Source organism: Somniosus microcephalus, chromosome 26 (genome assembly GCF_052327205.1).
Source record: "Somniosus microcephalus isolate GS21.2 chromosome 26, FLI_Smic_1.0, whole genome shotgun sequence".
Classification (NCBI taxonomy): Eukaryota; Metazoa; Chordata; class Chondrichthyes; order Squaliformes; family Somniosidae; genus Somniosus; species Somniosus microcephalus.
Genome location: NC_141012.1, coordinates 15,717,400 through 15,782,907, shown reverse-complemented (window position 1 = coordinate 15,782,907; position 65,508 = coordinate 15,717,400). Strand labels below are relative to the sequence as shown.

At 43.9% G+C, this 65,508-nt stretch overlaps 2 protein-coding genes across 2 annotated transcripts in view; both read right to left on the bottom strand.

Annotated features, from left to right (window-relative positions):
• Nucleotides 1-4,856: 4,856 nt before the first annotated feature.
• On the bottom strand, nucleotides 4,857-28,554 carry LOC147100323 (uncharacterized). Its single transcript, XM_085967895.1, has 4 exons — nucleotides 28,151-28,554; nucleotides 11,921-11,958; nucleotides 9,748-9,785; nucleotides 4,857-7,821 (listed from the first exon to the last, which is right to left on the bottom strand). Exons 1-4 carry the CDS (start codon nucleotides 28,180-28,182, stop codon nucleotides 7,585-7,587), a joined length of 345 nt encoding a protein of 114 aa, XP_085824021.1. The 5' UTR covers nucleotides 28,183-28,554; the 3' UTR covers nucleotides 4,857-7,584.
• A 35,997-nt stretch (nucleotides 28,555-64,551) lies between these two features.
• Nucleotides 64,552-65,508, bottom strand: part of hspb2 (heat shock protein family B (small) member 2) — a 5,809-nt gene continuing 4,852 nt past the window's right edge. Inside the window, exon 2 of the mRNA XM_085967893.1 lies at nucleotides 64,552-65,508. This exon is cut by the window's right edge and continues 2,908 nt beyond it. The gene's annotated coding sequence lies outside the window, so the exon portion shown is untranslated.

The window sequence follows — 65,508 nt, the reverse complement described above, 5'->3', positions numbered from 1 at the left end:
GGTGGCCAGGAATCGATAAACAAATCGAGGACCTGACCAAGAGCTGCTCAGGATGCCAGAAAGTCCAAAATGCACCACCACAGGCCCCTCTACACCCATGGGAGTGGCCCTCATCTCCATGGCAACGGGTGCATATTGATTTTGCTGGTCCATTCATGGACTCAATGTTTTTAATAGCCGTGGATGCGCACTCGAAATGGCCTGAGGTCATCAAAATGTCCTCCACCACCACGGAGAAAACTATTGCAGTCCTACGGACCATTTTTGCCAGGAATGGCTTGCCAGAACAGATTTGCTCCGACAACGGACCACAGTTTGTGTCCGAAGATTTCCAGAGGTTTTTGAAAAAGAATGGGGTAAGGCATTACACATCCGCCCCGTATCATCCAGCCACAAATGGATTGGCTGAGAGGTTCGTACAAACCTTTAAGAAGGCAATAAAGGCTATGTACAATGACAACATTCCACTGCAGCACAAGGTGGACAATTTCCTGTTCGCCTACCGGAATGCGACACATGCAGTCACCAACCAGGTCCCAGCCATGATGTTCTTTAACCAAAGGTTAAGATCTCGCCTGGATTTGCTCAGACCAAACGTACGAAGAGATGTTGAGAGTAAGCAATTCCAGCACATCCATGAGAAGCCAACAAGGAGCTTCAATGTAGGGCAACCAGTCTTGGCCCGCGACTACTGAACAGAAAAATGGCAGCCAGGAACGATATGCACACGGCAGGGCCCACTAATGTACACAGTGGACGTTGGGGAGAGCATCGTGAGACGCCATGCTGACCAGATCCTAGAGTCACAGGAACAAGTCAACCCCATGCCTCGCCCATACGTACCTGGTGATGAACCCGACGTACAGGTCGCATCTACCCCAGAAACAGTAGCATCGGAAGCTGATGAACCAACCGATGACAGGAGGCCAGAATCGCCTCCGCACCAAGAGCAAGACACTCGGGAAAGGCGCTATCCAGAAAGGATCAGGAAGCCTCCCCAAAGACTGAATATATAAATAGACTATTTTCAGCTAATGTTGCATGTTAAAAGTGTTAATTGTAATTAGTTTGATATTTAATTGTTAAATGAGTGTTATGGTACTGTTAATCTAAAAGGGGAGGAATTGTAATGTATATACCTTTAAGGAGGGAACTATTTTTTACAGCTCATGTATACTGCAGTACCGGCAGTGACCACACCTGTATATAACACTGAGTAGTAACCTGTACAGATCAGTTGCAGTGTGAGCCACGTTGAGTAAACACCTGTTGTACCGTTCTCCGCAGTCTGTGTCTTATTATACACGGACGTAACAGGAGGGATGGAGCATCGGATCACGGCAGCACTGCACGGGACTTTGTGCAGCACTACACCACGCCTCTGCTTGATTTAGCGCTCCACTTCCTTCCTGGAGCGCAAACACCGAATTTAGAAAAAGCTGGGAATCATTAGTGCCTGGCACTAAGTTTCCCAGCTTTCAAAAGTTACCGCCCTCGAACAGGGTGATACCAAATTTCTCACCCATAGTTACCCAGATAGGCTCAAAGAGCTGGTCTGTATACTTTAGGAAAGCTTAGACTTGGGTGATTTGATTGACGTTTATAAAATAATGAAGGGACTAGATTGTGATTAAGTGGTCCAATTATTTCAACTGAATAGGTTAGGGAGGACATGGGGACACACATAAGGGCAGAACTAGGTTGGATGTTAGACGGTTCTTCGAATAATGGACCCGTGGAACAGGTTTCTGGCTCATGCGGGAAATGCTGATTTGCTGTATTCCTTCAAGAGGGAACTAGACAAGTTTCTGGCTGCGGCAGAGATTATCTCATCCAAGAGGTAGATATCCTATATAAATTAGGGTCTATGCGATCTCATGGACTAGTTTCAATTGCCTAAAGAGCTTGGAGGAATTTTCCAGACTTTTCCTAATTGGCCTGGGTTTTTTCACCTCTCCCAAGAGATTGCGTGGCTCTGGATGGGTGATTAATGTTTGTATTTTGATGCACTCGGCATCAGAATGGTATGGGACAGGCTGGATGGACCAGTGTGTATTTTCCTGTCTGTCATTTTCAAAAGTTCAGTGGAAGACACATCTATAGGTATATGTGATACATATGAGATACCAATCGTTACAGAAATGCATAAGTAGTCAGAGATAAACCCATTTTCTGCATATATAGTATGCTCAGCCAAGACTATGCATTGCATTGGTAAAAGGTTGGTGAATTGGTTATCTAGGAGTGGAGTTAGGAATATTTCTAAATCCAGGCAGATCGTCAATTCCTTGAAGCTACTGTTGCATTTTTGGGGTCTCCCTTACCTTTTTTTAAAATCTAGATATTTTGACCTCTATGATTCAGACTGCTCTCATAGGTGAGCCCGAGCTTCCTACATCCTTCATTTACCCTTGATTTCTGGATAAAATTTGTAGCATGCCCAAGATAACGAACAGGGAAGCCTTTCTCAGATTATCTCAGCTACTGGGTCTATCCTGTGACTTCATGGGGTCATTCTTCTCTTCCGAAGACAGCAAATAGAAATACACTCCACCTATTTTTAGGCTTTAATTGCCAAACAAATTTAACAACAGTAATAGAACATGCAAATAGCGGCAGTTGCACATCATTTTATAGTAGTTGAGCTTAAATAAATCCTCATAATAGAAAATACTAGTTTGCAGGTTATAAGTTAAACTATATTGTAATTAATTTTCCTATGTAGCAGTTCTTTTTCCCCTTTTTTATTAATTATATGGCTTAACAAACTCTCACTTTGGAAGTTCCAGACAGACTCCTTGATTTGAAAAAGACACCTTTCAAATGATAAGCAGGACCTCACAAATTTAAATAAATGACTGTTTAATTCAAAAATAGCTGACACACAGAATGTTTGTATTTAAACTGAGTAGCTTGACCACTCCCCTGAATACTTGTATTTCTGACAAACCAACTAATTACGGCAACAAAATGAGATGCAACATTCTTTTGTGAGTGAAGTAGTAACATTCAAAAGAAAATTGGATAAATACTTGAAGGGAACATTTTTTACAGGGCTATGGGGGAAGAGCAGGGGAGTGGGATTAATTGGCTAGCTCTACCAAAGAGCCGGCACCGGCATGATGGGCCGAATGGCCTCCTTCTGTGCTGTATCATTCTATGATTCTAAGCTAGTTTGTAACTCCTTATGTACTGTGACAAAATCAAAGAAGATCATACCAAGCTAATTCTTGGACAAAAATGCTTCATTTTTGTCACCGCCAAGTTCCTTCATTTGAAGCATTAAGACAGACACTCAAATATGGCATTTTTTAGTAATGCTCCCACCAGCACTGCCCACATTCATCTAACCCTTTCCATGATATAATTGAAATGGATATGTCAATGAAGAGATTCTAAACAAAATATATTGGTTGTAAAGCGCTCTGGCACATCCTGAGGATTTAAAAGGTGTTATATAAGTGCAAGTTCTTTCTTTAACTTTTATTAAAATTATGATTTATTTATATTACTTTCTGCGATTTAAGATTATGTGCAATTCTGATGAATATACTTCCCAAGACCAGTGTAATTTGTGCATATAACTGATTAATATTGATGGCCCATTACTGAGGGATACATTACCAGTTAAAGATTTTAAAGGCTATTTCCTAACCCAGATCACAACAACGTGTATTTATATAGCACCTTTAACATAGTAAAACGTCCCAAGGCGCTGCACAGGAGTATTTTAAGACAAAAAATGACACCGAGCCACATAAGGATAAATTAGGGCAGGTGACCAAAAGCTTGGTCAAAGAGGTAGGTTTTAAAGAGCGTCTTAAAGGAGGAAAGAGAGGTAGCGAGCTGGAGAGGTTTAGGCAGAGAATTCCAGAGTTTAGGGCCTAGGCAACAGAAGGCACGGCCACAGGTATGACTACAGGTATGCTGATTAAGACAATTCCCAGAACAGATTTTCCTGACACTGACCACAGTGTTTTTTCCCCCCATTTTTTTGGCACAAAGATCTAGGCTGACACTCCAGTGCAGTACTGAGGGAGTGCTGCACTGTCGGAGGTGGCGTCTTTCAGATGAGACATTAAACCGAGACCCCGTCTGCTCTCTCAGGTGGACATAAAAGATCCCACGGCACTGTTTCATAGAAGAGTAGGGGAGTTATCCCTGGTGTCCTAGCCAATATTTATGCCTCAATCAACATCTTAAAAAAACAGTTTTGGTCATTATCACATTGCTGTTTGTGGGAGCTTGCTGTCCGTAAATTGGCTGCCGCCTTTCCAACATTACAACATGACAACACTTCAAAAAGTATTTCATTGGCTGTAAAGCACTTTGGGATGTCCGATGGTCATGAAAGGTGCTATATAAATGCAAGTCTTGCTTTCTTTGCCTCCTTCAGGAATTAGCATTACCAGCAACTGGGGAGGGTGGATTAGGTTATACTGTCCAAGGAAGAGAGTGGGCACTAATGAGCCTCACGGTCTTTCCTCACCCTTCTGAGAGAATGCTGCATTGTTGGCAGTTGCTGTCTTTCAGATGAGACAATAAAGCATAGATATCGAAGATCCCAGGGCACTCCTCAAAGAAAAGTACAGTAACAAGGTGGCCAATGTTCATCCCTCAACCAAGCTGATTAATTAGTCATTTATCTCATCTGCTGTTTGTAGGGTCTTGCTGTGTGCAATTCAGTTGCTGCAGTGGCTACACTTCAAATGGATTTTGATTGGCTGTGAAGCACTTTGGGATGTCCTGAGGTGATATGTAAATTATTTAATTCTTCAGTAATAAGGACCAGTTTACAACAGGAGGTTTGTATGAAGTGTGGTTGCTCACAAACAGTTTGTAAAAAGTAAAATGCATTGTCCTTCAAATATTTTTATTTTTATTGAGCTCACAGTAAGATTCTTGCAGAACATTTACAATGGTGCACTAGCGAATCGTATGATCTATGACCATTTATGTCAATGTTTCTGGGCAAAATTTACATTGATACAGTTTGAAAATAATTTATATATCAGAACAGCTGGAGTTACAACTTATAGCAATAACTGAAGTAATTCAGACTTTTGACAATCTTCTTTCATTGTATAAAATAAATCAAGAAAACATGTAATATATATGTAACCCAATCTGAAGACCTCAAAACTGACTTCGCCCTTTTCAGAGAAAATAATACAATACTGATATTTTTAAATCGATATATTTACAATCTCTGTACATGCAATCATTGAAATATTTCTAGCATACAGATCATTGTACAAATATTCAGGTAATTCATCGTCAAATAAGGATTAATCAAGTGCAAATTCATCCCAGTGCACACCACAGCCGGCCCACACATGGCTTAATAAGGTAAGATAGATTTTCCTTCAGGATTCAATCCCTTATAACCAAGGACAGGGGCAACAAGAAAGTTGTACTGTATTAAAATACTGCTTTACCAAAAATTTCGGCAAGGTTTTTAGTCCAAAATATGTTTTTGTTCATTTTATCAGAACTTGCCCTTTCTTATGCAGCAGATGTTATATATCCACATTATGCTAATATAACACTTTACAGTGATAGATACTGTGCAACTTAAAAGAAGTGTAATACCTTCTGTTAATGCCATTTGGCATTGCACTGAACATGCTGAAAACAGTAGGAAATCTTCAATTTTAACAGAATGGAGCCATCTGTTGAATGTTGACTCAGGCCAATGAGAAACTTAGGCTGCGATTTTGTGATCGGTGTCGGGATGGGTGCGGGTCAGCTGGTTTCCGGGTTCCAGTCCCACCCCCAGCTGCCTCCACTCCACAGACGTGATTTTTCCTTGATTGACCTTGCTAATCCCGCCCTGCGGGCTTACCAACCAATTAACAGGAAGCGGGTCTGATGACGTCATTTGATGATGCGTCATCTGCCGGTTTCCTTAAAGGGACCACGCACAATTTTATTTTGACAGTTGATTTCTCAGTGTTTGACAGCATTGAGGTGCTGAAAACACCAACCATCACTGCACAAAGGTGAACTCTTGCACCCAGGCTCTCCAATGACTCCCTCCATATGCTGGAATAGATGGCAGCTGCAGGTGAGATGACAGAAGCGATCTGTCACTGGTGAGAGAGGTTCTCCCAATGAGGTGGCACTGGACATATAGTTGGATTTCAAAACTTGTAAGCTAAAGAAATCTGTATACGTTTTAAAAATGCAGTAACCAACATTTTCTTTGCTTTGAAACTCACCATGTGCAATATTGCATCCTTCACACAACTTCTGCAGCTGTCATCTTTTCACAAACATTACACCAGACTCACAACAAGCCACACTTACCTGGCGTGGTGTCCGGACGTCGGGAAACCCGGCCCAGAAGCGGGAAAATCGAAAAACAGGCTGAAAACTGCTGACAAGTACCTGTTAATAGGCAGGTAATTGCCTTTAATTCATTTCCCCCCACTACGTGTTGGGTCCATTCGTAAATTGGGGACCCGACACCTGGAAAAGCTGTTTGGAGGTGGGTTGACGGCGGGTTCGGGACAAAAATGAAGCACTTTAACTTCTGACCCGCCTCTCTGAGCGCTGGCAAAATCATGGCCTTAGAGATTGTTATGCAATGTAGGTGAGTTTTGTGCTCAAGTTGAAAGATGTGATGAAAAATGGAAATTTTTCCTCAGTTTTTGTACCCTAGTGTCAGCATTGAGCACTTCATGCTCGCGTATATTATGGGTCAGGTACAGTGTAAATCTGCTGTTATATTGCCCCAACAAAGTGACTTAAACCCAACATCAGAGGAAATTGCCCTATTGCACTGGTATGATTTTACCCAGTTCCTATATCAGCCATCATTTCACTCAGAGTGATAACGAAGTGCTAAATTATGGACAGTTGCGTGTATCGGACATGGGCCCAATTGCAAGTGACTTAAGGCTGCCCAAAATCATTTAAATAGGACCCTTATGTTGGCAGAAAGAGGAACATTTTGCAATACAAGTCTGATATGGATTAGAACAAGGCCAAATCTGTAACGCCTTTCCTTAAGACTGTAGTCTAACCTTAAGGTTCATATATATAATCCACAAAATCTTCACTCACAGTTTACGATGATATTGGAACCTCTCAATTAGATTACTGCCTTGAAACACACCCAAGAGTGCTAAATTATTCCATTAAATACAGACTGTGTTGTTCAATAGGGGAAAATGGTTTAAAGAGAAATCTTTAAAATAATGTCATACTGTAGTTTATCAAATGTAAAAATTTCAAAAGATAGACTTTTTCTATAACTGTTATACGTCATGTAAAAGGCACATTATTAAAAGAGGCATTTTTTCTTAGAATTTCTTTTTTTTTTCTAATGACTGATCAGTAAGAAGCCTTGCTATGAGAAGCGCAGTAATGTAGGTACCATTATAACAAGGGTGCAGTTTTTTTTTGCTTATTTGTATGGTTAAACTAAGCAGCAACAAAGTGTTGCATTATTTCAGATTATCAGCAAATAATATTTTAACACGGTCACAACCAGTTTTGTATATTTCAACTGCTAGATGAATGTCCTTTTTAAAAAAAGACAGAAGAGCCATTTTCTTCCTATACGACATTTGACTGGACTTAGACTAGAGTCCCATTTTTTCTGTCATATTTTACCGCAGGAGTGAAGCTTATCGTTGCATACTCTGTCGCATTTTCTTTTTGTCTTGCCTTGATTTGCTTGACTGATCTCTGAGCTCCCTTTTGTATCACCTGAACTTCAGCATAGTGTATATCTTCCGGCTTCTTTTTATTCACTACAGCGTATACTGGTATGTCAGGGGCTACTTCATCATAGGCATGAGAGTCCTCCTGTACCTTTAAGTGTAGAAATAAGAAAGAAAATGTGATTTTGAATGTGAAAGCCGTCATCCTGTGGTATGAAAAGCATTTTGTTTTTTATATGTTTTTACCACATTTGCCATAACGGATGGAAAATCAGGAAAAAGAAAGATTTGCATTTAAATAGCGCCTTTCACGACCACCGGACATCCCAAAGCGCTTTATAGCCAATGAAATACTTTTTGCAGTGTAGTCACTGTTGTAATGTAGGAAATGCGGCAGCCAATTTGCGCACAGCAAGCTCCCACAAACAGCAATGTGATAATGACCAGATAATCTGTTTTTGTTATGTTGATTGAGGGATAAATATTGGCCAGGACACCGGGGAGAACTCCCCTGCTCTTCTTCGAAATAGTGCCATGAGATCTTTTATGTCCACCTGAGAGGGCAGAGGGGGCCTCGGTCTCATCCAAAAGATGAAAAGGAGCACGCAATTTCCTGATAAAGAGCTCCTGGGGGGCAAGGCTTCGCCACAGAGAAGCAAAAGTGGAGAATTAATCCTTTAATTCCTTTCATAACATTACCTAGAATTTGAAAACATAATCTAGCCTGACACTTCAGTATGTTACTGAGTCAGTGACATTTTTGGAAGTGCCATTCTTTGGATGAGACATCAAAATAAGGTGGATATAACAGATCTGGTCTAAAGAAGAGCACAAAGCTGTCTCGGTGCCCTAGCCAAGAATCTTCCCTTAACCAACACCAGCAAAACCACATTAACTAGTCATTCATCTGATCTGTTTGTGGAACCTTGATGGACAAATTAACTGCTGTGTTCGTCCAAACAACCGTCACCACATTCCAAAAAGTAATCTATTGGATGTGAAGTGCTATAGGACACCATGAAGATGTGATAAGACACTATATAGATGCAATTTCTTCCATATTTTCTTTTCTTTTCTCTCTGTTTAATTCCTATGAACATTACTTAGTTGTTCCTATTGTGGTCAGAGCACCGTGTCTTCAGTTATTTTGTTACTATGTAACGTTTTCTATGAGAATTGTAACTTTATGAGCTTTATAACAGTAAGTTACCTTAAATTCATTAGTAGAAATGGAGCTGCCAATGTTGCCCAAGTAGCCTTATATTATTATATATTATTCTGATTAGAGTAAGATAAAACTAAAACATTCCTCTTAATGTGCTTTGCACCATTGTTTTTTTTCTCTGACTCTTAGCTTTGTTTAGCTCGTCTGTCTGTATCCAACACACAATAAAAATTAACCAAACAATCCTTTAAATGTGTAGCGTTTGACTTGCATATGCAATCTATAATCAGTTGTTTTTGTTTTAGTTTCCTACACAATATTTGTTACTTAAAGAAGCCCGAGTCCTGAAACCTTAAAATGTTTATGTAAAACAAAATGAATGCCAACTAGACTTAAGTATCTCTAGCAACAAGACATTTTGGAGTTACTTTCAGGGTTTGCAGTAGCATTATTATAAGATGCACTGCAACAACTCGCCAAGGCTTCTTCGACAGCACCTCCCAAAGCTGCAACCTCTATTACCTAGAAGAACAAGGGCAGCAAGTACATGGGAACACCACCACCTCCAAGTTCTCCTCCAAGTCACACACCATCCTGACTTGGAAATATATCGCCGTTCCTTCATCGTCGCTGGGTCAAAATCCTGGAACTCCCTCTCAGAAGACAGCTCACCAACACCTTCTCAAGGGCAATTAGGAATGGGCAATAAATGTTGGCCTTACCAGCGATGCCCACATCCCAGGAACTAATAAAAACAAAATTATTAGCATGCAGAAGTCTTTGGGAGATTTCACCAATAGTGAAGTGCAAGATCTGCCTCCAGCAACTTTTAATGATTGCACAATTTCTATCTGTCCAAATGATAAACCGTAGGGGTATTATTATACGTTTCCATCTTTAATCTACTATTACCTGTACACGTTTAGCAACTCCTGCCCTGGTCTCAGAGCCTGTAAAGAAAAATTTTAAAAAAAATTAGTGTCATACTTGAAGAAAACTGGAGAAACTTTGATAAAGTTTCTGATTCCGCTATTCTACTCGATTGAGGCTGAGGACAGGCCTTTCCCCGATTGAGAGGAAGTTCAAGCTTTATCTGTTTTAAGTTTGTCGCCTTGTAGTGGATGAAATCACAGATTGATTTGCCGATCGATTTTTCCCTCTCTCCTAGTGGGGGAGTGCCTAGCTTTTGCTCCTTGTCTCTAACAGCAGTGGCAATATCAGGGGCTCACAACATAAGGAAAAATGGGCATGAGCTCTTATCCGATGGCTGAGAGGTACAGTACTTTCAAGCACCAATGTGCGATGCCACAACTCATTCATAATGCAAACTTTAAGACACTTAAAAAAAATTATAAAATCGTTTCACCAACTTTGGCTAAGAAACTGCTTCAGGTCTGACAAATATATGATCATACCAAATGTGTTTCACGTGAGGGTGTGCTTTAATGTGCCCAGAGATACTGCTGCAACACTGGTGCAGGATCATCGTAGGCCTTCTAACCTCACATGAGGGGGGCACTCAAAGAAGACATTCAACAGCCAAATATTGTTGTGAATGATTGGTTCAGCACCAGTGTGCACTACTGTAAAAGCTACTGTCACTGGTGGTTTCTTAGCTTACCAACATCAACCTTTTTCTTTTCAAGGCTTTCAATTTTTTCCCCCTTATTTCATTTTAGCACACTCTACACATTTTTGTTCTCTCTGTTTAAAAATGTCCCCTTTCATAAAGCAGCTCAGACTATACTTGGAGTACTGTGAACAGTTCAGGTCTCCATATTATAAAAAGGATATAGAGGCACTGGAGAAGGTGCAAAAAAAGATTTACAAGGATGATACCAGACTGGGGCTCTTTTCTCTAGAAAATAAAAGACTGTTAGAAGTCTTTAAGCTTATGAAAGGGTTTGATACGGTAGACATGGAGCAGATGTTTCCTCTTGTGGGGGAGTCCAGAACTAGGGGCCAGATTGTCATGAATAAATCCAACAGGGAATTCAGGAGAAACTTCCTTTACCCAGAGAGTGGCTAGAATGTGGAACTTGCTACCACATGGAGTAGTTGAGGCAAATAGCATAGGTTCATTTAAGGGGAACCACATGAGAGAGAATGGAATAGAAGGGCAGGTTGATGGGGTTAAATGACGAAGGGTGGGAGAAGGCTCGTGTGGAGCATAAACACCGGCATGGACCTTTTGGGCCGAATGGCCTGTTTCTGTGCTGTACATTATGTAATTCCGTCATTTTGATTTGAAGCTAGAATAGTTCTCGTACCCAATTCCAGCCGCCTGGTGGCACTATCAAGAAAGTAAATTGTTAACTTTCCTAATTTGTGCACAGTGACACCTAGTGGTCTAGCCTTTTCACCATCTACAAGGCACAAGTCAGGAGTGTGATGGAATACTCTCCACTTGCCTGGATGAGTGCAGCTGCAACAACACTCAAGAAGCTCGACACCATCCAGGACAAAGCAGCCCACTTGATTGGCACCCCATCCACCACCTTAAACATTCACTCCCTGCATCACGGGCGTACCGTGTCTGCAGTGTGTACCATCTACAAGATGCACTGCAGCAACTCGCCAAGGCTTCTTCGGCAGATCCTCCCAGACCCATGACTTCTACCGCCCAGAAGGGCAAGGGCAGTAGGCGCATGGGAACACCACCACCTCCAAGTTACACATCATCCTGACTTGGAAATATATTGTCGTTCTTTCATCGTCGCTGGGTCAAAATCCTGGAACTCCCTCCCTAACAGCACTGTGGGAGTACCTCACCACACAGACTGCAGTGGTTCAAGAAGGTGGCTCACCACCACCTTCTCAAGGGCAATTAGGGATGGGCAATAAATGCCAACCCTGCCAGCAACGCCCACATCCCGTGAATAAAAATAAATAAATAATACAGTAAAGAAACCCCCCCAAAAAAGATAGAATCAATAATAGATGACGAAAGGTCATCGACCTAAAACGTTAACTCGGTTTCTCTCTCCACAACTACTGCCTGGCTTGCTGAGTATTTCCAGCATTTTCTGTTCTTATTTCTGTAATAGAATCAACTGCCGAGTTACCAGTTCCCCCAATCACTCACCTGGACTGTTTTTTGATTTACTTTTTTTGGATTTGTTCCTGTTGGAGAAAAAATGTTCTTAAGTCAGCTGAATTTTGTAATTAAAGTTCTTTGTTTTTTTTTAAACATTACATACACATTTGCAGAGAATATAGTCGGAGCAATTTTACTAGGAGGTCCTATCAGTGCATGTGATGGAGGAGGGGCAGGGCGGTGGCGCGGCGAGCGGTAAGCTTACATGTTGGCATGCCTGAGGCCTGGAAAGATTTTAGCTCCCGGACCTCATTTCTGTACCAGACTTGGGGGGGGGGGGGGGTGGGTGGGGATCATGTAGTGTTCGTGTTTGGAGGAGGGGGAAGCCCTTGGCAGGGGAGGCGCAAAGCTTCCTTGTGGGGCCCAGAGGAACACTCCTACTTCTCTTGGCCCACAATGAAACCTTAAAAAATGAATCTTCTGTGGGCCACCTTGATCCACCTCCTGGCAGGTTTGACCTGGTGGAGAAGCCACTACTGCTTCCCTGCTCAAGCCTCGGGTTAATATTAGAGTCTGGCCCAATTATGTAATCGGAACCTGATCTGCATATTTAAAGAAGGACCCCGCCGGCTTCAGGTAGGTGCCCTTGCCAGCTGCAATTTAAAATTAGTCAGTCAGTCAAGTCGGGGCGGGTAGGCAGTGTAACAAGTCCCTTGCTCTGGTTTGACTGCTGCCGCATTTTCCCAACATTACAACAGTGTCTACACTTCAAAAGGCACTTCATGGCTACGAAGCGTTTTAGGATGTCCTGAGAATGTGAAGAACGCTATATAAATTCAAGTTGTTTCTTTAAAACATCAGGTAGCTTTAGGCTGCTATTACATCAGCTGTATTTATACTGCAGCTAATGTGCAGCAATTGCCATATTGCTGGCATAAATTTTAAGGTTACTGCACATTCATCATATTTATACCACAATTTGCAGCCCATTTTGACACAGCAGTAATGCCAAAGCTGTAGTCTAAATGCTGCATGGCAGCTTCGGTTAATACTTTTGGGAGTTGCTGAAATACAGAAGCTGCATCTGACGACTGGTGAATATTTAAAAAGGAGTGCGATCTATCAGGGAAAAATCACTCAGCTGGTTTAACATTGGTGGTGGGGAAAACATTTCGAATGCACCCTATAAGACAATGGTTATCTAAAGAGCACAAAAGTCATTAAAGGAAAACAGAAAAGTTTTAGATTCAATAAATAATGCCTCGCTAATCTACTGGAATTCCATAGGGTATTTCCTAAAAGTTTTACGCTGAGGCTTAATAGCCCAAAACATTATTGGCAAGTTCGTTAGCTGGATTAACGATTAGCAAAAGTGGCAAGTGGTGTCTGACAACCTTGATTTGAGCCCTTCAATGAAATAACGGAGAGGGTTGATGAAGGTAGTGCAGTTGATGTTGTGCTTATGGGCTTTCAAAGGGCATTTGCTAAAGTGCCACATAATAGACGTTAGCACAATTAAAGGCCATGGGATTTAAAGGGCAGTGGTAGCATGGATACAAAATTGGCTAAGAGACAGAAAGCAGAGAGCACTGGTGAAGGGTTGTTTTTTCAGGCTGGAGGTAAGTATACAGTGGTGTTCCCTGGGGGTCGGTATTAGGACCACTGCTCTTTTTGATATATATTCATGACCTGGACTTTGGTGCTGTGAGATTCTATGGGGGAAAAATTCAGTATCGCCCCGTTTGGGGCGCCATTATCGGCCGTGCGCAAAGTTTAGCGCCTGGCGCTAATTATCACCTCCGACGGCAAACTTGGCTTTTATCGCCCCTGGAGGTGATTGGAGCACTAAATCAGGCGCTTCACACCTGTCTTAAGGCACAAAGGCCGAGGAGCGAGGTGCTACCTCAGAGCGCTGGCGAAGCAAGGAAGGGCAAATCAAAATGAACCTGCAAAGTGCTGCTCAGTACTCAAAACTCCTTCACACAGCGTTGAATCTCTCCAGAAGTCTCTCTCTCTCTCTCTGAATGCGTGGTGCAAAAATGTCACCGACAAAAAAAGGCAGGAAACGGTCGCCTTTAAATAGCGCTTCCTAGTCCCTTTCTGACAGCAGAATGCTCCCCTCAACCTGTCGTTGCTAGCGGCAGGCGGTAAGGCAGGGGGCGCCACTCAATATCCGGTCCGGGGCGCTAACGGGGCGTTGCGCACGCGACTGACTTGCAATAAGGTGGATGAATTGGCTGCGCAAATAGAGGTAAACGAATATGATTTGGTTGGGATTACGGAAACATGGCTCAAGGATGGCCAAGACTGGGAACTCAACATCCAGGGGTATTCGATATTCAGGAAAGATAGGCAAAAAGGAAAGGGAGGTGGGGTAGCATTACTGGTTAAAGAAGGGATTAATACAATTGTAATGAAGGATATTAGCTCTGATGAGGTGGAATCTGTATGGGTAAAATTGAGAAATACTAAGGCGAAAAAAACATTAGTGGGAGTGGTATATAGACCTCCAAACAGTAAGGCGGAGGTTGGGGATGGCATTAAAAGGGAAATTAAAGAAGCGTGCAATAAGGGCACAGCAGTCATCATGGGTGACTTTAATCTACATATAGATTGGGCCAACCAAATGAGTAACAATACTGTGGAGGACGAATTCCTGGAGTGTTTACGGGATGGTTTCCTGGACCAATATGTCGAGGAACCAACCAGAGATCAGGCCATCATAGACTGGGTATTATGTAACGAGAAAGGATTAATTAGCAATCTTGTTGTACGAGGCCCCTTGGGTCGGAGCGATCATAATATGATCGAATTCTTCATTAAGATGGAGAATGAAGTAGTTGACTCAGAGACAAGGGTCCTCAATTTAAATAAAGGAAACTACGATGGTCTGAGGAGCGAGTTGGGTAGGATTGATTGGGGAATGGCACTCAAGGGTTGACGGTGGATAGCCAATGGCAAACATTCAAAGACCGAATGGATGAGCTACAGAATTTGTTCATCCCAGTTTGGCATAAAAATAAAACAAAAAAGGTGACTCAACCATGGCTAACAAGGGAAATTAGGGATAGCATAAGATCCAAGGAGAGGACATATAAATTGGCTAGAAAAAGCAATAATCCTGAGGATTGGGAACAGTTTAGGAGTCAACAAAGGAGGACAAAGGGATTCATTAAGAAAGGGAAAATAGAATGAGAGTAAGCTAGCAGGGAACATAAAAACTGACTGTAAAAGCTTTTATAGATATGTGAAGAGAAAAAGATTGGTGAAGTCAAGCATAGGTCCCTTACAGTCAGAATCAGGGGAATTTATAATGGGAAACAAGGAAATAGCAGACCAACTAAATACATACTTTGGTTCTGTCTTCACAAAGGAGGACACAAATAACCTCCCAGGGATGCCGGGGAACATAGGGTCTAATGAGAGGGAGGAACTGAAAGAAATCAGTATTTGTAGGGAAATGGTGTTAGGAAAATTGATGGGACTGAAGGCCGATAAATCCCCAGGGCCTGATGGTCTACATCCCAGGGTACTTAAGGAAGTGGCCCTAGAAATAGTAGATGCATTGCTGGTCATCTTCCAGAACTCGATAGACTCTGGAACAGTACCCATGGATTGGAGGGTAGCTAATGTTACCCCACTATTCAAAAGAGGTGGTAGAGAAAAAGCGGGGAATTATAGACCGGTAAGCCTGACATCGGTAGTGGGGAAAATGCTAGAGTCTATTATAAAAGATGTAATAGCAGAGCACTTGGAAAGCAGTGACAGGATCGGACAAAGTCAACATGGATTTACAAAAGGTAAATCATGCTTGACTAATCTACTGGAATTTTTTGAGGATGTAACTGGTAAAATAGATAAGGGAGAACCAGTGGATGTAGTGTATTTGGACTTTCAGAAGGCTTTCGATAAGGTCCCACATAAGAGATTAGCGTGCAAAATTAAGGCACGTGGGATTGGGGGCAAGGTATTGACTTGGATCGAGAACTGGTTGGCGGACAGAAAGCAAAGAGTTGGAATAAACGGGTCGTTTTCCGAGTGGCAGGCAGTGACTAGTGGGGTACCGCAAGGATCGGTCCTAGGACCCCAGCTGTTCACAATATATATTAATGATCTGGACAAGGGAATTGGATGTAATATCTCCAAATTTGCAGACGACACAAAGCTGGGTGGGAGGGTAAGCTGTGAGGAGGATGTCGTGAAACTCCAGTACGATTTGGACAGGTTGGGTGATTGGGCAGAAACATGGCAAATGCACTATAATATGGATAAATGTGAGGTTATCCACTTTGGTGGCAAAAACAGGAAGGCAGATTATTATTTGAATGGCAATAGATTGGGAGAATGGGAAGTGCTAAGAGACGTGGGTGTTCTTGTGCACCAGTCGCTGAAGGTAAGCATGCAGGTGCAGCAGACGGTTAAGAAGGCAAATGGTATGTTGGCCTTCGTAGCAAGAGGGTTCGAGTACAAGAACAAGGATGTCTTGCTGCAGTTGTACAGGGCCTTGGTGAGACCGCACCTTGAGTATTGTGTGTAGTTTTGGTCACCTTACCTGAGGAAGGACGTTCTTGCCATGGAGGGAATGCAGCGAAGATTCACCAGGCTGATACCTGGGATGGCAGGAATGACGTACGAGGAGAGATTGTCTCGATTGGGCTTATACTCACTCGAGTTTAGAAGATTGAGAGGGGATCTCATCGAAACCTATAAAATTCTGTCAGGTCTGGACAGACTAGATGCAGAAAGGATGTTTCTGATGGCCGGGGAGTCCAGAACCAGGGGTCATAGTCTAAGGATAAGGGGTAAGCCATTTAGGACTGAAATGAGGAGGAATTTCTTCACCCAGAGAGTGGTGAACCTGTGGAATTCTCTGCCACAGAGGACGGTGGAGGCCAGTTCATTAAATATATTCAAGAAAGAGTTGGATATATTTCTTGAGGCTAAAGGGATCAAGGGATATGGGGAGAAGGCGGGGACAGGGTACTGAATTTGGATGATCAGCCATGATCTCGTTGAATGGCGGAGCAGGCTCGAAGGGCCGAATGGCCTACTCCTGCTCCTATCTTCTATGTTTCTATCTGCCGGCGCAGGAGATCGTGGCAGTAGTGTTTAGCGCCGCCGCAAAATGTCTAGTTAATTTCGCGAGCGGTGCAAACATCGCCGGGCCCGGGCGCTAGTTGCTTTGCACCCCATTAGCGCCCTCTTAAGGCGCTAACGGGAGGCGCAAACAACTGAATTTTTCCCCCTATGTTTCTAAGTGATGAGAAATAGACAAGGGTCTGTCGGGAACACAGTGACAAGTAGAGTCCTGCTAGGATCTGTACCGAGTCTCCTGCTGTTTACAAAAATATGAAGGAGGGTGCTTCTAGTAATATCAGATTTGTTGGCAACATCAAATTATATGGCCAGGTGACATAGTATTGAAAAGATTGGTAGCATTTAAAAAAACCTGGACAAATTTAAGTGGATGAGGTGAGGGTTGTCAGCTGGATAATGTAGATAAATATCGTGAACACTGGCAGAGAAAACAAGAAACTTGTAAACAGATATTGGCTATCCATTGGCAGAGGTGAAACAGATCAAAAATGATTTGGCATTTGATCACCGACCATTCATTGAAAGTAGCCAGGACATTTAATTATGAATTGAAACAGGTTATTTTAACCATGTATAACTTATTGGTACGGTCATATTTTGAATATACCGTGAATTTTTGGCACAGTGCTTTCAAAATAACAACGATTCAGTGGTTCAACAAAGAGATGCAAAGATGAGGCACAGGGGTTCTATACAAGGTTATCTTCAGGATCCATCTTATACACGGCATAAAATAAGAATGATGACCTTACGCTGTCAAAAACCTGTTCTACATCCTGGTAGGTGACAGGAGGCAGCAAAGTGTGCTTTTTTGGAATTGTGTATTATGTCAGGCACTTTAAGTTTGTATGACCATTTTTCAAAAACCTTTACTAATTATTTTCAGTAATACAATTCTAAAATTGTAGTTAATATTTTATAATCGATAGAGAAACATGGACCTTTCCCAACTTCACCAGAATAGGGATTGCTGCTCTGCGCTTTCACTTTAGCTTCTTTACAAATGGACAGGTGGCATTTTCATCGTTAGTTATCTCTATAGTTCCGCCGATTCAAATCAAACTTTATCTGCTGTATGGATCTCTTCCCTCCTAGAGAAGCTTAATGCTACAGCTTTCATTTCCTGTTCCAATTGTTCTCATTTTGAATGCTTTATCAGTGGAAATAAAATTGATCCAATTTCCCCTTTAAGATAGAACTAACAGCTTCAAACATAATAACAGAAACTGATCAGAAGGGGCTTGACCTATTCTCTTTGAATAAACGCTGGAGACTTGTGTTTTTGTAATGTTTTCAACTTTTCAATGCCAATTACAGACCAACTAACCAGCTCAACTCTCGGCCAGGTGACCATCTAGTCCGATATGCAGATAATGCCTTTATTAGCAGCACATCATTATTAAATATCTCAAGGTTAGCAGATAGAGAGTGCATATAGTGAACTTGCGAATGAAATGTAGGGTGGTAGGGCTCAGTGGGTACAGTAGCATAGTGGTTATGTTACTGGACTAGTAATCCAGAGGCCTGGACTAATAATCTGTTTCTCATGAGTTCAAAATCCCACCACAGCAGCTGTGGAACTTAAAATTCAGTGAATTAAATAAATCTGGAATAAAAAGCTAGTATCAGTAATGGTGACCATTATCATAAAACCCCATCTTGTTCACTAATGTCCTTCAGGGAAGGAAATCTACTGCCCTTACCCGGTCTGGCCGATACGTGACTCCAGCCCCACAGCAATGTGGTTGACTCTTAATTGCCACTCAGTTGTCAGGAAGGCAACTCACCACCACCACTCAAGAGCAATTAGGGATGGGCAGTATATGCTACCCTTGCCGGTGATGCCCACATCCCGTGAATGAAATAAAATGTACCACAAATCAGCGAGTCTCCTGTTTTTCACAATTTCATTACAGCTAGTTGTTTTCTGAACAGCCTTATTTATCAAATGAGTGCCACATTTCATTCTCCCTCCTTCCCATGCCCATGCTCATACACGTCCTCTCCTCCAACTGTTGGAGTCTAGCAGCTTACTTCACTGCAAAAAAAAGGTCATATTTGTTAAGATTGTAGATCAAGGATATTATTACTTAACAGCTTCAAAAGGCCTTTGATAAGGTTACACATGGTTGGCTCATGACAAAGGTTAGGCAGGTGGAGTCAGGGTACAAGAGCTGAATGGATAGCAAATGAGCTAAAAATAGAAAGCAGAGAGTCGGTGTAATAGGTAGTTATTCAGATTGGAGGAAGGTAGAAAGTCGTGTTCCACAATGATCAGTGCTGGGACCACTGTTATTCATAAGTTCTGACGAAGGGTCATCGACCTGAAAAGTTAACTCTGTTTCTCTCTCCACAGATGCTGCCTGACCTGCTACACACTTCCAGCATTTTCTGTTTTTATTTCTGTTTTTAGGTGTTGGTTGAGGGATAAATATTGGCCAGGACACCGAGGGGATAACTCCCCTGTTCTTCTTCGAATAGTGCCGTGGGATCTTTTACATCCACCCGAGAGAGCAGACGGGGGCCTCGGATTAACGTCTCTTCCGAAAGACGGCACCTCTGACAGCGCAGCACTCCCACAGTACTGCACCGGGAGTGCCTGCCTCGATTGTGTGCTCAAGTCTCTGGAAGTGGGACTTTGAACCCACAACTCCCTGACGCAGAATCGTGCGAGCATGCTACCAACCGAGCCACGGCTGACACCAATTCCCTGGAATGTGTACGGGAATAACTTGGAATGGCGTAATGTTCCTTAAAACACCGTTTCTGCTCATTTTTTTGGGGGGGGGGGATTTCTTTCACGAGGTCAGAAAGTTTAATGATTGAAGATTTTACTTCAACCTGAAAAATAAGGGAAAATAAATTGTGAAAAAAGCAATGGTGTGTGTTAGTATAACGTGTTGTAGCTCCAGCAAAAGTCTGTACACGGAATTGTACAGTGTTGGTGATGTAAGAAAACTACTAGGCACTTGGTCTGAGTATTAAACAAAGCTTTAATCAACTGTTTTTCAACATGGAGATCTAGTTGTGTCCTTCACTAGTTCCTGTTAAAGAATGTCCTGAGCAAGCTGGGCCCATGCCCAAGTATTTATACTCTCCCTGGACAGCGCCACCAGCAGGCTGCCCAGTATCATTTCATAAGTAATTTCCACATGAATGACAAGATTCATGTCAGTTGGTCTCCTTATTTAAGGAAGGATGTAAGTGCATTGGAAGCAGTTCAGAGAAGGTTTACTAGACTAATACCTGGAATGGACGGGTTGTCTTATGAGGAAAGGTTGGACAGGCTAGGCTTGTATCTGTTGGAGTTTAGAAGAGTAAGAGGTGACTTGATTGAAACACATAAGATCCTGAGGGGTCTGGACAGGGTGGATGTGGAGAGGATCGTTCCTCTTGTGGGAGAATCACTGGTTAAAAATAAGGGGTCGCCCATTTAAGACAGAGATGAGGAGAAATTTTTTCTCACAGAGGGTCGTGAGTCTTTGGAACTCTTCCTCAGAGGGCGGTGGAAGCAGAGTCTTTGAATATTTTTAAGGCAGAGGTAGGTAGATTCTTGGTAAGCAAGGGGGTGAAAAGTTATGGGGGGTAGGCGGGAATGTGGAGTAATCGGATCAGCCTTGATCTGATTGAATGGCGGAGCAGGCTCGAAGGGCCGAGCAGCCTACTCCTGCTCCTAATTTGTATGTTCGTATGAATTGGAGCCGCAGAACAGGTTCCTGAGTTCAGCTGTGCCAGCGAGAGCAAGCACAGAGTGAAGGCCAGTCACTCGAGGCCATTCTCACGAGCCTTCAAGTGGTCAGTTACAGAACAGTGTTTGCTAGCACCTGCCAGCAGGACATCTCAGCCAAGGTAGAGTGCATGGCAAAGGAAGTCCCAAAAGATGTGGAAGGGTAAAATACACATCATCTCTGCCCAAAAATCATTTTTTTTTAATTAATAATTTTTGTTTGATGAGAGAAATAGAATACAATAAAACATCAGGAATATCCCTATATCACATTTTATATTTCATGGTGTTGGCATCACATCCTAATTACCGGAACTAATTTTTCCTTTGGAAAAAATATCAATATTCTGAACCCATGCCACAGTAACCTAATTAGCAATTGCATTGCCTCCAGCTCCATTGGATCAAATCACAAAGGAATATGCCGCACAATTAAACCCATATTTTGTACTTCTTTGCCTAATTAACTTTAACCAATTAATTTTAACATATGGTACAATCAGGATGCATTATGAAGACCCGTGGGATATGACTTGTATCCCATTTCTGGAGGGAACCATTACTTAGAACTTGCAAGGTATCAGGTTAGCCCACTTGCGGGTTGCAAATCATAACCATGGGACTTTACAATGTAACCTCTACACTACTATTTAAGAGGAAATTTATGAGGATGTTGCCAGGACTGGAGAATTTTAGCGATGAGGAAAGATTAGATAGGCTGGGTCTTTTTTCTTTGGAACCTACGAGGCTGAGCGGAGGTTTGATTGAGGTGTATAAAATTATGAGGGGCCAAGATAGAGGGGATAGGAAGGACCTATTTCCCTCGGCAGAGAGGTCAATAACCAGGGGGCATTGATTTAAAGTCATTGGTAGAGGGATTAGAGGGGAGTTGAGGAGAACATTTTTCACCCAGAGGGTGGTGGGGGTCTGGAACTCACTGCCTGAAAGGGTGGTAGAGGCAGAAACCCTCATCACATTTAAAAAGTACTTGGATGTGCACCTGAAGTGCCGTAACCTACAGGGCTACGGACCGAGAGCTGGAAAGTGGGATTAGGCTGGATAGCTTTGTTTCGGCCAGCACAGACACGATGGGCCGAACGGCCTGCGTCTGTGCCGTAACTTTCTATGATTCCATTCTATGATTTTATATACTAAGAAACAAGCACGAAAAACTGAAGCATTGCTTTTCCAGTGCAATTTTTCTAGAGGAAAATAAATGAAAATGGCCACCACCATCATAGGCTAAGTTTTCAGCTGATGTGCCCCTGCCTAAAACGCTCTTTCAAAATGCCTTGCTACCTTTCTCCCTGCCTTCAGGACCCTTCTAAATACCTCTCTTTGGCCATGCCTTTGATTTCCGTCCCCCACCCGGACCTACCACCCACCGCACCCCCACCCCCGCTCCCCCCCCCATGAAATTCTTTTTACTTCCTTCTTTGCCCATCTCAACCCGTCTCAGCTCATCCACTGCTGAAACCCTCATCCATGCCTTTGTTACCTCTAGACTTGACTATTCCAACGCACTCCTGGCCGGCCTCCCACGTTCCACCCTACGTAAACCTTGAGGTCGTCCAAAACTCGGCTGCCCCGTGTCCTAAATCGCACCTAGTCCCATTAGCCCATCACCCCCTGTGCTCGCTGACCTACATTGGCTCCCGGTTAAGCATCGCCTTGATTTCAAAATCCTCATCCTTGCTTTTAAATCCCTCCATGATCTCGCCCCCTCCCTATCTCTGTAATCTCCTCCAGCCCCACAACCCCCCTGAGATATCTGCGCTCCTCTAATTCTGCTCTCTTGAGCATCCCTGATTATAATCGATCCACCATTGGTGGCCGTGCCTTGTGTTGCCTGGGCCCTAAGCTCTGGAATTCCCTGCCTAAACCTCTCCGCCTCGCTACCTCTCTTTCCTCCTTTAAGATGCTCCTTAAAACCTACCGCTTTGACCAAGCTTTTGGTAACCTGCCCTAATTTCTCCTTATGTGGCTCGGTGTCAAATTTTTTGTCTTATAATACTCCTGTGAAGCGCCTTGGGACGTTTTACTACGTTAAAGGCGCAATATAAATACAAGTTGTTGTTGTTGTTGGTATCCAGCTTTCCCTGTGTCGTGAGATGTTCTTGTATGTGTGGAATGCTATATCAATGCAAGTTGCTATTGTGTAACAATGTGGTGCATTTAGAGTGGTAACGCACAGATTTTTTGCAGTTGATTTGCCCAAAGAGAATTCCTAATCCCAGCTGTGCTGCCAGAGGAGGAATGGGCATCTCCTGCTGATGGTAGTTGAGACATTATCGAGTGAGGAAGCAGCAGTTGAAACCTGTATTCTAGCAGTTTGTGATACAACAATAACAACTTGTATTTATATAGCGCCTTTAATGTAGTAAAACGTCTCAAGGCGCTTCACAGGAGCATTATAGAAACATAGAAGATAGGAGCAGGAGTAGGCCATTCGGCCCCTCGAGCCTGCTCCACCATTCAATGAGATCATGGCTGATCATCCAAATTTAGTACCCTGTCCCTGCTTTCTCCCCATATCCCTTGATCCCTTTAGCCTTAAGAAATATATCCAACCCCTTGAATATATTTAATGAATTGGCCTCCACCGCCCTCTGTGGCAGAGAATTCCACAGGTTCACCACTCTCTGGGTGAAGAAATTCCTCCTCATTTCAGTCCTAAATGGCTTACCCCTTATCCTTAGACTATGACCCCTGGTTCTGGACTCCCCGGCCATCAGAAACATCCTTCCTGCATCTAGTCTGTCCAGGCCTGACAGAATTTTATAGGTTTCGATGAGATCCCCTCTCAATCTTCTAAACTCCAGCGAGTACAAGCCCAATCAACACAATCTCTCCTCATACGTCATTCCTGCCATCCCAGGTATCAGCCTGGTGAATCTTCGCTGCACTCTCCATGGCAAGAACATCCTTCCTCAGATAAGGTGACCAAAACTGCACACAGTACTCAAGATGTGATCTCACCAAGGCCCTGTACAACTGCAGCAAGACATCTTTGTTCCTGTACTCAAATCCTCTTGCTACGAAGGCCAACAAAACAAAATTTGACACCGAGCCACATAAGGATAAATTAGGGCAGGTGACCAAAAGCTTGGTCAAAGAGGTAGGTTTTAAGGAGCATCTTAAAGGAGGAGAGAGAGGTAGCAAGGCGGAGAGGTTTAGGCAGGGAATTCCAGAGCTTAGGGCCCAGGCAACAGAAGGCACGGCCACCAATGGTTGAGCGATTATAATCAGGGATGCTCAAGAGGGCAGAATTAGAGGAGCGCAGATATCTCAGGGGGGCCATGGGGCTGCAGGTGATTACAGAGATAGGGAGGGGCGAGGCCATGGAGAGATTTGAAAACAAGGATGAGAATTTTGAAATTGAGGCGTTGCTTAACCGGGAGTCAATGTAGGTCAGCGAGCACAGGGGTGATGGGTGAACGGGACTTGGTGCGAGTTAGGACACGGGCAGCTGAGTTTCGATGAACTCAAGTTTACGAAGGGTGGAACATGGGATGCCAGCCAGGAGCGCGTTGGAATAGTCAAATCTAGAGGTAACAAAGGCATGGATGAAGGTTTCAGCAGCGGATGAACTGAGATGGGGGCGGAGACGGGCGTTGTTACAGAGGTGGAAATAGACACCATGAACCTTGGATTTAATAGATCCTGTCATACAAGTCAGTGCAGTTGCCACAGTATGTCGGAAGTAGATTAATTATTTTCAGCATTTTTGGCGAGGTTGTATAATTACTTGGCACAACTGGAGACAGTAGACTTACAAATGTGACCCTGGTGATTGCTGACAGTGCAGAAAGACAGGGAGAATTGTACCAATTCATATTTAGTAGGTGAAATGTCATACCATTACTTTAATAAAAGCTTTCCTGCATTGGCAGTTGATGTCACCGCATGGCCACACCTCCCTCTGGATGGGGCACCAACGGCGAGGTGCTAAAAATATCTCAAAGCAGATCTTTTCTGTGTGCGCTTGTAAAATTCACCAAATGTATTTTAGTGGTGCTGGAAGTGTCTTTGTGAATTGCAGGGGAACATTTTCTTTTCCTGGTTTCACGTTATGGTTCTTTCTCTAATGCCGACAGTAGGGAGCTGATATGTTCGGAGGCAGGTCAGTTTTCTGCTGAGCAAGAGTCTAACCTCCCTGTTCTAAATCTCATCATCGTAAAGAACTACTCATGAAATAACACTGGACGGCCAGCTGGTGGCGCCGTCCAAGGAGTATAAATACTCGGGCATGGGCCCAGCTTGCCAGGGACATTTTGTAAGACAGGAACTAGTGAAGTACAACTAGACCTCCATGTTCTGAAACAAGTTGATTAAAGCCTTGCTTTATACTCGAACCAAGTGCATAGTGAGTTTTATTACATCACTCCCCATTTACTGCCTTCCCCTAGCCAAGATCTCACATTTTGGGGAATTATGAGAGTGAATCTCTATTTTTACCACTTTGCAACACCTAGTCAGTGAGTTGTTAAAAGGAGCTGTGCCATTGTTAAATGTATTACCAGCCAGAAACAGACAGCTGTAAATATGGGAAATATGCAACATTATCCATTGTTGCAGTCTTACTAGTACTGTCGCTCTCACTGTCACTCATTTGCATATCTCCGCACTTCAGTGACAGCTGTTCTGTGAGTGCACAAGTTGCATTATGCAGATCACTCCATTTCAGAGATATTATTAAAATCATGATCTGGTAGGGTTCAACTTACAAATATTCAGAGGAGTTAGAGTCATAGATCAAAGCCTAAATTAACTCCATCAATTTAGCTGCTAGCATGTAATAACAGAAAGAAAGAAAGGCTTGCTGACATAAATCATGCCATTCATGTAGAAATGACTTATGAAATATACTGGGCGGCCTGCTGGTGGCGCTGTCCAGGGAGAGTATAAATACTCGGGCACAGGCCCAGCTTGCTCAGGGACATTTTGTAAACAGGAACTAGTGAAGGATAACTCAACTTCCATGTTGTGAAACAGTCGATTAAAGCCTTGTTTAATACTCTGACCAAGTGCCTAGTAGTTTTCTTACGTCACTTGCCTTTTACGACCTCCCAAAGTGCTTTACAGCCAATGAAGTTAAAGTGCAGTCACTGTTGTAATGTAGGAAACACAGCAGACAATTTGTACACAGCAAGCTCCCACAAACAGCAATGTGATAATGACCAGATAATCTGTTTTAGTGATGTAAATTGAGGGATAAATATTGGCCAAGACACCGGGAATAACTCGCCTGCTCTTCTTCGATATAGTGCCATGGGATCTTTTACGTTCACCTGAGAGAGCAGACGGGGCCTCGGTTTAACATCTCATCTGAAAGACGACTCCTCCGACAGTGCGGCACTCCCTCAGTACTGCCCTGCAGTGTCAGCCTAGATGTTTGTGCTCAAGTCTCTGGAGTGGGACTGTGAACCCACAACCTTCTGACTGAGATGAGAGTGCTACCCACTGAGCCATGACTGACACTGTGTAAGTTATGGAGAAATTTAAACTAGCACAGTGACAAACTGATAGATGCAATATTATGGGGGAAATGAGGGGTAGTTTTTAATACTGAGTGACCAAGTTAGTTCTAGCCTTGTAGTGTATAAGGACATTATTTTTATGAGATATTTCACACATTGTTATATACACAAACATACATGTGTGTGTTTCCGTATTTCAAATGTACATTTGCATGTATATGCTTTAAAGGGAAATTATATAATGAATCATCCATCGCATTGCCAACAGAATCTAGTGTTACACAATGTATTAGCTTTATCTTTGTTTTGATAATATAAGAAACACATTCAAGGACTGTATCTGCTGGAACATAATTTTTCCACTGAAGATCAGAATTTTTAGAACAGTATGTTCCAGGTTATTCCAAGAACTGAGCCTGCCCTGGGAATTACCCATTGCGAATTCTTTATTAAAGATGCAGTCTCCTAATGAAGAAAGATGTTTTGTAAGCACACCATGATGGCTTAAATTACATCAAAATACATAATTGCATCACTTTTTTTAAAAATTCGTTCACAGGATGTGGGCATCACTGGCAGGTTGCTGTGGGTCTGGAGTCACATATAGGCCAGACCGAGTAAAAGCAGCAGATTTCCTTCCCTAAAGGACATTAGTGAACCAGATGGGTTTTTACAACAACCCAGTCGTTTCATGGTCACCGTTACTGATACTCGCTTTAATCCCAGATTTATTTAATTCACTGAATTTAAGTTTCCCAGCTGCCGTGGTGGGATTTGAACTCATGTCTCAGTGATTATCAGTCCATGGCCTCTGGATTACTAGTCCGGTAACGTTACCACCGTGCTACCGTGTGCAATGTCGCCCCGATAAAGTAACACACAGCTCTGCTTCCTTCCCAAATGGGAAAAAAACCAAGAGGACACAGATTTAAGGTGATTGCCAAAGAACCGGAGGCGACATGAGAAAAAACTTTTTTACGCAACGAGTGGTTAGGATTTGGACTGCGCTGCCTGATAGGGCGGTGGATACAGATTCAATAATAGCTTTCAAAAGGGAATTGGATAAATACTTGAAGGAGAAAAAAATTGCAGGGATATGGGGAAAGAGCGGGGGAGTGGGACTAACTGGATTGGTCTTCGAAAGAGCCGGCGCAGACTCGATGGGCCGAATGGCCTCCTTCTATGAGTCTGTGAAAAAGTTTGCCCAGCACTTCTAAAAAAAGACATGAAGATTGTGCCTCTTTACAGTCTAAATAAATCCAATGCCCGTTTTTTTTATTTGTTGGAGCACCTCTTCCTCACAGAATCAACACGTCCTTGTCACACCCATGGCAATCCCAGATTCTTCACATTGTTCACGAGCTGATAAACCCAACTCAAGAAGGGTGGCATTTAGAATCATTAGTAAACGTTTTACCCCTCCCAAAAACTGCTCCGTGTTAAAAATCAGCTTTTGACAACGCCAGTTTTAAACGCATACAGACAGATCTTCCTTTACAAACTTTTCACATTATCTAAAATTGCTGAGGTCAAATTTTCAGTCCACTGTTACTTCAGATAGGCTAATAAAATATCCCGATTTAAGCGTCCCTGAATTTGCAACTTACTGACGCTTTTAAAATAAATAATGCTTCAAATCCTCTCTCTGGCCAGAACAACAAGCAACAAGAGCTAAATATTTAAAAGATGAGTCAGGCCCGGATCACCAAATCGAGCTCATATTTCACTTTCCAAAAAGGCTTTTAAAAAAACACACAACGAGTCTGGGCAACCTTAACAGAAGCAGACAGATTTTTTTTTTAAATGTCTTGCTCTTTCTTGTAACTGATCGATCAGGAAATTGACAATGGAACCGAAATAAACACGCATTTAACTTTGTCAGGACTTCGAGCACTGGGTGTAGCTCAACTGTAGACACGACTTCGAAAACTTTCAACGCGTAAATAACCACATATAAAAAAGAATGAATCTTACTTGGTTGTGCAGAGCCGGAGGACGTTTCCCATTGCCTCCTCGGCGCTGTGCCATCAACGCTCTCCCCCTCCGCCAGCGCAGCCCCGCGTCAGTTGCCGGGACTAAACTTTGTGCGACTTTTTATTTCCTTATTTACTCCCGATTTCGTTCTGGCACAGCGAGCAGGTGACTGGGAAAAGACTGATCGCGATTTCACATCTACTAAATGTAGGACTAGCAAGGGCAGAGTAAAGGTAGCCAACAAGTCTGGGGCAGGGGCGTTTATATATTCATCCACCAACAAGTGTATCATCTATTTCCATCCAGCATTTTTCTGATCATTATTTCATTCCTTTCGATGTATTCTTTTTCCTTTCCCGTCACTGTGTGTGTTTGTTTTACGTGTTAGAGGCGGGGTTGTATTTTTAACCAGTGCTATTTTCACAATATTTCAGGTTAATGTAAAATAAACTGACAGCAGAACGAGCTGTACAAAGAAAAATATTTGGGTCATGTGAACTTTATTTAACCTCAGCTTTCTTTCCCTTTACTCGTTGCTTCTTTTCTTTAGCCTCACTAGAGGGCGTCCTTTCCTCTCCAAACTGGACAGATGATGGAAGAAAAGACTTAGCGATGTTTGAAATGTAATGCTTTTTTCCTTCCCTAGGTCCTAATGCTCGCCAGAGTATCGCTCAGGTGTCTAGGCCCATTGAATGACACCTGAGGGATATGTGACTATTGTTTACACTCCTGGCTGGCCTCCCACGTTCTACCCTCCGTAAACTCGAGCTCGTCCAATACTCTGCTGCCCGTGTCCTAACTCTCCCCGAGTCCCGTTCACCCATCACCCCTCTGCTCGCTGACCTACATTGGCTCCCGGTTCAGCAACGCCTCGATTTTAAAATTCTCATCCTTGTTTTCAAATCCTTCCATGGCCTTGCCCCCTCCCTATCTCTGTAATCTCCTCCAGCCCCACAACCCCCCGAGATATCTGTGCTCCTCTAATTCTGCCCCCTTGAGCATCCCTGATTTTAATCACTCCACCATTGGTGGCCGTGCCTTCAGCTATCAAGGCCCTAAGCTCTGGAATTCCCTCCCTAAACCTCTCCGGTTCTCCGCCTCTCTTTCCTCCTTTAAGATGCTGCTTAAAACCTACCTCTTTGGCCAAGCTTTTGGTCATCTGCCCTAATATCTCCTTATGTGGCTCGGTGTCAAATTTTGTTTTAGAACATTTCTGTGAAGCGCCTTGGGACATTTTACTATATTAAAGGCGCTATATAAATACAGATGTTGTGGTTGTTGTCCTTGCTGACCTACATTGGCTCCTGGTACTCCTCCAACTCTTGCCATTTAAAATTCTCATCCTCATATTTAAATCACATCATGGCCTAATCCCTCCCAATATCGAACTTTCCCCAGCCCTACAAACCCCCTCCCTCAGAACTCTGAGTTCCTCTGATGCTGGCCTCTTTTGCATCTCCTCTCTCTTCGCCCCACCTTTGGCGACCATGCCTTCAGCTGTCTCCACCCTATGCTCTGGAATTCCTTCCCTAAACTTCTCTGCATCCCTCTCCTCCTTTAAGATCTTCCTTAAAACTCACCTCATTGACCAAGCTTGGTCACCCATCCCAATATCTGTTTCTTTGGCTCCATGCCCATTTCTGGCTGATTATTTTGGATGTTTTCCTACATTAAAGGCACTATACAAATGCAAATATGGTAGCAGCCATGGCTTAGTTTGTAACACTCTCGCCTCTGAATCAGAAGGTTGTGGGTTCATAGTCCCACCCTAGAGACTTGAGCACAAAAATCTAGGCTGACACTCCAGTGCAGTATTGAGGGAGTGCTGCACTGTTGGAGGTGCCGTCTTTCGGATGAGATGTTAAGCTGCTCTCTCAGTTGGATATAAAAGATCCCATGGCACTATATGAAGAAGAGCTGGGGAGTTATCCCCGGTGTCCTGGCCAATATTTATCCCTCAATCAACATCATTAAAACAGATGATCTGGTCATTATCACATTGCTGTTTGTGGGAGCTTGCTGTGCGCAAACTGGCTGCCGTATTTCCTACATTACAACAGTGACTACACTTCAATAAACACTTCATTGGCCGTAAAGCGCTTTTGGATGTCCAGTGGTCCTGAAAGGCGCTATATAAATGCAAATTTTTCTGTTTTATTTAATTGTTGTTGTAAATAGCCTGGAAGATGCCTTAATGGACCTTATGATTCATACAGATAACATCCTCCCTTCTTGCGCGACTATGATAGTGCAGCTCTTACATTGTTGAGCAATTGGTATTGATGGGTAATAATTACCAAAACATTTGTGAAATTATTCCACCTTTGGCCACAAGTAATCCCAGCAATTCAAATATAACCCCATTTGGAAATTTCCCTTCAAAACCAGTGAATCATGGTATCTATAGCCTTATCTTGAGAAGATATTAAAAGGCTTGCGTCAATTGTGCATGTCTGCTTGTCAAGTTTGCTTCTTGTGTCACGAATATCTCACGCCTGGGCAACACCTAGAAACTCTTTTGAAACTGAGAGCAGGCACGTCTAGAAGTGCTGTTAAAATTGAGATACTTACCTTGCAGGCCTCCCAACACTAGGTGATGCTGTTTTGCCTCTAAACTCCATCCACCAGTTCCATGCACAACCAGTCCCAAAGCATCATTGCCAAGAAGAATACACAGAAACAAAAAGACATGAAAATATGAAAATACTAAAAGTACAATATTTATTTGAGACAACTTGAATTAGTAGGCAAGGGGAGGAGAGGAGGGGGATCGAAGGAGAAAGAAAAGAAAGACTTGCATTTCTATAGCGCCTTTCATAGCCACCGGACGTCTCAAAGTGCTTTACAGCCAATAAAGTACTTTTGAAGTGAAGTCACTGTAGTAATGTGGGAAATGTGGCAGCCAATTTGCACACAGCAAGCTCCCACAATCAGCAATGTGATAATGACCGGATAATCTGTTTTTGTTATGAGGATTGAGTGATAAATATTGGCCCAGGACACCGGGGATAACTCCCCTGCTCTTCTTCGAAACAGTGCCGCGGGATCTTTTACGTCCACCTGAGAGAGCAGACAGGGCCTCGGTTTAACATCTCATCCGAAAGACGGCACCTCTGACAGTGCAGCACCCCCTCAGTACTGCACTGGGAGTGTCAGCCTAGCTTTATGTGCTCAAGTCCCTGGAGTGGGACTTGAACCCACTTTTAAGCTAGGTGTTAATCCAATATTGCTGTACCAATGATTCGCAAGGCATGATGGACTACTTGACATGCAGTGAATAGTTTAAATGTAAAAACTGATGCAGGACTGTGGGAATGCAGTACAAATAGATAAGAAAGAACAGAAACAGAATGTTTATAGAACAGAGTAGAGACAGTCTCAGGGCTGAATTTTGTTGAAAGCTAAAGTGAATTTTAAACAGAACTCTGTAAAAAGAAACAAATGACTTGTGTAGCGTGTGATCGCCTAGTTTTCTGTATTCTCATGATAACTTGCAATTTATGAAAATGTATAAATATTGTAGCCCCGTGAGTCTAGGGGTGCACTCTTTGGGAGGCATACTTGTGTGCAAACACAATTGGGTTTCTCAGAGTGAAGTCCAGGTACCTTAATAAAACTTTACTTATTTTACAGTTTCTGACTTTGTGTAATACTGAGAAAGTGACAATAGACTGACCGTGTTGAGTCTCCTAAAGCAGCGAACCCTGATTCCCCAAGTTAGGGGTAGATCCTCCTCACAGAAGCGAGGGGTTAACACCACAACCTTCTGACTCAGAGGTGAGGGTGCTACCCACTGAGCCACAGCTGACAGTTTGAAGGGAGGTCTCCCCCCTTCGATCCTTTCTCCTCTCTCACCTCTTCGATCCCCTCACCTCTCTCCCGCCCTTCGATCCCTTCTCTCTCTCCGCCCTTCGATCCCTTCTCTCTCTCCCCTCTTCGATCCCCTCTCCTCTCTCCGCCCTTCGATCCCCACACCTCTCTCCCCCCTTCAATACCTTTTCCTCTCTCACCCCCTTCGATCCCTTCTCTCTCTCCCCTCTTCGATCCCCTCTCCTCTCTCCCACCCTTCGATCCCTTCTCTCTCTCCCCTCTTCGATCCCCTCTCCTCTCCCCCCCTTCAATCCCCTCTCCTCTCCCCCCCTTCGATCCCCTCTCCTCTCTCCCGCCCTTCGATCCCTTCTCTCTCTCCCCCCTTCGACCCCCCTCTCCTCTCCCCCCCTTTGATCCCCTCTCCTCTCTCCCCCCTTCAATCCCCTCTCCTCTCCCCCTCTTCGATCCCCTCTCCTCTCCCCCCCTTCGATCCCCCTCTCCTCTCTCACCCCTTCGATCCCCTCTCTCTCCCCCCTTAATCCCACTCTCCTCTCTCCCCCCTTCGATCCCTTATCTCTCTCCCCCCTTCAATCCCCCTCTCCTCTCTCCCCCCTTCGATCCCTTCTCCTCTCTCCCCTCTTCGATCCCCTCTCCTCTCTCCCCCCTTCGATCACTTCTCCTCTCTCCCCCCTTCGATCCCCTCTCCTCTCCCCCCCTTCGACCCCCCTCTCCTCTCCCCCCTTTGATCCCCTCTCCTCTCTCCCCCCTTCGATCCCCTCTCCTCTCCCCCCCTTCGACCCCCCTCTCCTCTCCCCCCTTTGATCCCCTCTCCTCTCTCCCCCCTTCAATCCCCTCTCCTCTCCCCCCCTTCGATCCCCCTCTCCTCTCTTCCCCCTTCGATCCCCCTCTCTCTCCCCCCTTCGATCCCTTCTCTCTCTCCCCTTTTCGATCCCCTCTCCTGTCCCCCCTTCGATCCCCTCTCCTATCCCCCCTTCGATCCCCCTCTCCTCTCTCCCCCCTTCAATCCCCCTCTCCTCTCTCCCCCCTTCGATCCCCATTTCAGAAAGCTGCCTTTTAATAATTTATTGAAATGTAACATCTTTTCGGATGAATCAGCTGAGCTTGTTCTTTCTGTCGTCTCAAAATATACCTTTTGAGTTAAGCTATTACACGTACCATAGAGGAGCCTCAAAGCACCCATGAAGACTGGCATGTCCTCATTAGAACCAAAGACTAGCAGACAGAACTGGAATATGTAACCCATGGAACCTCTTTGTTGGAAACCCATTTCTTTTCAAGCAGTCAGACAGACAGAATGTTAACAGCCCTCACACCTTGGTAGATGGTGGGATAACAGGCTGAAATAGTTAAAGTTTTCTTTTCAGCATTATCTTTTCATGCTAAAGCTACAACTAGAAATTACACAGCCTCATTTTGAACCCCTAGCTGCTTGAAACTGTAAAACCTAAAGTAGAAATTCTTATTTTAGTCACAGCTTAGTAGAAAAATGCTTCTTCTTCTTCTTAGGCAGTCCCTCGGAACCGAGGATGACTTGCTTCCACACTAAAAATGAGTTCTCAGGTGACTGATGAGTCCAATGCGGGACCTACAGTCTCTGTCACAGGTGGGGCAGACGGTGGTTGAAGGGGTGGGTGTGAGGGGTGCTTGGGTTGACGTGCGCTCCTTGCACTGCCTGCGCTTGGCTTCCGCTTGCTCCCGGCGAAGAGACTCGAGGTGTTCGGCGCCTTCCCGGATGCTTCTCCTCCACTTTGTGCGGTCTTGGGCCAGGGGTTCCCAGGTGTCGGTGGGGATGTTGCACTTTTTCAAGGAGGCTTTGAGGGTGTCCTTGAAGCGTTTCCTCTGCCCACCTGGGGCTCTCTTGCCGTGTCGGAGCTGAGTAGAGCACTTGTTTTGGGAAAAATGCTTCACATAAGCAGTGACACTCAGGAAGCCCCCAAACGTTTAACCGAAATAAGAGCTCAAATTTGCCCATTTATAGTATCAGATACACCGAAGGACTTGACCAATGGTCCAAAGCAATACTTTGGGTTTTAAAAGATGTGAATTGTCCTGATGTGAAGAAATAGCTCTCTAAGGAGGGAGCTCATACGCTGCGACCACCCAGATAAGAAAATGCACTGCAACATACGAACATACAAAAAAGACGAACAGGAAAAAAAAACGAGCTGGTCCATCAAACCTCTCTCATAGCATAACGCAATCTCCTAGGAGAGGAAAATAACAGGGGGAAAAAACCCTAGACACAGCAGTGACTCCAGAGCATGTTACCTATCTGTCCTGTTAGTCAAGAAATAGTGTGCTGGGTGGGAGTAGCATCAAAAAACAATGGGAGACAACAAAATAAAAGTGATAGAAAGGAAGAATGTTTGAACTATAGTAAAAAAAAGAATGAAATAAGAGCAACTCCCATTACTTTGGCAAGATAAGAGTAACTTGGATAGAGAATGGTGAATTCCCCTGCAATTTTTAAAATTCATTTTATGGGATGTGGCCGTCGCCAATAAGGTCGGCATTTATTGCCCATCCCTAATTGCCCTCGAGAAGGTGGTGGTGAGCCGCCTTCTTTGAATACAACTGAGTGGCTTGCTAGGCCATTTCAGAGGGCAGTTAAAAGTCAACCACAGTCACATATAGATAGGCCAGGCTTGGTAAGGGCAGCAGATTTCCTTCCCTGAAGGATATTAGTGAACCAGATGGGTTCTTACGACCATCCGGTAGTTTCATGGTCACCATCACTGATACTAGCTTTTTATTCCAGATTTATCTTAATTGAATTTAAATTCCCCAGTTACCGTGGTGGGATTTGAACTCACGTCTCTCGGATCATTAGCCCCGGCCTCTGGATTACTAGTCCCGTAACATAACGACAGTGATGCCATACCCATATCATCATCTGAATAATTTGATGTTCTGTGACTTTCCTGCATTATTTTGCAACATGATGGCAAAGAAGTTAAAATATCCTTGTAATATAAAAAGTGTATAGGTGCAGAGGATTGCAGGTGGGAATTCAGCCTCCCATCCACAAAATGACAGTACTTCTTTTTAAAATCTGTATATTCTGCAGCTTTCCCTCACAGTTGCTTCCAAGTTGTCCCGAGGGCAGCATGGCCAGGACTATAGACTTCTCGCAGTTTCTTTCAGTTCCACTCCAACAGGAGCTTCACTCCAGACAGTGGGACTTGTTAATGGCCAAATGTTGCCCCCTGCAACTCGACTCCCAGTGGTATAGTGGGCAAATACACCATGTGGAACGATCACTGGTTTGAGCCTATTCAACCAATCTTAGCTGGAATGGCAGCGAAGGTGTTAGCGTTGGTATTGGTGTCCCTAGGTTCTGGAAGAGTTCCACAATATCAGCTGCAGCTAAGCACTAGAACCAGACTGCTGCCTGTTCTTGAAATTACCATTCCTTTTTACTCTGGAGTTGAGTTTAATTCCGTTCATACCGTGTTCACAGAGATGCCACCATTAAAAACATTACAATACTGAGAATATCTCTTTAACACTGGGAGTTCGGCACAATGGCTCATTGGGGCGAGGTACCTTTTCTCATACATCGTTTCTTTCCTGAAAATTTTTATACTTGTATGTAATTGTTCCAGGTATTCTAAATAAAATTCAATTTCACTAGGCGGTGCAACAAAGATTCACTAGATTGATTCCTGTGATGAGAGGGCTGTCCTATGATGAGAGATTGTGTAGAATGGGCCGATACTCTCTGGAGTTTAGAAGAATGAGAGGTGATCTCATTGAAACATATAAGATTCTGAAGGGGATTGAAAGGGTAGATACTGAGAGGTTGTTTCCCCTGGCTGGGGAGTCTAGAACTAGGGGCATAGTCTCAGGATAAGGGGTCAGCCATTTAAGACTGAGATGAGGAGGAATTTCTTCACTCAGAAAGTTGTGAATCTTTAGAATTCTCAACCCCGAGGGCTGTGAATGCTGAGTCTTTGAGTATATTCAAGGCTGAGATAGATAGATTTTTGGACTCTAGGGGAATCAAGGGATATGGAGATCAGGTGGGAAAGTGGAGTTGAGTTTGATGATCAGCCATGATCTTATTGGATGGCGGAGCAGGCTCGAGGGGCCGTATGGCCTATTCTTATGTTCTTATGTTCTTATTTACACCAAAACAAATTGTCTACTTGTTCCTCCCTCTCAGTATAGACCCTGTGTCTCCTTCTTCCTTAAGGAGCCACATTCCCTTTTTCTCTCGCGTCATGCAAAACTCCCCCAGTGGAGGGGACAAGCAGGTGACCTACACAGCAGTTTATGCCCGTGCTGCTCTATATTTGGCAACTAAGAGGCACCTGAGTGCACAACTATGTTACCTCTTTAGGAAAATATGCAGCCTCCGCTGTGCACTTCCCCTGTAGGCAGGAAATCTTCTTCTTCTTAGGCAGTCCCTCGGCACCGAGGATGACTTGCTTCCACATTAAAAATGAGTTCGCAGGTGACTGATGAGTCCAATGCGGGACCTACAGTCTCTGTCACAGGTGGGGCAGACGGTGGTTGAAGGGGCGGGTGGATGGGGTGCTTGGGTTGACGTGCGCTCCTTCTGCTGTTTGCGCTTGGCTTCCACTTGCTCCCGGCGAAGAGACTCGAGGTGTTTGGCGCCTTCCCGGATGCTTCTCATCCACTGTGTGCGGTCTTGGGCCAGAGATTCCCAGGTGTCGGTGAGGATGTTGCACTTTTTCAAGGAGGCTTTGAGGGTGTCCTTGAAGCATTTCCTCTGCCCACCTGGGGCTCTCTTGCCGTGTCGGAGCTCCGAGTAGAGCGCTTGTTTTGGGAGTCTCGTATCAGGCATGCGGGTGGCCCGTCCATTGGAGCTGATTGAGCGTGGTCAAAGCTTCAATGCTGGGGATGTTGGCCTGAGCAAGAACACTGACATTGGTGCGCCTATCCTGCCAATGGATTTGCAGGATCTTGCGGAGACAGCATTGGTGGTACCTCTCCAAATACAAAATGAATCGCCATGCACAGAACTGCAGACATACTCCATCATCACATCACTTCATTCAATGCTTGTGCTGCAAACCCCTGACCCCAACATATTATTGTAATAAAAAGCCTGAATACGGGATTGGCACGACATGTGAGAATGAGCTAGAATTTGCAGCACCATTGATTTGGAGTTTTAATTCTGCTATTTGCTTCTTTTTAATAATTAATCCAGTTTGCATTCCTTCGCAGTCAGTTTCAGGCTTTCAAAGGTCAATCCGCCTGAGAGCATTCAGTGAAACTGACAGAGCTGGCAGAGCAGTACTCATTACACATTTAAAAACCGTTTTAAAACGTAGAGTACAAAATGAATAGCCTGGATATGCTTATTTGATACAATAAATGTAGACCTGAGAAAAATTTACATACAGCTTAACTCTTTACAGTTGCATTCACACACTATAACCCTAGCATTGTTGCAAAGCAGCTTTGCTTTGTACCGGTGCTACAGTTTTGGTGTGAATGCAGCTTGAATCTGGAGACTGACGCCAGAGAGATTCACGTGTCACAAGTGGTTCAGTGGGTAGCTCCCTCGCCTCTTAATCAGAAGGTTGTGGGTTCAAGTCCCACTCCAAGAGACCCGAGTACAAAAATCCAGGCTGACACTCCAGTGCAGTGCTGAGGGAGTGCTGCACTGTCGGAGGTGCCGTTTTTCACATGAGATGTTAAACCGAGGTCCTGTCTGCTCTCTCAGGTGGATGTAAAAGATCCCACGGCGCTATTTCGAAGAAGAGCAGCGGAGCTCTCCCCGGTGTCCTGGCCAATATTTATCCCTCAGTCGACATCACTAAAGCAGATTATCTGGTCCTTATCACATTGCTGTTTGTGGGAGCTTGCTGTGTGCACATTGGCTGCCATGTTTCCTATATTACAACAGTGACTACACTTCAAAATTCCAAATTGGCAGTGGAATTCAATGCACTGTGCAGTACAGACCTGTTTTCACACTTGTGATTTCCATACAATAGACTGCATGATTTTATGAGATTGGTAGTTATCCCTTTAAGAAAACATTGGCTTCCCCGGCTGGAGAGTCTAGAACTGGGGGCATCATCTCGTGATAAGGAATTGGCCATTTAAGATTGAGATGAGGAGGAATTTCTTCACTCAGAGGGTTGTGAACCTTTGGAATTCTCTACCCCAGAGGGCTGTGGATGCTCAGTCGTTGAGTATATTCAAGGCTGAGATCGATAGATTTTTGGACTCTAGGGGAATCAAGGGATATGGGAATCGGGCGGGAAAGTGGAGTTGAGGTTGAAGATCAGCCATGATCTTATTGACTGACGGAGCAGGCTCGAGGGCCCGTATGGCCTAAACCTGCTCCTAATTCTTAGGTCCTTATTTGGGGAAATTTACTCTTGTAACTACAATTTTAAAACTGTTTCTGTAAACATGAAAACTCACAGAGACGTCAGTGTTGAATATGTCATAAACAATGGTTGATCTAGTTGTTCGTAAAGATCAAAAAATGGAAATGAGGCATTTTTAAAAAAGAAATTCAAGCAACATTTTCAGCGTGGTCCATGCATCAACTACAACCAAAATGGCAGGAAACTAACCTATCATAGGTCTCCACCTGTGCCACTTGATCTAGCAGGTAGAAGATACATAAGAGAAGCCACCCTCCAGTTTTCGCCTCCACTGTGGAGAAGTGCCCTGGTCTTTGCTCAGCATGTAACGTAGCAGCATAATTGAGATCACAGCTCAGTGTCATGACAGAGAGTGAGCATGAACCCATGTCCTATCACTCTGTGGTACCATCCATTGGAGCTCCAACATGCTGCACCCTGTTTCATTGCTTGGATCTTTCCTGATAACTACCACATTTGCCTTCTTTGTATCTTGTATGTAGGAGTTAAACTTAGTTCTTTGGGCGAACATATAAAGGCCCATATGGTGTCCATATTGAAGACAATTCATAATTATTTTTAATTTTGCCTTACTGCAGATGATCACACTTTACCTTATAGGAATCTAAACATTCATTTTCTAATGGTTTTATAAAATGCTTCATGAAGGAATTTCCTTAATTTAGTTCAGCCTACATGCATTTGTCTACCCTGTTCTGAACCAGTCCAGTGAAGTCCCTTCCAGTCCAGACTTTTTGTGTATCTCAAATATTGGCAGATTACAAAAAAGCGTGTTGTAAAAAGAGTTTCATTTCACACAACAGTCATTTTGGAATAGCTGACAAATGGCTGGTGTTGGAATGCTGATATTCAGCATTTATGCCAGGGGAAGATTAAATGAAGAAGCCTATGTCAGTAGAAAACATCATCAGTACATTCAGATAAATCTGTTTTCTGTGAGAACTGAGTCTATAAACAACAGACTGACATTTTGCATTAGTACCAAACCACTGATAATCACAACAGCCTATTTTTTCAGGGTGAATGGTGAGGTTTAGGTCTATACACACATCTAAGGCCAGGAAACGTCAAGCATGCTAATAGAATATGTTATTATTTCCATTTTTTGTCTTGTTTCTCCTCCCATTCCATTGCATTCCAGCCAAAAGAAATGAGCAAGTGTGTCATGAAATTCATATTTGAAATTTTTAGAAATATAAAATGTGATACGCAATAGAGCACAACACGAAATGCCTTGACGTATAAGGCAAAATTCCTCAAGGTACATCAGTACAGAATTTAAATATGTTTTTGCAAAAATAATGGGGAGGGTAGCACAGTGGTTATGTCACTGGGCTAGTAATCCAGAGGCCTGGCCTAATGATCCTGGAGACGTGAGTTTAAATCCCACTACAGGGAATTTAAATTCAAATAAATCTGGAATAAAAAGTTAGTATCAGTAATGGTGACCATGAAACTACCGGATTGTCGCAAAAACCCACCTGGTTCACTAATGTCCTTTAGGGAAGGAAATCTGCCGTCCCTACCCGGTCTGGCCTATATGTGACTCCAGATCCACAGCAATGTGGTTGACTCTTAACTGCCCTCTGAAGTGACCTAACAAGCCACTCTGTTGTACCAAACCGCTACAAAGAAGTATACTAAGAATGGAACTCCCACCCTAACAGCACTGTGGGAGTACCTTCACCACACGGACTGCAGCGCTTCAAGAAGATGGCAATTAGGGATGGGCAATAAATGCTGGCCTTGCCAGCGACACTTACACCCCATGAACGAATAAAAAAAATAATGTCACGTCAAAGTCCCTACATTGATTTGAAGGAAATTACATTTAGAACAAAGTTTCTTTCATGACTATGGCCATTGGGCGGTGTCCCAAGTGTTTGCCGACACTGTCTTGTTAAAATATGTATTTGCGAGTTTTCAACTGTGAGTAGGTGCGAAATAATCCGGCATAAGTAAATACCAATGGCAATAGAAATTAGACAAGCCATTAATTGTTCATTGTTCATTGACTTGTGGTTTCAGCAGAAGAGTGCTTATACTGTATGAGCGAAGCAATAATGGAAAATAAGCAGAAAAAATAATCAGCAACTTGCAATGGTGTATCCATCTATGTTCCTTGTTGCCACAGTATCACCCTTACCATACTGCTCGCATTGATCTGTTTTAGTGTCTCTGACATACATCATATTTCCTTCTCTGTCCCCCCTTACAATTGTCTAAATTTACTAATTTGTGCCTGGTACAGGGTGTTCTATTGCTGTCATCATGTCTCCTTACTGTGTTGTTATGCAACCTACTGTTGGCATTGGAGTAAACGTAACTGTATTTCTTTATTCCTGTCAGTCCCATATTTTACTAAGTATACATTTATCAGGTTTTCTTCTTGTTGAGCACAGATTGCAACTGTTGGCAATCACGATTACAGTAAAACAGCTGAGCTGCTGAACTGAGGATGTTTCCGCACATGATAGCAGGTCTTGGAAAAACCCTCCTTTGATCCAAACAGGTGACAGGGACAAAAAGTGTCTGACATACATGAGACGTGTGAGAGATGAAAGCTCTGCAGAAGCAGCCATACACAGACAGACAGTAGCCAAGTCCCACGCCAGAGACTTGAGCACACAAATCTAGGCTGACACTCCAGCGCAGTGCTGAGGGAGTGATGCACTGTCAAAGGTGCCGTCTTTCAGATGAGACGTTAAACCGAGGCCCCGTCTGCTCTCTCAGGTGGACGTAAAAGATCCCATGGCACTATTTCGAAGAAGAGCAGGGGAGTTATCCCCGGTGTCCTGGCCAATATTTATCCCTCAACCAACATCACTACAAAACAGATTATCTGGTCATTATCACATTGCTGTTTGTGGGAGCTTGCTGTGCACAAATTAGCTGCCGTGTTTGCTACATTACAACAGTGGCAACACTTTAAAAAAAAGTACATCATTGGCTGTAAAGCGCTTTGGGACGTCCTGAGGTTGTGAAAGGCGCTATATAAAAATGTCTTTCTTTCTTTAGTTATGACTCCCTATATACCTCATTAGGTAAAACACTGCCCTTTTGGCCTGTAGACCTATAATGAAACCAGACTTATCACAATAGATTTTGGGATAAGTTTAAATGGTTGCTAGAAGTAAAAGAACATCATCTTCCTGACAAATCTGTTTAGGTTGCTTAGAAACAGACAACAGGTGGACCAAAAATACTCTTCTGGCACTTTCCCCACCTCAAATTAAAAATAAATTTGTTGCACACTGATGTAAGGAAACTACTAGGCACTTGGTTAAACAAAGCTTTAATCAACGGTTTTACAACATGGAGGTCTAGTTGTGTCCTTCACTACTTCTTGCTAAGAATGTCCTGCGCAAGCTGGGCCCGTGCCCGAGTATTTATACTCTCCCTGGACAGCGCCACCCGCAGGCCGCTCAGTTGATTCATGTCACACACTTTTTCACAAAGGTTGTGATCCTTTACAGAGACTGCAATTGACGAACCTGCAATTTGAACTCATTCCAGTGTGGTGCTCAGGTTACCTGTCATTTTCTGTGGGATTCCCCAGGATTGATAAAACCCAATAATTCCTTTGTGCTGCCAGTCCTTTATTATATTTCTGCTGATTATCTGATCTTTCATTTAACTATTTGGTTTGTTTGACTAAGTTCTTGATACTGTAAACAATTGATAATGAACCTGTCAAGGAAGAGGAGGAATATTTTGGTACCCTTTTCAAAATACAAATCAACACAATCGTTCACTCAGCCCAATAGTCACACCTGTCAGAAGCTTGATGCAACCCAGAAGCAACCATGTGCTATAAATATGATAAGGATGCCATAGAGCTATGGCAATAACGATTCATCTAATCATTATATAATGTGGCCAAACTGTTGTATAAACTTCTACTTTGACTCGCTCTGTCAGGGTACTCAACCCGTTAACATTAAATAAAATCAAAGCTATTCATTTATGTGCAGTACAAGTAAAACAGTCTGACTCAATGATACAAATGATTCAAATTTCCCATTTAATTGACAGTGTGGTTTCCTGAATTTTGCATGCCGATGCCACATCTGCCTGTGTCACTGTGAACTCTTTATTAGAAACCATTAAAATTGGGTTGAACCAGGGCAGATGAAGATGAAAGCAACAATTAGACAATATGGCTCTCATATCTCCTCCATTGCTAATGCTGACTCCAAGAAGACTGGTTTCTCCTTTCCTGCTGAAAACTTCTTTCCTCCCAACAGTTCTTTACCATCTGTAAAAGGCAGTCATCTGATAGGCAATTCCTCTTTCACCTCCAGACTTCCATTTCTTTCTCTCTCTCCAGGGCAACTTTTTCTCTCTTTCCTTATTTTATGGCATCGCTCCTCTGAACTTTCCTCCCTTCTTCCTTCTACATTTCAAATACCCCATCTTTCAAGCTCGTCCCCGTCCCTACATTTTCACTGTGTGGTAATCAAAACCCATGGATGATAACTCACTCTCATTCTTTCTTCGGACCTCGAAACGATGGAACTTCTTACCTCCCTCATTCTTTCCTTCTTTCTACAATCACAAGCTTGGTGTCAGCTAATCATTGCTTAATTCAATTTAGCTTCTCATTTACTGTTTCACTCTTGGTGGCAAACTGCAAAAAAAAAGGCCTCGGTCCTTTATCTTCATTTATCAATAAGTTAGCTGTGGAAACAATACTCCCATTTGGCATTCAGGAGCCTGGCAGTACAAAGTGACTGTCATTGCTCTCCATAAACTGTCCCTTATAAAGATAAGAACATGAGAAATAGGAGCAAGAGTTGGCCATTGGGCCCCTCGAGCCTGCTCCACCATTCAGTAAGATCATGGCTGATCTTCTAGCTCAACCCCACTTTCCTGCACTATCCCCATATCCCTTGATTCCATTAGTGTCCAAAAATCTGTCGATCTCTGTCTTGAATATAGTAGGGAATTTCAAAGATTCACAACCCTTTTGAGTGCAGAAATTTCTCCTCATCTCAGTCCTAAATGGCCGACCCCTTATTCTGAGACTGTGACTCCTAGTGCTAGACTCCCCAGCCAGGGGAAACATCCTCCCTGCATCTACCCTGTCAAGCCCCTTAAGAATGTTATATGTTTCAATGAGATCACCTCTCATTCTGCTAAACTCCAGAGAAAATAAAGGCCTGGTCTACTCAATCTCTCCTCATAGGACAATCCCCTCATCCCTGGAATCAATCTAGTAAACCTACAGTGCACTCCCTCTAAGGCAAGTATATCCTTCCTTAGGTAAGGAGACCAAAACTGTATACATAGTACTCCAGCTGTGGTCTCACCAAGGCCCTATATAATTGCAGCAAGACTTCTTTACTTGGAATAAGGATACATGGAGCCTAATTAGGGGCTATGAAGTTTCAGGCAGTGAACCATACTGATTAGGAAAGTCCCTGCTTCCATCACCAATCTCTGTTCAATTAGCCGATCTCAACTGAGATGACAGTAGCTCATTGCAATCAGCCTACTGTAGCCCCAGCAGAAGTACAGTCAACACCTTCAAGAGAGGAGGGGAGGGCAGAAAAAAAAACTTAAAGCAGGAGACTTTCACCTCTGAGACCTGGGCTTAAATCCACCCAGACAATGTGCAAAACTGGTATAATTTGGAATTCATTGGCATTAAATTGAAAATCTACTCATAGAGACTGCAGGATGGCTGGTCTAGGAAATGGAGAATGTTAAACTTACATAGAAACATAGAAGATAGGAGCAGGAGTAGGCCATTCGGCCCCTCGAGCCTGCTCCGCCATTCAATGAGATCATGGCTGATCATCCAAATTCAGTACCCTGTCCCTGCTTTCTCCCCATACCCCTTGATCCCTTTAGTCTTAAGAAATATATCTAACTCCTTCTTGAATATATTTAATGAATTGGCCTCTGCTGCCTTCTGTGGTAGAGAATTCCACAGGTTCACCACTATCTGGGTGAAGAAATTCCTCCGCATCTCTGTCCTAAATGGCTTACCCCTCATCCTTAGACTGTGACCCTTGGTTCTGGACTCCCCGGCCATCGGGAACATCCTTCCTGCATCTAGTCTGTCTAGTCCTGTTAGAATTTTATAAGTTTCAATGAGATCCCCTCTCATTCTTCTAAACTCCAGCGAGTATAAGCCCAATCGACCCAATTTCTCCTCATACGTCATTCCTGCCATCCCAGGTATCAGCCTGGTGAATCTTCACTGCACTCCTTCCATGGCAAGAACATCCTTCCTCAGATAAGGCGACCAAAACTGCACACAATACTCAAGGTGTGGTCTCACCAAAGCAATGTAGGGGTGCTTTCCTGAAACTGGGGTTAAGACATTTTGTTGAGGTACAGTAAAGAAAGCTTTATTCTGCATCTAATTATATTAAGCCTGATTTGAGTGTACTGGATGCTGATTTTTTGGGGCCCTGAAATAGTTACTTTCTGCAGCACTAACATTCCTCACCAGAAATATCTGACTAAGGATCTTTGCAGCCAATTCACCAGGTGGCAATGGTCCTTCGGCAGTCCCATTACTATTCGAACCATCTAGTCTCATTCAGATATATCATGAGGTTTGAATGCCTGCTAAACCTATGATGTGATAATGTTATTTAATGTTGCTATTTGATAATGCCATCAGAGATCAGTCTGCGTTGTGAAGGAAATAACTTCCACAGTTAGTCACTCTGTCTAGTTTAGTAATGCATGACCTAATAGTTTCATGTTTTGATTATACAGGAGCTTCTGGAGTTCAACTTTGGCTTCTGTACAATGTAGAGGTCTAAAAAGAAAAGTCTAATCTGAATTTTGGATTTTCTCAATTGATTCATTTTGCCAATGATAAAGTTGGAAAAAGGATACCATACTTAAAGCTATTGCGCTAATGACATCATCATAGAGTATAAAGCATGCAATTGCGTGTCAAGAATGCTGAAGTTTCATTTGACTGTCCCTGATTTCAGAATGGGTACGGTAGCATAGTGGTTATGTTACTGGCCTACTAATCCAAAACTGTGAGTTCAAATCCCACCATAGGCAGCTGGGGAATTTAAGTTCAATTAATTAAATAAATCTGGAATTAAAAAAAACTAGCATCAGTCATGGTGACCATTGGAAAATAAGAGCAGGAGTAGGCCATTCGGTCCCTTGAGCCTGCTCTACCATTCAGTGAGATCATGGCTGATCATCCAAACTCAGTACCTTTAGCCTTAAGAAATATATCTAACTCCTTCTTGAATATATTTAATGAATTGGCCTCAACTGGATTGTTTTAAAAACCCACCTGGTTCACTAATGTCCTTTAGGGAAGGAAATCTGCAGTCCTTACCCGGTCTGGCTTTGGCAGTGATTAATGTTGTAAGGGGCATCTTTAGGCCCAGAATAAGCACATTGGGTTGTGTTAAACTGATTGATGTGAATCTCACTGTGATCTAATGCACCTCTTGTTTCGGTGACTGTAACACTTAACTAAATGTAATTATTGGAGAAGTTGTATCAGGGCTGTTACCTGACACGATGAGCCAGAATTTGCTGTGCCAGGGCATCTAATGGCACCTGCCGTTAGTTAGACTTGCCCTTGTATGCTCAGGTTTATAAACTTTTTGCGTGGCAAGTTGGGGAACGTGCGAGCTGATAACGGCACAGCGAGGGAAGCAGGGGATCTCTGACCTGAGTGAACAGGGCGAGCAACTGTGTACCTCCTTAACCAATCAGATTGAAAGGTAGCGAAATTAGCAGCACAAGGACTGAGAAGGAATTGTAAGTTAGAGTGGGTGAATTCAATGTCAAATCAGGTACAGAAAGAGAAATAAAGAGAGGGAAAGAAAGATTGGATTAAGAGAGGGAGAGAAAAGAGACTGAAAGGAAAAGTTTTTTAAAAATTTAACATTTTAAAAATCTCTAACAACAATTAAAACCTGAAGGAATGAGACTCCACACTTGTAATAGTTAATTTTTAGTCAAAGGTCGAGTGGCAGTAAGTAACACTTATCATGTTGTTAAAAGGGTACTTAGACTAAAGTGGACAAGATTTAACATTCTGTGGCGAGTTTACTTCGTATCTACTGTGGAAATACAGCAATGTCATGTCACTCAATGCATTTCAATAGTGAGCCAGACAGCGAGATGTCATTTTCGCAAAGCTAATGCGGGAGCGGCGAAGCTCAGATAGCCACTTTTGGATTTCCTTGTTTAACCTCACATCCACCTCCCCTGAAATTGTTGGAGCATTTGCGTATAAATAACGGTGAGCACCATTAGCCTCGCCGCTACTTTGACAGCAAATTATGGGCAGTAACAGAGTCATGTGATGTAGAGGTGAACAAACTAGCTTAGACATGAGGTCAGGGGAGATGCTAAAAATACAGTCTATGGGGGAAAGCTCTTGGCCGACACAGCGCATTCCTACATGCTGTGCACTGTGATTAAAACCTGATGATGCACAACTTCTGCTGTGTCTGTCCAGAATAATGCTCGGATGTTTGACTTACAGCTGGTGAAGCTGGTCAACACTGTTGAAGTTGCCCATTTACTCAGACCGTGTCATTTCTAACTTCCTAACCAATCATTTTTTTAAATTAAATTTTTAGTGTAAGTGCTTTCATTTTTCTTCCTGGGCAATATATTAACCACAGCTGAGTTAGCAGCCTGTTCCCAGATCTCTGCCAGTGCCATTTGGAATCAGTTGCTAGGAGACATGCAAGAGCAGCCCAAAGTGTCTTCCTTCACCTCCCCCAAACCTTGGGATTCCGAAGACTAAATAAGAGACTTGGGTTCCATTGTCAAAGTTTATCATGGAGTCATGGAACAGTACGGCACAGAAGGAGGCTATTCGGCCCATCGAATCTGCGCCAGCTCTTTCGAAGAGCAATCCAGTTAGTCCCGCTCTTTCCCCATATCCCTGTAATATTTTCTCCTTCAAGTATTTATCCAATTCCCTTTTGAAGGCTACTATTGAATCTGTGTCCACCACCCTATCAGGTGGTGCATTTCAAATCCTAATCACTTGCTTCGTTTTCCTCATGTCGCCTCTGGTTCTTTTGCCAATCACCATTTGATGTCATCGGAACCCCTTAATTGTTTTACAGCCCAGTAGCACACTCCCTGTGAACTATTACAGAGGCATACTGCCCATCCTGACTCGATTAATTATTTTCATATTTCTTTAGATGGCTGTGTGCATTATTCCCCTGCTACAAAACGAGTAGGTGGGCTGTTCTGAGACACTAAGTAATAGCATTTAGTTAGCAGCTGTGAAAAAGTATATTATGGAGCTCCAGGGTAACTCTGCCGCAGTATTCTCTCACTACATGTGGATGCATCCACGAGACACCTCAGGGTGAAAATTTGCCTTTTTGGACTTGAAATAGGCAGCCAGAGGCTCACGGCTCATCCAAATTTGGGCCTCACCAGCTTAATGCTGGCGAGCTGCAGATACTAATCGGGCGCCCAGAGGCAACTTGCCAGTTCCACAAGGACAACGTTGGGTCAGGTAGGTCCTGGGAGGGGAGGAGGCAATTGGGAAAAAGGGATGGGGGTGATCGGGAAGGGGGGGAAGGCGAGCGGGAGGGGGCTGAGCGGGTGCCGGGAATGGTCTTCGGGATCGTGTGGAGCGGGGAGGAGCACTCCTGGCTCCACATTCCAGTAAATATTTTTTTTTCAAAACATATCTGAAAGAGTCCGCTGGTTAGGCCGTGTTATCCAAAACACGACAGGCTGGGCGGCAGTTGTGTTCAGGGAAGCCCAATTTTGGGAAGGGGGCCTCAAACAGGCGGTAGACGCCATCCCCCCTCCCTATTTGCATATGCAAAGGGCCTCACACCTGTTTCAGGTGAGGGCCCTGGATGCCTATATTGGAGCCTTTACCAATATGGTGGGCAGCGCAATTCTGGCAGGGAATGTGCACGCGTACACTGCCCGCCATATTGGACGCCAATGCGCCCATTTTATGCCTGTAAAACGGGCACAGCACCAACAAATTCTAAGGCCCTCATTTTCAATATACCTCTAATGTTGGGAGTTCCATGTGTGGGGATTTTTGGGCAGGGTTTAATGTCAGTGTGGTCTGAATGAGACTTACTATGTCCTCTGAACTACCTGTGTAAGCCTGTAAATTAATATCACAGCTTTATTTTATCTTAGTAAGTTTGAATGAAATTGTCCTCTAAATTAAACCCGCTGTAAGGTTTTATAATCTGCAGATCATCCAAGAGTTTTATTTTTAAATATATAATCAAGCTTTTGATATCTTGGCCCGGATACATTGGTTCCTACTGGTACTTCAGCTGCCCATCAAGGCTGACTGGATGAAACTTTTTATCATCAGCTAGGGTCCAAAAATATAACTGCAACAGCTGCAGGAGCTTTGGAAGTGACACAGAATACTGTTTTTTCCAGTAAGTTAGAGCCCATGTCGTATTTAGCTTTACGCACTCTTTAAATGAGTATTTTAATAGTGTTGTAAATTTTATCCAACTGTTATTACATGACAAGAAATGAAGGGTCCATGTGTGAAACCTCTTGTCTGTTCTCTCCACTGATGCGGTGAGTGTTTCCACCATTTTCTGTTTATGTTTCAGATTTCCAGCATCCGCAGGGTTTTTGCTTTTTGTGACTAGTGCAGCAGGTTGGTGTGCCAAGGTGGAGCGCGATGGAGTGGCAGGCAGTACACGGGCTCAAGTTGCCGATTTCAGATCTTATCTGGCCTACTGAGCAGTAAGGGGCACTGAGAGACGATTAGATATTTGCCCACGGGGAGGGAGTGAACGTCAGAGGGCAGAACATGCCAAGCTGGTCTCGTGCACCTCTTGGCACCTGGTTACAGACTACCTTTGCCAGAGACGTGGGAGTAATCGCTCTCAACCAGAGAAAGACCTAAAGGAGGGAGCAACATAAGCAAAATACTGGTAGATAAAAGCTGAATCTAGTCAGGCCAGAGTATTTTCTGACACATTCTATTAGCTATCAACACTGCTGCACAATCTTAACTGTGCAAGAGAAAGAATAATAATTGGACAGTGAAATATTTACAATTTAAGGTTCACAAAAACACCTACGTTTAAAACTAAAAATTGCTAAGTATAAAGATTGGAATTTTCAATTCAATTCAATCAATTCAATTTTATTTGCCATATGTAACCAGTACAAGTACAAGTACAATGGAATGCTTACTCCCCGTAGGGACACGTCAGCTATTCCAAAGATGCTTTATTGATTAGGCAGTGCAGCAACCTAACTAGATAAAGGAAAGGAAGAGGAATGTTTAATCAGGCATTAAGATAAGAACATAAGAACATAAGAAGTAGGAGCAGGAGTAGGCCATAGGGCCCCTCGGGCCTGCTCCGCCATTCAATAGGATCATGGCTGATCCGAATCTAGACTCACGTCCACTTCCCTGCCCTCTCCCTGTAACCCCTAATTCCCTTATCTGCTAGGAAACTGTCTATCTCCGATTTAAATTTATTTAATGTTGCAGCTTCCACAGCTCTCTGGGGTAGCAAATTCCATAGATTTACTACCCTCTGAGTGAAGAAGTGTCTCCTCATCTCAGTTTTGAAAGGGCAGCCCCTTATTCTATGATTATGCCCCCTAGTTCTAGTCTCACCTGTGGTGTATGTAACCGTTCCACCTTTAAGAGAACTATTTTAAGAGATGCACTACTTTATCTTGGCTGCTGTATACTGTAATACCGGTGGTGACCACACCGGTATATAAGTGCTGTGTAATGATTTATTGGGCAGTTCAGCCTGACCTCCGACTAGTAAAGACCTGTTGAATTTACTCTTGTGGTCTGTGTGCAGTGATTCTTATTAACAATAACTAGAACACACAGACTTAACAGTGGCGACGATGACGATCTTACCCTACGGCAGAGATATATCCAAGGCAGTTTAACGGGCGTCGAGAAGAGGCATCCGCCCTCATCATCCTGCCGAGAAAAGACTCGGGTCTGAAGAGCAAGGAAGAATCCTGACACGAAGCCTTCCATCAGCAACAGGCACTGATCATCCCTTCTATCACGGTGGTGGGTAAGCCGATCAGCGACGAGCAGCAAGTCGGCCACGTTGGCTGTGAAGTAGGGGAGGGAAAAACGGAGGATATAAGGGCGGAGAACTCGACCACGGCCGGGGAAAAGAGCCGGACAGAAGTCGGGGCCAGAGGCGCTGAGACTGGGGCAGCGTAAGGCACGGGAGCCACGGTGAATGCAAACGCAGCCGGTGTAAAAGACCGGGCTGGGAGATGCAACAGCGTCGAGAGAGAGCTCGACCGCGACCGGGGAAAAAGGCCGGGCAGCTACCGAGGCCGCGAGGCGCGGGATAAAATTTTTAAAAAACGCGGAGAACTCAGCCGCAGCCGGGGGAAAGGACCGGACTGCAAGAGGGGCTGGGAGGCACGATTTGAGAACTGCTGGGGAAGGCGAACGCAGCAATACGGCAATCGCCATTACAGCCAGCGGGGGAGAAAGGCAAACGTGGGAAGCCGCCATTTTCATAGGCGGGGGAAGAAGACAAGCGCGGGAAACCGCCATTTTGAAAACAAAAATAAAAATTTCTTTTTGTTTCTCAAGAAGATTGCGAGGATGCCTAAGCGTGGTAACATCAACGATTTCGATCCCGATGTTGAAGATTGGGCCACGTATGTAGAACGCATAGAGATTTATTGTAAGGCAAATAAAATATCAGATGAAGATAAAGCACTAACCTTACTAAACTCAATGGGTGCGAAGACATACGGGCTATTGAAGCATCTTCTATCACCAGCTAAACCGGCGGATCAGGCTTTCGCTAATATTGTTGCTGTCCTGAGAAATCATTTGAACCCCACACCGCTGATGTTAGCGGAACGATTTAAATTTTATGCGAGAACGCAACTGAAAGAGGAAAGCAACGCGGAGTATTTAATTGAACTGCGTAAGCTAGCGAAATACTGTCAGTTTGGGGAAAGACTGACAGAGGCACTGAGAGACAAATTCGTGTGTGGATTGTCGAAAGAAGGAACACAAAAGCGGCTGCTTGAAGAGAATGATCTTACACTTGATAAGGCTGTCTCTATTGCAGCATCGCACGAAGCCGCAGCGAGAGGCACTGCGGAAATGCAGCTGAAGGCAGCGGTACTCAGCGTATATCAAATGGCTTTGGGTACAGCGAAATGTTATCGTTGTGGAAAGACAGCACACGATCAGAACCAATGCTGGTTTAAAAATCAGGAATGTAGAAAATGTGGCAAGCTTGGTCACATAGCTAAAGTATGCCGGTCAGGAAAGAAGACCAGCAACAAAAAGTCACCGCAGGAAAAGTGCAGAAAGGTACATAAGGTGGCTGAGAAGAGTTCGGATGAACAGAATTCGGATTCAGACTCCAACAGCAAGGAACTGGGTAGTCTGAGAATTCACAATGTGAGTAAGGAAGCTGACCTACAAACTATCTGGGTCACACTTCAGATAGCAGGAGCCCAAGTGAAGATGGAATTGGACACCGGATCGGCGTTGACGGTCATGAATAAGCAAGATTACAAAAGGTTATTCACACATATTCCCCTATGGGATACGGAGATAGTATTGCAGACATACACGGGGCAAAGAGTATACCCCATCGGAAAGATAAAAGTCAAGGTGGTACACAAGGGCAAAGAACACCAAGGAATGGACTTATATGTACTACCTGAGGGAGGTCCACCACTTCTGGGACGGGAGTGGATCAGGAAAATAAATATGGACTGGCACTCCCTAAAAGCAATAACGGTAGATTCCGGAAAAAAAGATGTCAAACCTGAACGATTGTCCAGAATATTGGATGAGGTTAAAGAGGTGTTCCAACAGGGACTGGGAACACTGAGAGGAATTACGGCAAAAATCAAGATTGCAGAACATGCAAACCCCTGCTGTGGAAGCTGAGCTGGAAGGGCTAGAACGTTCAGGAGTACTGTCTAAGGTGGACTGGAGTGAGTGGGCCACGCCCATTGTTCCCGTCATGAAGCGTTCATCGAGTAACAAGCCAGGGGAACCGGGGAAGGTCCGCATCTGTGGAGACTTCAAGATCACGGTTAATCCGGTGCTTCACACGGTGCAATATCCGCTTCCGCGGATTGAGGATATCTTTGCTTCATTGTCTGGCGGGAAACACTTCACCAAGATAGACCTGGCGCAAGCGTACTTACAGATGGAAGTTGAGGAAGAGTCGCGCCAGTATCTCACAATCAACACGCACAGAGGCTTGTATCGATATAATAGACTGGTTTTTGGAGTGGCTTCGGCTCCAGCAATTTGGCAGAGGGCCATGGAGCAGGTATTACAGGGAATTCCAAGCACTCAATGTTACTTGGATGATATCCTGATTACAGGAGATGACGATGAGGAACACCTTGCAAATTTGAAACTGGTGCTCACCAGATTGAAGGAATATGGACTTCGAGTTAATCGCCAGAAATGTGAGTTCTTTCAGAAACGGATCTCGTACTGTGGTCATGTCATTGACCAGGAGGGGCTGCACAAGTCACCTGACAAGATCGAAGCTGTTGTGAAGGCTCCCGCTCCGGAAAATGTATCCCAGTTGAGGTCGTTCCTAGGGTTGATTAACTATTACCATAAGTTTCTGCCAAATCTATCCACGGTGCTGCACCCGCTGAACGTTCTTTTGCAGAAAGAAGTACCATGGAAGTGGAGCGAGGACTGTAAGGAGGCCTTTCGCAAAAGCAAGGCATTGATCACCTCAGAGGAAGTGTTGGCTCACTTCAACCCAACGCTACCTATTCGTTTAGCTTGTGATGCTTCTCCTTATGGTATTGGAGCAGTACTCTCACACAAGTTGCCAAATGGCTTGGAAAGGCCAGTTGCATTTGCATCCAGATCATTGACCTCCGCTGAGCGCAACTATGCTCAGATAGATAGGGAGGCTCTCAGCCTTGTGTGGGGAGTAAAGAAGTTTAATCATTACCTGCAGGGCCAGAAGTTTACACTGCTGACAGACCACCAGCCGTTGGTATCCATTTTTAACCCTAAGAAGGGTGTTTCGGTGATGACAGCACAGAGGCTCCAGAGATGGTCCCTTTTCCTAGGGGCACATCAATATCAGATAGAATTCAAAGGTACAAAGCAGCATGGTAATGCTGATGGGCTGTCGCGCCTGCCACTACCTACTGAGGAGGAGGCACCGACGGTTGACCCGGTGGAGTTATTTCACTCGACCATCATCGAATGTTTACCTGTCACCAATGCAAATATTGAAAGGGAGACTAGAAATGACCCGACACTGTCCCGGGTCTACGAATTGACAGTAAAGGGATGGCCAGCCCATGGTGATCCACTGTTACCGGCATTCTCAGCAAGACGAGAACAGCTGTCCATCTGTCAGGGAACATTGATGTATGGAACAAGGGTGATTATCCCTCCTAAGTTAAGAGAGAGAGTTCTAAAAGAACTACATGAAGGTCAACTGGGGGGAGTCAAGATGAAAAGCCTTGCTAGGGCTTATGTGTGGTGGCCGGGTATCGACCAACAGATAGAGGATCTGACAAAAAGCTGCTCAGGGTGCCAAAAAGTCCAAAATGCACCTCCAATTGCACCGCTGCATCCATGGGAATGGCCTTCAACCCCATGGCAACGTGTACATATTGACTTTGCTGGTCCATTCATGGATTCCATGTTTTTAATTGCGGTGGACGCACATTCTAAATGGCCAGAAGTGATTAAAATGACTACCACTACCTCGGAGAAGACGATCGTGGTGCTAAGAACGATATTTGCAAGAAATGGACTGCCAGAGCAAATATGTTCAGACAACGGACCACAGTTCGTGTCAGAGGAATTCCAGAAATTCCTGAAGAAGAATGGGGTGAAACATTATACCTCTGCCCCATATCATCCAGCTACGAATGGGCTGGCCGAGAGGTTTGTACAGACGTTCAAAAAGGCAATAAAGGCCATGAGCGAAGATCAGATTCCACTGCAACACAAGGTGGACAATTTCCTACTGGCATATCGAAACGCCACCCATGCAACAACAAACCAAAGTCCTGCCATGATGTTCTATAACAGGAGGTTGCGGTCCAGGTTGGACTTGTTAAAACCAAATGTGCGGAGGGAAGTCGAAAACAAACAGTTCCAGCATATCAATAACAAGCCCACTCGGAGTTTTGAAATAGGACAACCGGTGTTAGCCAGGGACTATAAAAACGAGAAATGGCAATCTGGAACAATTCGGGCCAGACAAGGACCCCTGATGTACACGGTAGATGTTGGTGAAAATGTAATGCGACGTCATGCTGACCAACTGGTGGGATCGAGAACAAGGGTCGAGCCCATGGTTACGACTGAGACAACCGTGGAGGAAGTTAGTGAACCTGAAGCATCTACCTCAGAAGTGAATATACCTGATGATGATGTCCTATCCATAGGGGATCAACTAGATGAGTCACCCCAGCAACGAGAACCAGAGACCCCTGAAAGGCGTTATCCGTCTCGGATCAGGAGGCCTCCTCAGAGACTGAATCTGTGAACTGTTTTTACATGAAGTTGTGTATATATGTTATTATGTTATGTTTAATGGGGAATATATATACTGTTAAGCTAAAAAGGGAGGATTGTGGTGTATGTAACCGTTCCACCTTTAAGAGAACTATTTTAAGAGATGCACTACTTTATCTTGGCTGCTGTATACTGTAATACCGGTGGTGACCACACCGGTATATAAGTGCTGTGTAATGATTTATTGGGCAGTTCAGCCTGACCTCCGACTAGTAAAGACCTGTTGAATTTACTCTTGTGGTCTGTGTGCAGTGATTCTTATTAACAATAACTAGAACACACAGACTTAACATCACCCATCAGTGGAAACATCCTCACCGCATCCACCCGATCAAGCCCCCTCACAACCTTATGGGCTAGAAATTCACTTTGGGCCTGCCAGCTGGCTTGCGCCCAAAAGTTACCGCTGCGCGCGGAGCCACGTGCGCCCGCCGGAAATTCAGTTTCAGCGCCCCAAGTCGAAGCCAGCCGCAATTCCAGGGTGCGGCCACCCCCGCTTGGGGCGCTGAAACTGAATTTCGGCGCGTTAGGTGCTGCAGCGCCACCCGCTGCGGAGCGGCAGGCTGCGGTACTGCAGGCCTTCCTCCTTCTCTTAAGGGGGCGGTGCCTGCAACTCAGAGATCGCCGCTCGCTAGTGCCGGCAAATGAGCCCGGCACCACGGAGAAGTGCCGGGCTCCCGGAAAGCAGCCGGCAATGCCGCGGGGGGGGGGGGTGGAGGAGGCCGGGGAAGGAGGTGCGGGCAGGCGGCCGCCGAAAAAGCGGCCGGCCGCACCTCCGCTTTAAACTCGCCCCAATAAGGCTGCAGGACGGCCCCGGTTGCTGAACGTTGTTTGCGGCCGCTGCGTTAGAGGCGGCCGCAACTAAATATGGGGGTCGGGCCGGTAGCAGGGCGCAACCGGGGCACTGCGCACACCGATGACGTCATCGGTGTCGGCACAGCGCTACCGGCTACCGCCGCCATTAACGCAGCGCTGAATATCAGCGCAAGCTCCTCTAGTGGCGCAGAAGCCCTCTTTGGGCGGAAACTGGGCGCAAAGCCCACTGAATTTCTAGGCCTCTTTGTTTCGATAAGATCACCTCTCATTCTTCTGAACTCCAATGAGTAGAGGCCCAACCTACTCAACCTTTCCTCATACGTCAACCCCCTCATCTCCGGAATCAACCAAGTGAACCTTCTCTGAACCGCCTCGAGAGCAAGTATATCTTTTCTTAAATATGGAAACCAAAACTGCACGCAGTATTCCAGGTGTGGCCTCACCAATACCTTGTATAACTGCAGCAAGACTTCCCTGTTTTTATACTCCATCCCCCTTGCAATAAAAGCCAAGATTCCATTGGCCTTCCTGATCACCTGCTGCACCTGCATACTAACTTTTTGTGTTTCATGCACCAGGACCCCCAGATCCCTTTGTACTGTAGCACTTTGCAGTTTCTCTCCATTTAGATAATAACTTGCTCTTTGATTTTTTCTGCCAAAATGCACAACCTCACACTTTCCAATATTATATTTCATCTGCCAAATCTCTGCCCACTCACTTAGCCTGTCTATGTCCTTTTGCAGGTTTTGTATGTCCTCCTCACTCACTGCTTTCCCTCCCATCTTTGTATCGTTGGCAAACTTGGATATGTTGCACTCGGTCCCTTCCTCCAAATCGTTAATATAGATTGTAAAGAGTTGGGGTCCCAGCACTGACCCCTGTGGAACACCACTAGTTACTGATTGCCAGCCCAAGAATGAACCATTTATCCAAACTCTTTGTTGTCTGTTAGATAGCCAATCTTCCACCCATGCCAGTATATTACCCCCAATCCCGTGACTTTTTATCTTGATCAGTAATCTTTTGTGTGGAACCTTGTCAAATGCCTTTTGGAAGTCCAAATACACTACATCCACTGGTTCCCCTTTATCCACCCTGTATGTTACATCCTCAAAGAATTCGAGCAAATTTGTCAAGCATGACTTCCCCTTCATAAAACCATGCTGACTCTGTCCTATTAAATTATGTTTATCCAATTGCTCTGTTACTGTTTCCTTAATAATGGACTCCAACATTTTGCCAACCACAGATGTTAGGCTAACTGGTCTATAGTTTTCAGCTTTTTGTCTACTTCCCTTCTTAAATAAGGGTGTTACATTAGCAGTTTTCCAATCTGCCGGGACCTTTCCTGAGTCCAGGGAGTTTTGGAAAATAATCACCAATGCATCCACAATCCCTGCCGTCATTCTCTCAAGACCCTAGAATGTAGGCCATCAGGTCCGGGGATTTATCCGCCTTAAGTCCCATTATTTTACAGAGAACCATCTCCTTAGTGATTTTAATCGTGTTTAGCTCCTCCCCCCCCCATTGCCCCCTGTTTGTCCCGTGTTGGGATATTTTTAGTGTCCTCTACTGTAAAGACTGATACAAAATATTTGTTCAGCGTCTTTGCCATCTCCATGTTCCCCACCACTAGTTTCCCGGTCTCATCCTCTAAGGGACCAACGTTCACTTTAGCCACCCTTTTTCTTTTTATATAGCTGTAGAAACTCTTGCTATCTGTTTTTATATTTTTTGCTAGTTTACTTTCATAATCCATCTTCCCTTTCTTAATTAATCTTTTAGTTATTGTTTGCTGGCTTTTAAATGCTTCCCAATCTTCTATCCTCCCACTAGATTTGGCTACTTTATATGCCCTTGTTTTCAGTCGGATACTATCCTTTATTACTTTACTAAGCCATGGATAGAAACATAGAAACATAGAAGATAGGAGCAGGAGTAGGCCATTCGGCCCTTCGAGCCTGCTCCGCCATTCAATGAGATCATGGCTGATCATCCAAATTCAGTACCCGGTCCCTGCCTTCTCCCCATATCCCTTGATCCCTTTAGCCTTAAGAAATATATCCAACTCTTTCTTAAATATACTTAATGAACTGGCCTCCACCGCCCTCTGTGGCAGGGAATTCCACAGGTTCACCACTCTCTGGGTGAAGAAATTCCTCCTCATTTCAGTCCTAAATGGCTTACCCCTTATCCTTAGACTATGACCCCTGGTTCTGGACTCCCCGGCCAGCAGAAACATCCTTCCTGCATCTAGTCTGTCCAGGCCTGACAGAATTTTATAGGTTTTGATCAGATCCCCTCTCAATCTTCTAAACTCCAGTGAGTATAAGCCCAATCGACACAATCTCTCCTCATTCGTCATTCCTGCCATCCCAGGTATCAGCCTGGTGAATCTTCGCTGCACTCCTTCCATGGCAAGAATGTCCTTCCTCAGGTAAGGCGACCAAAACTGCACACAATACTCAAGGTGTGGTCTCACCAAGGCCCTGTACAACTGCAGCAAGACATCCTTGTTCTTGTACTTGAACCCTCTTGCTACGAAGGCCAACATACCGTTTGCCTTCTTAACCGCCTGCTGCACCTGCATGCTTACCTTCAGCGACTGGTGTACAAAAACACCCAGGTCTCTTTGCACTTCCGCTTCTCCCAATCTATTGCCATTCAAATAATAATCTGCCTTCCTGTTTTTGCCACCAAAGTGGATAACCTCACATTTATCCACATTATAGTGCATTTGCCATGTTTCTGCCCAATCACCCAACCTGTCCAAATCATGCTGGAGTTTCACGACATCCTCCTCACAGCATACCCTCCCACCCAGCTTTGTGTTGTCTGCAAATTTGGAGATATTACATCCAATTCCCTCGTCCAGATCATTAATATATATTGTGAACAGCTGGGGTCCTAGGACCGATCCTTGTGGTACCCCACTAGTCACTGCCTGCCACTCGGAAAACGACCCGTTTATTCCAACTCTTTGCTTTCTGTCCGCCAACCAGTTCTCTATCCAAGTCAATACCTTGCCCCCAATCCCATGTGCCTTAATTTTGCACGCTAATCTCTTATGCGGGACCTTATCGAAAGCCTTCTGAAAGTCCAAATACACCACATCCACTGGTTCTCCCTTATCTATTTTACCAGTTACATCCTCAAAAAATTCCAGTAGATTAGTCAAGCATGATTTACCTTTTGTAAATCCATGTTGACTTTGTCCGATCCAGTCACTGCTTTCCAAGTGCTCTGCTATTACATCTTTTATAATGGACTCTAGCATTTTCCCCACTACCGATGTCAAGCTTACTGGCCTATAATTCCCCGCCTTTTCTCCACCACCTTTTTTGAATAGTGGGGTAACATTAGCTACCCGCCAATCCATGGGTACCGTTCCAGAGTCTATCGAGTTCTGGAAGATGACCAGCAATGCATCTACTATTTCTAGGGCCACTTCCTTAAGTACCCTGGGATGTAGATTATCAGGCCCTGGGGATTTATTGGCCTTCAGTCCCATCAATTTTCCTAACACCATTTCCCTACAAATACTGATTTCTTTCAGTTCCACCCTTTCATCAGACCCTATGTTCCCCGGCATCTCTGGGAGGTTATTTGTGTCCTCCTTTGTGAAGACAGAACCAAAATATGTATTATTTGGTCTGCCATTTCTTTGTTCCCCATTATAAATTCCCCCGATTCTGATTGCAAGGGACCTATGCTTGACTTCACCAATCTTTTTCTCTTCACATATCTATAAAAGCTTTTACAGTCAGTTTTTATGTTCTCTGCAAGCTTACTCTCATATTCTATTTTCCCTTTCTTAATTAATCCCTTTGTCCACCTTTGTTGAATCCTAAACTGCTCCCAATCATCAGGATTATTGCTTTTTCTGGCCAATTTATATGCCCTTTCCTTGGACCTTATGCTATCCCTAATTTCCCTTGTTAGCCACGGTTGGGTCACCTTTTTTGTTTTATTTTTATGCCAAACTGGAATGAACAAATTCTGTAGTTCATCCATTCGGTCTTTGAATGTTTGCCATTGCCTATCCACCGTCAACCCTTTGAGTGCCATTCCCCAATCAATCCTACCCAACTCGCTCCTCAGACCATCGTAGTTTCCTTTATCTAAATTGAGGACCCTAGTCTCCGAGTCAACTACTTCATTCTCCATCTTAATGAAGAATTCGATCATATTATGATCGCTCTGACCCAAGGGGCCTCGTACAACAAGATTGCTAATTAATCCTTTCTTGTTACATAATACCCAGTCTAAGATGGCCTGATCTCTGGTTGGTTCCTCGACATATTGGTCCAGGAAACCATCCCATAAACACTCCAGGAATTCCTCCTCCACAGTATTGTTACTCATTTGGTTGGCCCAATCTATATGTAGATTAAAGTCACCCATGATGACTGCTGTGCCCTTATTGCACGCTTCTTTAATTTCTCTTTTAATGCCATCCCCAACCTCCGCCTTACTGTTTAGAGGTCTATGAACCACTCCCACTAACGTTTTTTCCCCTTAGTATTTCTCAGTTCTACCTATACAGATTCCACCTCATCAGAGCTAATATCCTTCATTACAATTGTGTTAATCCCTTCTTTAACCAGTAATGCTATCCCACCTCCCTTTCCTTTTTGCCTATCTTTCCTGAATATCGCATACCCCTGGATGTTGAGTTCCCAGTCCTGGCCTTTCTTGAGCCACGTTTCCGTAATCCCAACCAAATCGTATTTGTTTACTTCTATTTGTGCAGCCAATTCATTCACCTTATTACAAATGCTCCTCGCATTAAGACACAAAGCCTTCAGGCTTGTTTTTTTAATGCTCTTAGAACTATTAGAATTATTATTTACTGTGGCCATGTTTGATTTAAACCGTTGATTTCTCTGACTGACACTTTTGTTTTTCTCCTTCCTATCTTTTGCTTTTATCCTTGTTTCCCTTTCCTCTGTCTCCCTGCTCAGGTTCCCAACCCCCTGCCATTTTAGTTTAAACCCTCCCCCACAGCACTAGCAAACACTCCCCCTAGGACATTGGTTCCAGCCCTGCCCAGGTGCAAACCGTCCGGTTTGAACTGGTCCCACCTCCCCCAGAACCGGTTCCAATGTCCCAGGAACTTGAATCCCTCCCCCTGGCACCATTCCTCTAGCCACGTATTCATCTGAAGTATCCTTCTATTTCTACTCTGACTAGCACGTGGCACTGGTAGCAATCCTGAGATTACTACCTTTGAGGTCCTGTTTTTTAATTTATCTCCTAACTCCCTATACTCCGCTTTTAGGACCTCATCCCACTTTTTACCTATATCGTTGGTGCCTATATGCACCACGACAACTGGCTGTTCACCCTCCCCTTCCAAGATGTTCTGGAGCCGCTCGGAGACATCCTTGACCCTTGCACCAGGGAGGCAACACACCATCCTGGAGTCTCGTTTGCGGCCGCAGAAACGCCTATCTATTCCCCTTACAATTGAATCCCCTATTACTATAGCTCTACCCCTCTTTTTCCTCCCATTCTGTGCAGCAGAGCCACCCCTGGTGCCAGGAAGTTGGCTGCTGCTGCCTTCCTCTGATAAGCCATCCCCCCCAACAGTACTCAAAGTGGTGTATCTGTTGGAGAGGGGGATGGCCACAGGGGACCCCTGCACTACCTGCCTGCGCCTAGTACTCTGCCTGTTGGTCACCCGTTCCCTTTCTTCCTGTCCAACCTCTACCTGCGGTGTGTCCAACTCCGTAAATGTGCTATTCACGATGTCCTGAGCATCGTGAATGCTCCAGTATGCATCCAATCGCAGCTCCAGCGCCGCAATGCGGTCTGTCAGTAGCTGCAGCTGGATGCACTTCCTGCACATGTAGTTGTCAGGGACACAGGAAGTGTCCCTGATTTCCCACATATCGCAGGAGGAGCAGATCACGGGGCCCAGCTGCCCTGCCATGACTTACCCTTTAATTAATTGAATTTAAATTAAATCAATCAATCCCACTAATTACACTACAGTTAACTGGTTTACCAACAGTCCCTGCTACACCAGAGAGACCTTAGAAACTATAAACCAGAGTTAAAGTTTTAAAAAAAAGAGAGAAATACTCACCAACCAATCACTTACCTGCTTCCTGGTGACGCCACACTTTGATTATTTTTTACCTCTCTCCCCTGCTGTTGAATTAGTATGCTGCTCCTCACTCACTGCCGCTGATTTTAAACTCTGCCGCCGATGCTCAGTGTTCCCACACAGGCCCGCTCTGGTCGGGCTGCTCCTGACTCACTGCCACCGGTTTTAACTGCCGCTGATGCTCAGTGTTCCCACGCAAGCCCGCTCTGGTCGGGCTGCTCCTGACTCACTGCCGCCAGTTTTAACTGCCGCCGATGCTCAGTGTTCCCACGCAGGCCCGCTCTGGTCGGGCTGCCCCTGACTCACTGCCGCCGGTTTTAACTGTCTTTTCTTTTACTCCCCTTTTTCCTCAGTGGAATATATTTATCTTGAAAGATGTGAAATATCTCCTTGAATGTAGACCACTGCTCTTGTACCGTCTTACACTTTAATCTTTTTTCCCAGTCCACTTTAGTCAATTCTACTCTCATACCTTCATAGTCTCCTTTATGTAAGCTCAGTATGCTGGTTTGAGATGCAACTCTCTCACCCTCAAACTGAATTTGGAATTCAACCATATTATGGTCACTCATTCCAAGGGGATCCTTGACTAGGATATTTTTTATTAATCCTGTCTCATTACACAGGACCAGATCTAAGATTGCCTGCCTCCTGGTTGGTTCAGTTACGTACTGCTCAAGGAACCCATCCCTAATACACTCTATGAACTCTTCCTCAAGGCTGCCATGCCCAATTTGATTAGTCCAGTCAATATGATTGTTAAAATCCCCCATGATTATAGCTGTTCCCTTATTGTTATGCATGTGACCCAGTCGTGGAAAAGGAGCCTAATTGAGTGAATGATAAAATAAAAGGAAAAAATAATGAATCTATTATGTCCAAATGTTTTGAGAGCATCATCACACTTCAAAGTGTCAAAAGTATATAAAAAAAAAACCAAAGAACAGTCATTTTATGCTATTTTTTCTGACCTGGAGCTGAAAATTTACAAGCACGTTCCTATCTGCGAGCTTCCTTTACAAAATACCAATTAAACTCAGATCTCAGGCTGTGTTTACTTACAACAATTAGATTGTGTTGACATAATGGAACAGGGCAACTTAAACACAGCTTCATCATAATATTGAATCATAGAAATATATGCCTTGGTATTTTTTTCTCCACATGCACCACCCCACTCTCCTACTCTTTCCCCAAACCCTTGAAACCTTTTTTCCAAGTAACTATCTAATTCGATTTTAAAGGTACTTGTGGAATCTGCATCAAACATAGCATGATGCTCCCGTTAATATAAATCAGTATATCATCTGATTCACCATGAATATTACCACAGGAGACCTAATAGGGTAAAAATAAACATGGACCAATATTGTAGTTAGGAACTCTCTAAGCCAAAGTCATTGCAAAGCCTTACCTTGGAGAATATGCCTTTAAGAAATGTCTTCTACGCAAAAACTAGAATCCAGACCTACTGAGGATAACACCTACTAAGGTCATCCAGAAAGTAAGAATTTAAGGGTGGCAGTGAACACAAGGCCAGTTATATCTGGGAGTAACCAAAAACAAACTAGTAGGCAATTAAGCAGTGGCTTAGTAGTATCACTGCCTTTCTCAGGAAATCAGAAACATAAGAACAAAAGAAATAGGAGCAGGAGTTGGCCATTTGGCCCTTCGATCCTGCTCTGCCATTCAATAAGATCATGGCTGATCTTTGACCTGAACTCCACCTTCTCGCACTATCCCCATATTCCTTGCTTCCCTTAATATCCAAAAATCTGTCGCTCTCTGTCTTGAATATACTCAGTGACTGAGCATCCACAGCCCTCTGGGGTAGAGAAATCCAAAGATTCACCACCCTTTTAGTGAAGAAATTCCTCCTCATCTCAGTCCTAAATGGCCGACCCCTTATTCTGAGACTGTGACCCCTAGTTCTAGACTCTCCAGCCAGGGGAAACAGCCTCCCAGCATCTACCCTGTCAAGCCCTGCAAGAATTTTGTATGTTTCACCTCTCATTCTTCTAAACTCTAGAGCGTATAGACCTAGTCTACTCAATCTCTCCTCATAGGACAATCCCCCAGCCCAGGAACCAGTCTGGTGAACCTTCGTTGCACTCCATCGAAGCCTAATGGTCATCCATTTTAACAGTACAACCAGATGAAAATTACTTTACTGCAGCTAGCACTATACCATTTCCCCAAACGCTAATGGCACAAGAAAGCCCAAGATTACACTCTATTTTACTTTTCAGTCCAGGAAGACTTTACATTTAAAAAAAAAGGCTCTGTGGCTCCATTGATTTTTCTATTTCCTTTTGATATCTTATTTTAGTTTAGATTTAGTGGACTAGCTTTGCAGCTCTTATGTGAAAGAGCATTTTATTTTTGACACATTTTCAGTCTGAAAGTTGAACCAAATGAATGTTAAGACCTTTGCAGTTGTGATTAATATGATTCTGTGTTTTAATGAAACCGGGGCTTTGGGAAAAGAAGCAATCCATTTGTATCCATGTTTTATAATGAATATTATTTTTTAAATTTCAGTTTTATCTTTCATTTTTTTCCTCTTAGTTTTAAATGAAAGAAAAGGCTCAATTAGAACTATTTTAATTATCTTTTTGGAAAAAAAAGTATTTACACTTCTTCAGTTTCTTTATAAATTCAATTCAAAGTTTTATGTAAAGACATCAGTATAATTTCGTCCATCAAAGTCCCATAGCGTTGTTCCTCCAAAGTAAATTTGGACCATGACTGCAATAATTGTAGTTTATTCATATCACAGAAAATAAACATTCTGCAGTTCTATATATTCTATTTTATACAGTACATATATGTTCAAAAATCTACAGAAACAAAAGTATTTTCTGGATTTTATATAGAGAGGAAAAGGTGTGCAGTTTAAAAGCTACAAATGAAGTTCAGAACTAAAGGATAGAAACAAATTTAAATTACCGACACTGGACCTATCATGATCAGTATCATTAATTGAAATGTTTACAATGCCTTGTTAAAAATGATTTTTAAAAACTCGGCACACAACCACAAGAGATGATGGGATGAATTCCATTCACTGCAATGTAACTGAATATCAGGCGCTGCGTATAACGGGCGGCCCATCCCACGCCGTCCAATTTGCGCCAGCGCCTGAGATGAATTTCTACCCGGATATCTTCCTCAGTGACCCTACTCACACAAAAGTTGCTTTTAATCAACAAATTTACAGTTGATGTTTTAATATCTGGTTCAATGTGGACTATGCACTGCAATGGCAGAGGGCAGTTAACACTCTATTAGGAGTTTCACTTGTTCTGAGTATTTATGCCCGCACTTGTCTTAATTGTATGTAAAGCTACAGTATTCCTGTACATCAGTGTTAGTGGAATGTGTTTAATTGACTTTTACCCACACTTCTAAAATTGCTCCTGGGAGTAAACAGGTATAATGCATGTTAACACACTTAACCTGTGTTGGTCGTGTTTTTACCTCATTAAGGAGTAATTGAAGCATTTTTCCATAACTTCCAAAATATTGACTTTTTACAGAAAAGGCATTATTGATGCCTGTTTGGAACTGAGGGAACAGGAAAGTACATGAGGTGACCAAAGCGGACAAAATCAGCTTCTAGGACAGGGGAAGCTCAGACAAATGGATAGAGTGGCTAAGAGAGTGCAGAAGACCCTCGCCTATCCTCTACAAAAGAAACAATAGA

Coding starts and splice junctions, on each gene's coding strand:
- LOC147100323 (XM_085967895.1), bottom strand. CDS start 28,182: ATGGGAAACGTCCTCCGGCTCTGCACAACCAA. Junction 11,959..28,150: donor CTCCGGCTCTGCACAACCAA/GTAAGATTCATT, acceptor TTTCTCCAACAG/GAACAAATCCAAAAAAAGTA. Junction 7,822..9,747: donor GAGTTGCTAAACGTGTACAG/GTAATAGTAGAT, acceptor CTACACTTAAAG/GTACAGGAGGACTCTCATGC.